The sequence below is a fragment of the Oncorhynchus nerka genome, linkage group LG8 (genome assembly GCF_034236695.1).
Source record: "Oncorhynchus nerka isolate Pitt River linkage group LG8, Oner_Uvic_2.0, whole genome shotgun sequence".
In the NCBI taxonomy this organism is placed as follows: Eukaryota; Metazoa; Chordata; class Actinopteri; order Salmoniformes; family Salmonidae; genus Oncorhynchus; species Oncorhynchus nerka.
In genome coordinates this window covers 39,683,547-39,755,635 of record NC_088403.1, presented here as the reverse complement: position 1 = coordinate 39,755,635, position 72,089 = coordinate 39,683,547, and the positions used below count along the sequence as shown (strand labels likewise).

The 72,089-nt window shown below is 41.7% G+C and overlaps 1 protein-coding gene and 1 pseudogene across 1 annotated transcript; both read right to left on the bottom strand.

Annotated features, from left to right (window-relative positions):
- Window positions 1-6,274: 6,274 nt before the first annotated feature.
- LOC115133832 (N-alpha-acetyltransferase 40-like) lies at window positions 6,275-11,228 on the bottom strand (annotated as a pseudogene).
- Window positions 11,229-38,783: 27,555 nt separating this feature from the next.
- Window positions 38,784-70,575, bottom strand: lgi2a (leucine-rich repeat LGI family, member 2a). Its single transcript, XM_029666391.2, has 8 exons — window positions 70,307-70,575; window positions 62,737-62,808; window positions 53,071-53,142; window positions 52,804-52,875; window positions 51,285-51,356; window positions 45,324-45,493; window positions 44,026-44,190; window positions 38,784-42,550 (listed from the first exon to the last, which is right to left on the bottom strand). The coding sequence occupies exons 1-8, from the start codon at window positions 70,504-70,506 to the stop codon at window positions 41,733-41,735; spliced, it is 1,641 nt and encodes a 546-aa protein (XP_029522251.1). The 5' UTR covers window positions 70,507-70,575; the 3' UTR covers window positions 38,784-41,732.
- Between the last annotated feature and the right edge of the window lie 1,514 nt (window positions 70,576-72,089).

Here is a 72,089-nt window from a genome sequence, read left to right as displayed (position 1 = left end):
AGACTCTCCGTTCAAAAGAAATGAACAGCAGCATGGTGGAAATGGAAAGCAAGCCCACTTCCAGTCACACACACACAACTTCCCTGAGTCACAAGTGGCACCAGACCTCACCAAGTACCTCCTACGACATGAGATGGTGAGTTCAGGACTCCTGAAGTTTGATGATCGCCCTGAAAATTATTGGGCATGGAAAGCATCCTTTCTCAATGCGATCAGAGACTTGAATTTATCAGCCAGGGAAGAGTTAGATCTAATTACCAAGTGGCAGAGTCGTCTGAGCAAGCAAACAGAATTAGATCTGTCCATATTTTCAACGCAACAGCAGAGCTTAACATGGTCTGGCAACGACTAGAAGAGTGCTATGGTACACCCGAAGTGATCGAGAATGCACTGTTGAAGAAAATGGATGATTTTCCAAAACTGGCTAACAAAGACGATCACAAACTAAGAGAACTAGGTGACATTCTTCTCGAACTGGAGTGTGCTAAAGTAGAAGGGTACCTTCCAGGCCTCGCTTATCTGGACACATCTCAGGGGGTAAACCCTATTGTAGAGAAACTTCCATTCAGTTTACAAGAAAAATGGATAGCACAGGGATCCAAATATAAGGAGGACTATCGGGTAGCATTCCCACCATTCTCGTTCTTCTCGAGATTCATCAGGAACCAGGCGAAAATTAGAAATGACCCCAGCTTCACCCTCTACACCTCAACTAACCAGGAGTCCATGAAAAGTGAGAAACCTGCCAGGTACAGCAGCAAGACACCTGTGACTGTATACAAGACAGATGTGTCATCTGAGGCCTCAGACCACCAAACCAAACCCAGTAAGACAAAGGTTGAAAACCCTGACCGTCACTGCCCAATACATAACAAGCCTCATCCTCTTAAAAAGTGTTGTGGGTTTAGATACAAAACTCTAGATTAGCGCAAATCATATCTCAAAGACAATGGCATTTGTTTCCGATGTTGTGGGTCAACTCAGCACAGAGCTAAAGACTGTAAGGTTTCAATCAAGTGCTCTGAGTGCGACAGCGACAGGCATCTTGCTGCTCTGCATCCAGGCCCAGCCCCTACAAATACATACACCGCTACAGCAGAGACAGATAATGGCGGGGAGCAAGGTGACGATGCTCTTCTATCTGTCACCTCAAAGTGTACAGAGATCTGTGGTGAGGCAGTCAATCCAAGATCATGTTCAAAAATATGCTTAGTCAAAGCTTATCCGTCTGGGAAAAGAGAGAAAGCTGTCAAAATGTATGTAGTGCTTGATGAACAGAGTAACAAATATCTGGCCAAGACAGAGTTTTTCAGTCTCTTCAACATCAATGACAACTCTGCTCCATACACCATGAAGACGTGTTCTGGGGTAACAGAGACTTCAGGCAGGAGAGCCGTCAACTTCATGGTGGAGTCTATAGATGGACACATGCAGCTCACTCTCCCTACTCTGATAGAGTGTGATATGATGCCAGACGATAGGATGGAGATTCCCTCCCCCGACATTGCGTATCATCATCCCCATCTGCAACCAGTTATGGACAGAATTCCAGCTATGGACCCAGACGCTCCCATCCTCCTGCTCTTAGGACGAGACATCTTAAGGGTACACAAGGTACGAGAGCAAATCAATGGGCCCCACGACACTCCTTATGCACAACGACTCGACCTCGGGTGGGTCATTGTGGGTGAGGTCTGTCTGGGAACGGCTCACCGACCAGCCAATGTTAACGTGTTCAGGACAAACATACTTCAAAATGGTCGCACATCCTATCTGAGCCCTTGCCCTGACATCATCCAGGTAAAAGAGAACTACAACAGCGTAGCTCAGAAACACATCTCTCCCTCTACAGTGCACTCGAGAGATCCAATCACAACTGTGAACACAGACAGCCTGGGATGTTCCGTGTTCGACAAAACACAAGACAATGATAAACCAGCACCATCAGTGGAGGACAAAGCCTTCTTGGACATTATGGACAAACAGGTTTTCCAGGATGATGGAAACAACTGGGTGGCTCCACTACCCTTTCGCCCCACTAGACGTCGCCTTCCTAATAACAGGGAGCAGGCCATGAACCGTCTCACATCACTTCGCAGGACTTTAGACAAAAAGCCTGACATGAAGCGTCATTTTATTGACTTCATGCAAAAGATGCTGGATAACGACCAAGCCGAACCTTCACAGCCACTAGAGGGAGACAAAGAACGTTGGTATCTGCCCATATTTGGTGTTTACCATCCACAAAATCCTGAACAAATACGAGTAGTATTTGACTCCAGTGCTAAGTGTCAAGGCGTGTCACTTAACGATGTTCTGCTCAGCGGTCCAGACTTAAACAACACACTCTTGGGTGTCCTAATGCGTTTCCGCAAGGATTGCATTGCACTAACAGCAGATGTGCAACAAATGTTTTACTGTTTTGGTGTACGTGAGGATCACAGAGATTACTTAAGGTTTCTCTGGTATGAAGACAACAACCCAGATAGAAACATAACTGAGTACAGGATGAAAGTCCATGTATTTGGGAACAGCCCTTCACCAGCCGTAGCCATCGACTGCATGAGACGAGCAGCGCTACAGGGTGAGAAGGAACACGGGTCAGAACCCAAGCAATATGTAGTGAGGAACTTCTACGTCGATGATGGTCTGACATCAGTAGCTACTACAGAAGAAGCTGTCAACATTCTAAGAAAAACACAAGCAATGTTGGCGGAGTCCAACATGAAACTACACAAGATTACATCCAATAGCAAAACAGTTATGGAAGCCTTCCCTATGGAGGACCGTGCGAAAGACTTAAAAGATCTGGACCTAGGAGTGGATCCTCTCCCCTTTCAACGGAGTCTGGGACTTTCCTGGAACCTGGAAACAGACAGCTTCTCATTCCAGGTGTCCCACAATGAGAAGCCTTTTACTCGGAGAGGCATCCTGTCCACAGTGAATAGTCTTTATGACCCCCTTGGGTTCGTGGCTCCAATAACAATGGAAGGTAAAGCCTTAATCAGAGAACTCTCTTCTGATCAGTGTGAGTGGGATGTCCCTCTTTCAACAGAAAAAGAAGAGAAATGGAAACAGTGGAAGCAAGTCCAGTGTCTCGCTGACACCTTTTGGAAAAGGTGGAGATAGGAGTACCTGACAACGCTGCAGAGACGCAAAAAATGGACAGCAGAAAAGCCAAATGTAAAAGTGGGAGATGTTGTCTTATTGAAAGACAGTCAGGCACACAGAAATGACTGGCCAGTCGGGCTTGTGGTAAAAACCTTTCCCAGTACTGACAAAAAGGTTAGGAAAGTAGAACTAAAAATTGTCAAGCAAGGAGCTGCTAATGTGTTTCTGAGACCAATCTCAGAGATTGTTGTTCTTCTTTCTGAAGCACCCTAGAGACAAAAGATAAAAATAGAAAGGACATTATTTGTTTCTTGATATGTTTTATTTCATAGTGGCACAATTTCATTATACCAGGCGGGGAGTGTGCTGCCATCCTGTTAGAAGGTAACAGATTATTTTATTACAATGGTTAAATTGGATTTTCATTGTGTTCAATGGTGTTATTTGCCCCCTAGTGGCGCTTTCTGGTACTTAGAAAGACAACGCAAACGGGAAGTTCAGAATTTGTTTTGCACGCATAGAAGCAGCTACAAACAACGCTACGGTGCAGGTCTTTCAATGTAGTTATTTCTTGTCACGCTTCAGCCTTGGAAAAATATTTGTTTGTAAGTTCGATTCAAGCATTTAGCTAATGATGATAATCTTGTTATTGATAGAGTTTCTTACATATCAATGTTGGTTGCATTTACTCACAAATTGCAATGCCTTTAATGTATGTCGTTAGCTGTATTACTTTGCTCATGCGTCATGCAAACGAATTGTAAAATATACAATACTGTAGTTTTGTTACTGTTTCTAGTGTAATATGCTTTGTTATTCTACATAGATGGTTATACATTATTAGAGTAATGAAAGGAGCAATTACCATATGGTTAACAATTAGCTATATGGTTTGGCATCATGCCAGATGCATGGTACCTTAGCTCGTGCTTTGTATTTATGCAACTTCAAATGTTTAATGTACAGCTACAGTATGTCGGTGTGAATTGAACACTAAAGTATATTCTTTTCTGTATTTTGCAGTTTCACAACATAAACGTTTTCAATATATTAATTCAAGAAAAGTCACGCCTTGGGAGTTTTATTGAAGACTTAGTTATTAGCTATCTGTCTAGTTTTGCATGGGAACGCAACTCAAGGGCAGAATAAGTATAAAAGACACCTGTCCACAACCTCAAACAGTCACACTCCAAACTCCACTATGGCCAAGACCAAAGAGCTGTCAAAGGACACCAGAAACAAAATTGTATTCCTGCACCAGGCTGGGAAGACTGAATCTGCAATAGGTAAGCAGCTTGGTTTGAAGAAATCAACTGTGGGAGCAATTATTAGGAAATGGAAGACATACAAGACCACTGATAATCTCCCTCGATCTGGGGCTCCACGCAAGATCTCACTCCGTGGGGTCAAAATGATCACGAGAACGGTGAGCAAAAATCCCAGAACCACACGGGGGGACCTAGTGAATGACCAGCAGAGAGCTGGGACCAAAGTAACAAAGCCTACCATCAGTAACACACTACTCCGCCAGGGACTCAAATCCTGAAGTGCCAGACGTGTCCCCCTGCTTAAGCCAGTACATGTCCAGGCCCGTTTGAAGTTTGCTAGAGAGCATTTGGATGATCCAGAAGAAGATTGGGAGAATGTCATATGGTCAGATGAAACCAAAATAGAACTTTTTGGTAAAAACTCAACTCGTTGTGTTTGGAGGACAAAGAATGCTGAGTTGCATCCAAAAGAACACCATACCTACTGTGTAGCATGGGGTGGAAACATCATGCTTTGGGGCTGTTTTTCTGCAAAGGGACCAGGACGTCTGATCCGTGTAAAGGAAAGAATGAATGCGGCCATGTATCGTGAGATTTTGAGTGAAAACCTCCTTCCATCAGCAAGGGCATTGAAGATTAAACGTGGCTGGGTCTTTCAGCATGACAATGATCACAAACACACCGCACGGGCAACAAAGGAATGGCTTCGTAAGAAGCATTTCAAGGTTCTGTAGTGGCCTAGCCAGTTTCCAGATCTCAATATAAAATCTTTGGAGGGAGTTGAAAGTCCGTGTTGCCCAGCAACAGCCCCAAAACATCACTGCTCTAGAGGAGATCTGCATGGAGGAATGGGCCAAAATACCAGCAACAGTGTGTGAAAACCTTGTGAAGACTTACAGAAAATGTTTGACCTCTGTTATTGCCAACAAAGGGTACATAACAAAGTATTGAGATAAACTTTTGTTATTGACCAAATACTTATTTTCCACCATAATTTGCAAATAAATTCCTAAAAAATCCTACAATGTGATTTTCTGGATTTTTTTCTTCTCATTTTGTCTGTCATAGTTGAAGTGTACCTATGATGAAAATTACAGGCCTCGCTCATCTTTTTTAAGTGGGAGAACTTGCACAATTGGTGGCTGACTAAATACTTTTTTTGCCCCACTGTATATGTAAAGGGAATACGGTGCCATTTCAGGACCTAAATTATCTGGGTGGTGAAATCTAATGAAAAGATAATCTAGAAAAACAAAAGTTCTTGTGACTTGGTTGCCATGCAAACTACTGGAGGGGTTGTTAGGGAGGAGCCAGGGTCTTCCTGACATCCAATTGCATTTTGAAAACTGTAGAAAATAAACTGAAACTGATCAGAGGCTCTGTGTATTTCTGTGATGAGAGAGCGAGGGAGAAAAAGAGCGAAAGAGCGAGAGGGGGTGTAAAGTATCTACAGAATACCTCATCAAACTAAGAAATACATTTGTACGGCTCTTGTCCCAACATCCCCCATTCAGAATGCTTTGCCAATACACTGCTCTATCCATAATAGTACGCACGTTAGGATTATTGAGATGGAGCCTTGGGACTGTTAAGAAAGCTGTTGAAGAGAAGGAGGGGTGGACAGACGGGGCACAAGCAGATTCCTAACTTGTCAAAGACTGAAATAGAATGGAAAAGAAAGAGGTGGAATATGGAGGGGCGAGGGAAGTGGGGGGGGGTGCGATACAGGACAGAAAAGAGGGGGTCGCGGGTCTGTCAATTTTGGGGTCTTAAAGGGGGGTGTACAATTGGGCGTTGGGGGGGAACGGTAAAGACTCATGATTAGGAAAGTGGGATAGGTTTTAGAGAATGGGACCAGGACGTGGTGAAACAGGAACTGGAAGTAGGCATGTCCCTCAGTGGCAGCAGCCCCCACAGTGCCCCCCTCCCCCATGGCTGTGACCCGAGGCCTCTGCGTGTTTGGTCCGCCGCGACAGGATCTCATAGGTGCAGTCGTCACCGCAGCAACCAGACATACTAGGGGAGGTGTCATCGATCTCAAACCTGGGAGGGGGTGAGGGAGGAGCAGGGAGATATTGAGAGGGTAGGGGGGAGAGAAAGACAAGATGCACAGAAAGCAAAAAGAGGCAAGAGAGATGGAGAAAGGAGTGGATTGATTACAGTACTGTTCCAACAGTTATTTCTAAAGAACATAATCATAATAATGTGTTTGTACATGCTGAAAAGCTGTTGAAAAGCTATGGAGGCTCACTGTAAAGGCTTCCCTGAAGAACTGGTATGCCCCGTGGTTGTGTTTGAATACTGTTAACATTACCTTCTTCATCTGTATGCTGGCGTGAGAGAGGTGGGAGAGAGAAAAAGAACAAAAGGGAAAAGATTGGGAGTGGGAGAAAGAGACCAGAGAGACACAAAAAGAGATTGAAATAGTTTCAGTTTCTATAGGGCTTGGTGGTAGAATATTTCAGATAGCTTGTTGTTACTAGTGTTGCACGGTATACCGAAACTTCGGTACCATTTCGATACATGAAAAACGGTTCGGTACAAGAATTTGTGTTACTTTCGGTACTTCTGTCAAATGTGTCTCACGGTTCAAGCCTGTCTATTAGCGCAGCCGACCTCTTATTATAGCGTGCACTGTGCCTGCTCCACTTACTAATTTCCAGCCTGCACTGGGAGTCTGGGATGCATCGTTTTAGCTTTCCACTCATGACGCACAGAAGTTAACACATTTGAATAATGCAACATGGCATGCAGAAATGTTGAAATGAATTACTGTTCACAAAACAATGTCCATACAGGCTAAAACACTTTACACTGGAAGAAAATACCAGTAGCTTTCCTTGCTAACTGACAGCTAAAGCTAACATCAATTCGATACCCTAGTACTTAGTTTGTGAAATGAATACCATAATGCAAAATATGCTGATTTCTAAGCTGATTGCCACCAAAAAGTTTATTCGGTCTCCCTCTCGCTCAAGTCTCTCCCAAAGATGATCTATTGCCTCAGCGAACTGAATGCCTCTTGAATGATGTCATTCCTGGTTAAAGTGATTGCACACATTTTTATAAAAGAAGTTACTTCTATGCAAATGTTGTTGATCAGTACAATAAAATAAGTCACAAATGGAAGGGAAAAAGATTGTTTGTCATCTGCAGCCACATGAAATCAGCCAAAACAAAGCATGCACACACTCTTATTGAATATGCATTCACCTGTATTGTGGATAGGCTTAATTTACATTTACCCAGGTTATCAATAGAGATGACTACCATTATGTAGTTAGATTGTTTTACCAAAGTTACATTTATTGTATGACTGATTAATTAATACATACATGGCTGTCTAAACAACTTATGTAAAAAAATGCAATTGTAATGATATTGAACTCAAAAGATGCCCAACAATTTAACAGAGCAGTAGTTGAGTTTATCTGTCTGAATCAAATTACATATGCCTTATGTTTTTGCCATGGTATCGTTTTGGTAGAGTATCATGATGGTGCCGAGTATTGTGATACTAAACCTGGTATCGGTATTGAAATCAAAATTCTGGTATTGTGACAACACTAGTTGTTACTGCTCTTTTCTCTTCAGTGTTTTTGCATTCCAGAGGAGCTTATGAGCCTTCTAGTGTTCCTATGGCATGGTTATCATAGACATTCAGTGCATAGAAATTCCATCTATAGTTCAGTACCAACCTGTTGGCAATGAGCTGTACTACTTAGATGAGGAACTGCACTGAACAAAAATATAAACACAACATGTAAAGTGTTCGTCCCATGTTTCATGAGTTGAAATAAAAGATCCCAGAAATGTTCCATACGCACAAAAATCTTATTTCTTTCAAGTTTTGTGCACACATTTGATTCCTGTTAGTGAGCATTTCTCCCTTGTCAAGATAATCAATCAAGCTGACAGGTGTGGCATATTAAGCTGACAGGTGTGGCATATCAAGAAGCTGATTAAACAGCATGATCGTTATACCAGTGCACCTTGTGCTGGGGACAATAAAAGGCCACTCTAAAATGTGCACAATGCCACAGATGTCTCAAGTTTTGAGGGAGCGTGCAATGGGCATGCTGACTGCAGGAATGTCCACCAGAGCTGCTGCCAGAGAATTGAATGTGAATTTGTCATTGTTTTTTTTGAAGATTTTGGCAGTAGGTCCAACCAAGCCTGGTTATGGTATGGGCAGGCATAAGCTACGGACAACAAACACAATTGCATTTTATCAATGGACATGTGAATGCACAGAGATACTGTGACGAGATCCTGACGTCCATGTTGTGCCATTCATCCGCCGCCATCACCTCATGTTTCAGCATGATAATGCATGGAGTATGCAAGTATCTGTACACAATTCCTGGAAGCTGAAAATGTCCCAGTTCTTCCATGGCCTGCATACTCACCAGACATGCTCTGGATCGACGTGTACCACAGTGTGTTCCAGTTCCTGCCAATATCCAGCAACAACGCACAGCCATAGCAAAGGAGTGGGACAATATTCCACAGGGCACAATCAACGGCCTGATCAACTATGCAAAGGAGATGTCGCACTACATGAGCCAAATGGTGGTCACACCAGATACTGACTGGTTTTCTGATCCACGGCCCCACTTTTAAGGTATCTGTGACCAGATGCATATCTGTATTCCAAGTCATGTGAAATCCATAGATTAGGGCCTATTGAATGTATTTCAATTGACTGATTTCCTTATATGAACTGCAACTGAGTCAAATCTTTGAAATTGTTACGTTTATATTTTTCTTCATTATACACACTACTATACGTATATCTATATTATACACAGTGTAAAAAAACATTAAGGACACCAGCTCTTTCCATGACAGACTGACTTGGTGAATCTAGGTGAAAGCTATGATCCCTTATTGATGTCACTTGTTAAATCCACTTCAATCAGTATAGATGAAGGGGAGGACACAGGTTAAATAAATATTTTTAAGCCTTGAGACTAATTGAGACATGGATTGTGTATGTGTGCCATTCAGAGGGTGAATGGAAAAGCCAAAAGATTGAAGTGCCTTTGAACGGGGTATGGTAGTAGGTGCAAGGCCCACCAGTTTGTGTCAAGAACTGCAACGCTGCTGGGTTTTTCATGCTCTACAGTTTGCCATGTGTATCAAGAATGGTACACCATCCAAATGATATCCAGCCAAATTGACACCTGTGGGAGACTTTGGAGGCAACATGGGCCAGCATTCTGTGGAATGCTTGACACCTTGTAGAGTCCATGCTCCAACTAATTGAGGCTGTTCTGAGGGCAAAAGGGGGGGGTGCAACTCAATATTAAGAAAGTGTTCATGTTTTGTACACTCAGTGTATATTAATATATAATATGTACCTGTTGGCAATGAGCTGTAGTATCTGGATGAGGAACTTGCCCAGTCCTTTCCTCCTTACTCTGCTCTCCAACTGGACCTCATAACTACAAAAAATAACACATCAACATCCAGAAGAAACCCAATATGCAATACCATTCGACAACAATCCCTTTCAATAGTAGTGCCACTCAACTGTATTTCTTTGATTCCTCACAGTCTCCTTCCTACTCGTCTCCTTCTCAAAGCACATTGGAGCCGAAGATCTGAGATCCCTACCCTAGGATCTTTACATATGGATTCGGAGAAGTAGACGAGGAGGGAAGACACGATAAATCAAGATTCACCCTATCAGTTCCATTTTCCATAAAAGGTGACATTGAGGGAGTTTGGTTAAGCTGAACCGCAGTGCACCATGGTATGGCCCGTGACATGAACAGGCAAAAGCAGTAAGGGAGGCGCTCCCTTCTCAAATCGAACAATAATTTGCGCTCGTCATGTTAGCAAGGCAGCATGACGCATCGTTCAGAAACATACATCTCTTTTCTATGAAATATATGTTAGAATTTTCGAACACATTTTTCATTGGGAAGGCCGATAAAGCGTTTTTATCAAAAGCTATCACGTTTGCATGTGAAAACACAGAACCCCACTCATTACTCCACCTCCTTAACCTACATCACTTTTGTTTGGGGAAGACTTCCCGTTGGCTAAAACGGGTCACCTGGCTCATGGTTCCATAATGCAATCAATGCTTACCGGGGGCATTAATCGAATCCCCTCCACCATAACCCTTACCAGTATAGCACCTCCTCTCCGCACTCGACGTCGAATCGGAAGTGAGAGAAGGCCACGGGGGAGAAGTCTGTCTCTGGCCAGGAGATACCACGCCCTCTCGTCATCCATCTCATCCAGCTTTTCTCTCTCCTTCCATCCCCACTCACTCTGCTCGTACCTGCAGCCCAGAAGCAGCAGAATAGAGAGGGAATACAAGAGGGAAATGTTAATGTTAAACACACTCACATATACACTAGCGCAGCAAATTTCTGTCAATTTTGCTGACACCTAAACAACCCCCATTAACCGGTATGAACCATTAACAGTAAAAATACCTGACCAAGAGAAAATACTATACACGGGTACAAGGAACCGTCATTTTCCAATAAGAACATGAAAAAAACATGTGACAATAGCAAGTCTAATATTATTTACTACTTTAATGAAGCAGATCATTTAATACAACATTTTCAAACATTTGCTCAAATTTCCTGTTCGATTAATACATGGCTACCAGCAGTGGGTGTTTTGATTTTACACTTACACAGGAGGTGAATTAGCCCCAAATAGACTTGCCTATGATATTATTGCACATAAAGATTAAAGGTCAATTCATCTATTGAACAAAAATAAAAGCCAGATTTTAACAGTAAAATGCCCCAAAACTCATGACAATCACTGGATTATGTTGCACATCAAAATATCTTGAATAATGCATTACCGCATGGACATGTTAAATTAAAACTGATTTATTGAATCCCAGCTCAATACTCTATTACACCCTTTAATAAACCACTGTGAATTACTCAATTGATGACTTTTTCTTTTTGACGCCGCAACATTTTTTGGTGCGGGCAAATCATGGGCTGGAGCCCCCAACTGCAAAAGTGGAAAAATGTTAGTCTGGAGCCCCACGGTCATAGGTAACATTCCAGGCTGATTACATTGTAGACTGTCTCGCATGCCAGATCTGGATCTGTGTTTAAAATATCAGCCAACCACATGACATAGCAATCTGATGCAAACTGCGCCCAATGGGTATGTTTACATGTACTCAGATTAATATAATAGTTTGATTAAATGTTTACATGCTTTGCAAGAAGAACAATTTCCCTTATAAATCCTGTTTACATGGACTGATCTGAAATAAGGTTACCTGATGGGACTTTGATAAATGTTCTATCACAGCGACCATGTTATTTTTGGGAAGCCTTTTTGAGTTGGGACATACGAAGTTTGTATATGAAAATGATTTCTAAGATGCATACTTTCAGTTTCTCCCAACTTACTTCCCTTGCACAAAAGTGGGAGGCTCGCTCTGCTGGTGCTATAGCACATGCTCTGATTGCATAAACAGCTGGAACTACGACATCAATCAACCAATTTGTAGGCAATGCCTACTCATAATTTGTTATCACATGATGCACACTGATGTTGTCATTGGAAACATTGCTATCTTTCCCCCCCTCAAAAAATATAATAATTTTCACATATGTTGGTGTGGTGCTGGAGATGAATATGAAGTTGAAAAATATTTAAATTTCCCTTTAAAGATGCACTACGCAGATATCGCGGCACAATTTTCTAGTTGCTAAAATTGTAATAGTTTGCCTAATTTCAGTTAATGTGACAAAACAAAGTATAGTGTAGAGATTCATTGTACCATCTAAACCAGTTAAATATCAGTGCATTCAGAAATGATTCAGACCCCTTGACTTTTTCCATATTTTGTTACATTACAGCCTTATTCTAAAATTGATTAAATAGTTTTTTTCTCCCTCAAACTACACACAATACCCCATAATGAGAAAGCAAAAACAGGTGTTATAAATGTTTGCACATTTATATATAAAAAAAAACAGACATATCACATTTACATAAGTATTCAGACCCTTTACACAGTACTTTTTAGGTACCCTGCCCAGATCTGTACCATGACACAATCCTGTCATGGAGCTCAACGGACATATCCTTCGACCTCGTGGCTTAGTTTTTGCTCTGACTGACATGCACTGTCCACTTTGGGACCTTATACACAGTGCATTCAGAAGGTATTCAGGCCCCTTGACTTCTTCCACATTTTGTTACATGACAGCCATATTCTAAAATTGATTAAATAAATAAAAAAGTAATCAATCTACACAGAATACCCATAATGACAAAGTGAAAACAGTTTGTTTGAATTTTTTTCTAATTTATTACAAATAATATACAGAAATACCTTATTTACATAAGTATTCAGCCCCTTTGTTATGAGACTCGATATTGATATTGACTTATATACACACACCCGTGTATATAAGGTCCCACAGTTGACAGTGCATGTCATGAAGTCGAAGGAATTTAGAAGTCCCCAAAAATACAGTGGCCTCCATCATTCTTAAATGTTTGGAACAACCAAGACTCTACCTAGAGCTGGTCGCTTGGCCAAACTGAGCAATCGGGGCAGAAGGGCCTTGGTCAGAGAAGTGACCAAGCACCCGATGGCCACTATTACAGAGCTCCAGAGTTCCTCTGTGGAGATGGGAGAACATTCAAGAAGGACAACTACCTATGTAGCACTACACCAATCAGGCCTTAGAGAGTGCCCAGATGGAAGCGACTCCTCATTAAAAGGCATATGACAGCCCGCTTGGAGTTTGCCAAAAGGCACCTTAAGGACTCTGACCATGAGAAACAAGATTCTCTGGTCTGATGAAACCAAGAATGAACCATTTGGCCTGAATGCCAAGCTGTATACTTTCAGTTTATCCCAACTTACTTCCCTTGCACAAAAGAGGGAGGCTCGCTCTGCTGGTGCTAACAACTTTTCAGGGAAGTTAGGAACAAATATACACAGGCAGTTAGAAAATCTAAGGCTAGCTTTTTCAAACAGAAATTTGCATCCTGTAGTACTAACTCCAAAAAGTTCTGGGACACTGTAAAGTCCATGGAGAATAAGAGCACCTCCCAGCTGTGCACTGCTCTAAGGCTATGAAACACTGTCACCACCGATAAATCCACTATAATTGAGAATTTCAATAAGTATTTCTCTACGGCTGGCCATGCTTTCCACCTGGCTACCCCTACCCGGTCAACTGCCCGGCCCTCTCCACAGCAACCCGCCAAAGCCCTCACCATTTCTCCTTCACCCAAATCCAGATAGCGGATGTTCTGAAAGAGCTGCAAAATCTGGACCCTATCTTTCTAAAATTATCTGCCGAAATTGTTGCAACCCCTGTGACTAGCCTGTTCAACCTCTCGTATCGTCTGAGATTCCCAAAGATTGGAAAGCTGCCGCGGTCATCCCCCTCTTCAAAGGGAGTGACACTCTAGACCCAAACTGCTACAGACCTATATCTATCCTACCCTGTCTTTCTAAGGTCTTCGAAAGCCAAGTTAAACAGATTACCGACCATTTCGAATCCCACCGTACCTTCTCCGCTATACAATCTGGTTTCAGAGCTAGTCATGGTGGCACCTCAGCCACGCTCAAGGTCCTAAACGACATCATAAACGCCATCGATAAGAGACATTACTGCGCAGCTGTATTCATTGACCTGGCCAAGTCTTTCGACTCTGTCAATCACCACATTCTTATTGGCAGACTCAATAGCCTTGGTTTCTCAAATGATTGCCTTGCCTGGTTTACCAACTACTCCTCTGATAGAGTTCAGTGGGTCAAATTGGAGTGCCTGTTGTCCAGACCTCTGGCAGTCTCTATGGGGGTGCCACAGGGTTCAATCCTCGGGCCGACTCACTTCTCTGTATACATTAATGATGTTGCTTTTGCTGCTGGTGATTCTCTGATACACCTCTACGCAGACGACACCATTCTGTATACTTCTGGCCCCTCTTTGGACACTGTGTTGACTAACCTCCAGACGAGCTTCAATGCCATCCAACTCTCTTTCCGTGGCCTCTATAACTGCTCTTAAACGCAAGTAAAACTAAATGCATTCTCTTCAACCAATCACTGCCCGCACCTGCTTGCCCGTCCAGCATCCCTACTCTGGACGGCTCTGACTTAGAATACGTGGACAACTACAAATACCTAGGTGTCTGGTTAAACTGTAAACTCTCCTTCTAGACTCACATTAAGCATCTCCAATCCAAAATCAAATCTAGAATCGGCTTCCTATATCGCAACAAAGCATCCTTCACTCATGCTGCCAAACATACCCTCGTAAAACTGATCATCCTACCGATCCTCGACTTCGGTGATGTTATCTATAAAATAGCCCCCAACACTCTACTCAACAAACTGGATGCAGTCTATCACAGTGCCATCCATTTTGTCACCAAAGCCCCATACACTTACCCACCATTGCGACCTGTACGCTCTCGTTGGTTGGCCCTCGCTTCATACTCGTCGCCAAACACACTGGCTACAGGTTATCTACAAGACTCTGCTAGGTAAAGCCCCCCTTTATGTCAGCTCACTGGTCACAATAGCAGCACCCACTCGTAGCACACGCTCCACAAGGTATATCTCACTGGTCACCCCCAAAGCCAATTTCTCCTTTGGTCGTCTTTCCTTCCAGTTCTCTGCTGCCAATGACTGGAACGAACTGCAAAAATTTCTGAAGCTGGAAACACTTATCTCCTTCACTAACTTTAAGCACCAGCTGTCAGAGCAGCTCACAGATTACTGCACCTGTACATAGACCATCTATAATTTAGCCCAAACAAATACCTCTTTGCCTACTGTACTTGCTCCTTTGCACCCCATTATTTCTATTTCTACTTTGCACATTCTTCCACTGCAAATCTACTACTCCAGTGTTTTACTTGCTGTATTGTATTTACCTCGCCACCATGACCTTTTTTTGCCTTTACCTCCCTTATCTCACCTCATTTGCTCACATTGTATATCAACTAATTTTTCTACTGTATTATTGACTATGTTTTGTTTATTCCATGTGTAACTCTGGATGTGTCGAATTGCTATGCTTTATCTTGGCCAGGTCGCAGTTGCAAATGAGAACTTCTCAACTAGCCTACCTGGTTAAATAAAAAAGCCATATCTACATGTACATACTACCTTAATCAGCCTCACTACTGTATTTAGCCTGTCTTTTTACTGTTTTATTTCTTTACTTACCGATTGTTCACCTAATACCTTTTTTGCACTATTGGTTAGAGCCTGTACGTAAGCATTTCAGGTAAGGTCTACACCTGTTGTATTAGGCGCACGATAGAAATAAACTTATGTCTGAATACTTATGTAAATAATATATACGTTTCTAAATTCTAAAAACCTGTTTTTTGCTTTATCATTATGGGATATTGTGTGTAGATTGATGTGGGGGGGGGAGAGACTGTCGACAGGTGTGTGCCGTTCCAAATCATGTCCAATCAGTTTACCAGAGGTCGACTCCAATCAAGTTGTTGAAACAGCTCAAGGATGATCAATGGAAACAGGATGGACCTGATCTGTTTTTTATTTTATTACATTTGAATGAAAGATCTATAACTCATGTGAATTTGGTCAGGTCTCCCAAAAAGTTACATATAGGATTCTTTCACGCTTCCGGGTTTGTAGAACGGAAGTTTAGCAAAGCGGCGTTGTTTATGTTCTGGTTGCTAGCAACAGCACCGAGTTAGCAAGCTAGCATAATGGCTGCACAGTCCACTCGCCAATGATACTGTAGTGTCCCAGCAACAAACAAAAACACCCATACCTCAGGTTTCACAACTTCCCAAAGGATGTGACTGTATGTGACAGCTGTGTGAGGGCAAATACAAATCGTCTGAATTTTAATCCGGCCAACATCTACATAACACAAAAAGGCCGTGTTCGCATTAAGACTGAAAGGATTTGTATTTGCCCCTGTTGGTTCTCTGGAACGACTGGGGGAAGAGCCTGCAGTGTTGGTGCCTCTGAAGTGTTGGTGCCTCTGAAGTGACTGCAGCGGACCATGACTGCGTGCACTCCCTGGCGAGTAACGTGAACTTAGCTCAGCGCTGTAGTTCTGCAAACGGTTGCTATAGTTCAGATATTGTATTACCTGTATTCAGCTTTTGACATAACAATAACAAAACTACTAACTCGCTAGCCAGCTTGCATGCTCTATGTTCTCGCACTCTGCTCTCCAACTTAAGCCACCCTCCCCTTAGTTTTGACCAACATTTTCTTAAACCAAATAGCACTACCATAACATACTTGATTACGTTTCCCCTGAGAACTGGTTTACTGTGTCATGATACTGATAATCAAACAGAATAATAGTACAATTTTGCCATATAAATTACCCTCTTTCTTTTCTATGGGTGTCTCCACTGGATTGAATCAAGGAGCTAGAGCTACAAGTCCAACAGCGCTCTGTTCACCATCTCCAGCTGCCAAGATTCTGTGCATCTGATGACAACTTCAGGTTCTATACCCGGTTCCACTCGGGTCTTCATGGTGTTCTGGGAGTCCATTGCCCCCTCTGCCTCCAGGTTAATCTACTAGTCCAAGGACCAGAAGGCTGGAATGGGAAGCGCAACACCAAGGCCCAAGAGGAAGCTGCCGCTCATTGACAAGTTTTTTCTTTACTGCTGTCGAGTAGCTGCTGGGCTGAAGGAGGTGTTGGCGGACATATTTTGCGTGAGTGTCCGAACAGTAAACTGCATTATAATAAACTGGACCAACTACCTGTATCTTGTCTTGTACTCTGTACCCATTTGGATGTCCAGAGAGCAGGTGCAGGCAAGCATACCTGACATGTTCAAAGTTGTACTCCAGTTATGACATGGACTGCACAGAGCTGAGCCAACCCCAACTCTCTGACAGTACACTTTGTATCCAGGTTTTCACTGGGTCCATCTCTGATCAGATCACACGTCTATCTGGAATCCTTGAGCTGTTTGAGCCTGGTGATGGACTCATGGTAGACAAGGGGTCCATCACAGAGAAGATGCTGTCAGATGTGGGGGCAACGTTCATCATTCCCCCATTCAAAAGAGCAACTTGGCTAACGTGGAAAGACACCAAGCGAACGCAAGCCATTGCAAATCTGAGATTGCTAGCAGAGAGAACCATTAGGAGGGTGAAGGAATACCATATCTGGGACACGATTATCCTACTCACTCTGGCAGGCTGTGTCAATCAACTGTGGAGGAACTGCTGCTTAAATAGTGAACTAACAGGACCCTCTGATTCTCAAGGGTGATAAGCCAGTGGGAAAACATGCTCAAGCACGGCAGTGCACACACACTACACATGAAATGTTGTTTTTGTTCAGTATAAAATCAAACGCAACAATTTCAAAGATTTGACATAGTTACAGTTCATAGAAGGAAATCTGTCAATTGAAAAACTCATTAGGCCATAATTTATGGATTTCACATGACTGGCAGGGGCACAGCCATGGGATCGCCTGGGAGGGCATAGGCCCACACTCTTTGGGAGCCATGTCAAACCAAATTCTTTAAAACGACATTGGAGGTGGCTTATGGTAGAGAAATTAACATTCAATTCTGGCAACAGCTGTTAGACAATCATGCAGTCAGCATGCCAACTGCACACTCCTTCAACTTGAGACATCTGTCACCTTTTGTCCTCGGCACAAGGTGCACCTGTGTAATAATTATGCTGTTTAATCAGCTTCATATGTCACACCTGTCAGGTGGATGAATTATCTTGGCAAAGGAGAAATGCTAAACTAACAGGGATGTAAACAAATTTGTGCACAAAATTTGAGAGAAAAGCTTTTAGTGCATATGGAAAATATCTGGGATCTTTATTTCAGCTCATGGAACCAACACTTTACATGTTGCGTTAATATTTTTGTTAGTTCAATTTAGGGATGCACGATATCGGAATCGGACGATATTAGCTAAAAATGCCAACATCAGTATCGGCACGATGTCTAGTTTAACACTGATGTGAAAAAACAAATGTCAAAGCTGACATGCATACCTATATAACGTAATGACGCCACTTCAAATTTTAAGCTACACAGCATTCCTAACCTAGCCCACAATGTCTGCTGTGTGGATCGAGCATTCAACAAGCCGAGCAGTCATTTGAAAGATTAAGAGCATTTCAGCAAGACAACTCAAAGGCAAAATCCATTAATGCCAAGAAAATGGAATTCATTGCCAAGTGCGCTGTTGTTCAGATGTTGCCCTACCGGAGTTACACAGTAATAGCGTCACTGCCATTAGCTTCACAACATACTATGGAACGCTGTTTGGGTCTTTTGCATGTCAAAAAGGATACACTATTTGACGTGTTAAATAAGCTTTTAATTTGACACCTCAAATAAAACCATTCTATTATATAATGTTGTGTGTTCTTAATTTGCAAGTGCAAGCTAAGCGCCACCACTACTATCAGTAGCACTGTCAAAGCTGTACAAAAAAGTCTGCAAACACCAGCCACGATGTGTTTACAATACCGCGTTGGTAATAAAACATTATTTGTGCGACCGCAACTTCTGGGGTAGCTTTAGCTTGGTACCTAGCTAGCACCAATACAACCAGCCTGAAACAATGACTAGTAGAAACTGCAGTCATTTACACTATTCTTAGCAGTGATTTAAGAATCCTTGTAAGCATTAGCTAGGTTCGCCTATTGAAATTGAAATTCAGTTCATGAAAATAAATAGCTAGCCAGCTACTTAACCCTGTTGCCCAAAACTAACGTTATTAAAAGCAGCCAGATAGCTTCATCTGGCTAGTGAGGCTCGACCGGATCGGGTTATGTGTTGTGAAGCTAGATTAGGCACAATAGTGGAATTTGCAGTTTGCCTTCAAAATAAAGGTACCGTCTTTGAAAGTGATGCAGGTTACAATTGGTGGAATCATGCCATATATAGAATAGATCCTGTTAAACAAGGTTGGAATGTGAAGCAATGAAATTGTGTATCAGTCTACTCAGTGACACCCACAGAACACAACTGTGAAGAGTTTACGCAAATATAATTGTTATTGTGGCTAGCTTCACATAGCTGGGTTCGACCATTAATCAAATAAGAACAGTCTTAATTAAGGTTATTTTAGATGGCATCTCACTATATAGTTAGCTAACTATAGCTACAGATGGTCATTTTGCTATGGTTTTGGGGAAGAACATTGTTTGCATCCATGAGCTAGCTAACTTTTTTTTATTTTATGACCGGCACTAGGTGCCCGAGACTACTTTACCAGCATCAAATCCTACTATCAATGAATCGTTGTGACCAATGTGTAATAACTACGTAAAAACATGTATGAACGCATTAGTTGTGACCTGCAGTCATATTCAGGTCCTGATTGGTCAACAAGCTTATTTGACATGTATATTTTTTGACATGCCAAGACGCAAACGTCATTCCATAGAAATCCTGGTTGAGAATGAAACGACTGAACGAAACAGCACAGCAAGTGAAATACATTTTGTTTTACATACGTTTCCAACTAAATAACTTTTGTCAGTGTGGTGTGTAACCTTTATTTAACTAGGCAAGTCAGTTAAAACTTCTTATGGCTGCAGGGGCAGTATTGAGTAGCTTGGATGAAAGGTGCCCAGAGTAAACAGCCTACTCCTCAGTCCCAGTTGCTAATATATGCATATTATTAGAAAACACTCTGAAGTTTTTAAAACTGTTTGAATGATGTCTGTGAGTATAACAGAACTCATATGGCAGGCAAAATCCTGAGAAGAAATCCAAACAGGAAGTGGGAAATCTGAGGTTGGTCGATTTTCAACCCAGGCCCTATTGAATACACAGTGGGATTTGGATAAAGTTGCACTTCCTAGGGCTTCCACTAGATGGCAGTCTTTAGAAACTTGAATGAGGCTTCTACTGTGTTGTGGAGACGGATGGGAGCTCTGAGTCAGTGGTCGGGCAGAGAGCCAGGTCCTGGTCACGCACATTTCACATGATAGCGACCTGCGTTCCATGGCTTTCCTACAGACAATGGAATTCTCCGGTTGGAACGTTATTGAATAGTTATGATAACATCCTAAAGATTCAAACTAAGTATAGAATCACAAGTTTCTTCGACCTGTAATATAACATTTAAGTTTTTGTCCGACGTTCAGATGAACTTGCACGAGCTTTTGAATTTGTGTACTAAACGCGCTAATAAAAGTAGCTACTTGGACATAATCGAACAAATCAAGCATTTATTGTGGAACTAGGATTCCTGGGAGTGCATTCTGATTTCTGTTGAATCCAACATGGCGGATAATTGTATTTTATTTTCCGAGTTCCGTTTCAGATTATTGCATGGCTTGCTTTTTCCGTAATCTGACACAGCGGTTGCATTAAGGAGAGGTATATCTATATTTCCATGTCTAACAATTGTATTTATCGACATTTATAATGAGTATTTCTGTAAAATGATGTGGCTCTCTGCAATATCACCGGATGTTTTTGGAACTAGTGAAAGTAACGCATTAATGTATAGTGAGATTTTGTTTTAATATAAATATGAATTTTATCAAACAAAACATACATGTATTGTTTAACATGAAGTCCTATGAGTGTCATCTGATTAATTTTCTCTTTGTGCCTCCTCTCTTTTATGAGATTTGTTGTTTTGAATTTGAAGCCCTGCACTTTCACTGGCTGTTGTCATATCGATCCCGTTACCGGGATTGCAGCCCTAAAGTTAATCTGTTAGAACATTGTTACATTAGATTTTATTATTGAATATTCATTCTGTGACATGTTTAGCCTGTCATAAAATAACAAAGATCACACAATTCATTCAGTAGAATACTCTATTACAATGTTGCTTACATTTTAGTCATTTAGCAGACACTCTTATCCAGAACAACTTACAGTAGCGAGTGCATACATTTTCTTGCTGGTCACCCATGGGAATCGAACCCACAACCCCAGCGTTGCAAACGCCATGCTCTACCAACTGCCACACGGGTGAGATCATTTGTGAAAATAATCTTGTTTATCTCCTTTACATACAATTGTAAATAGTTATATACAGTACACACCCCAAAAGTATGTGGACACCTGCTCGTCAAACATCTCTTCCAAAATCATGGGCATTAATATGGAGTTGGTCCCCCCCTTTGCTGCTATAACAGCCTCCACTATTCTGGTAAGGCTTTCCACTAGACGTTGAAACATTGCTTCAGGGACTTGAGTCCATTCAGCCACAAGAGCATTAGTGAGGTCGGCACTGATGTTGGGAAATTAGGGCCTGGCTCACAGTCGGCGTTCCAATTCATCAAGGTATTTGATGAGGTTGAGGTCAGGGCTCTGTGCAGGCCAGTCGAGTTCTTCCACACCGATCGACAAATCATTTATGTATGTACCTCACTTTGTGCACAGGGACATTGTCATGCTGAAAGAGGAAAGGGCCTTCCCCAAACTGTTAGCACAAAATCATCTAGAATGTCACTGTATGCTATAGCATTAAGATTTCCCTTCACTGGAAGGGGCCTAGCACAAACCATGAACAGCACCAAACCATTATTCCTCCTTTACAGTTGGCACTATGCATTCGGGCAGGTAGCTTTCTCCTGGCATCTGCCAATCCTAGATTAGTCTGTCGGACTGCCAGAGAACGCGTTTCCACTGCTCGAGAGTCCAATGGCGGCGAGCCTGCCATTGCACATGGTGATCTAAACCTATTTCATGAAGCTCCCGACTAACAGTTATTGTGCGGACATTGCTTCTAGAGGTAGTTTGGAACTCTGTAGTGAGTGTTGCAACCGAGGACAGGCGATTTTTACGTGCTTCAGCACTCGGCGGTCCTGTTCTGTGAGCTAGTGTGGCCTACAACTTTGCAGCTGAGCCGTTGTTGCGCCCAGACGTTTCCACTTCACAACAGCACTTACTGGGGCAGCTCTAGCAGGGCCGACAATTAACTGACTTATTGGAAAGGTGTCATCCTATGATGGTGCCACGTTGAATGTCACGGAGCTCTTCAGTAAGGCCATTCTAGCACGCAAACAGCTAGCACGCATGCACGCAAACAGCTAGCATGCATGCACGCAGACATGCACGCAAACAGCTAGAAGCAAGCATGCACGCTAGCACGCAAGCAAACATGCACACAAACAGCTAGCACGCAGACATGCACGCAAACAGCTAGCACGCAAGCATGCAGACATGCACGCAAACAGCTAGCACGCAAGCATGCACGCTAGCAAACATGCACGCAAACAGCTGGCACGAATGCACGCAGACAGCTAGCACACACGCAGACAGCTAGCACGCAAGCACACACGCAGACAGCTAGCACCCACGCACGCAGACAACTAGCACGCAGACAGCTAGCACTCAAGCATGCACGCAGACAGCTAGCACGCACGCAGACAGCTAGCACGCAACCATGCATGCACACAAACAGCTAGCACGCAAGCATGCACGCAAGCATGCACGCAGACAGCTAGCACGCAAACATGCACGCACACAGACAGCTAGCACGCAAACATGCACGCACGCAGACAGCTAGCACGCAAGCATGCACGCAAACAGCTAGCACGCAAGAAAACAGCTAGCACGCAAACATGCATGCTGACCACGACTCCATTTTGTTGCTCCCTGTGTACAGACAGAAGCTAAAACAAGAAGCTCCCGCGCTGAGGTCTGTTCAACGCTGGTCCGACCAATGTGATTCCACGCTCCAAGACTCCTTCCATCACGTGGAGTGGGATATGTTTCGTATTGTGTCAAACAACAACATTGACGAATACGCTGATTCGGTGAGCGAGTTCATTAGAACGTGCGTTGAAGATGTCATTCCCATAGCAACGATTAAAACGTTCCCAAACCAGAAACCGTGGATTGATGGCAGCGTTCGTGTGAAACTGAAAGCACGAACCACTGCTTTTAATCAGGGCAAGGTGACCGGAAACATGACCGAATACAAACAGTGTAGCTATTCCCTCCGCAAGGCAATCAAACAAGCTAAGTAGACAAAGTAGAATCGCAATTCAACGGCTCAGACACAAGAGGTATGTGGCATGGTCTACAGTCAATCACGGATTACAAAAAGAAAACCAGCCCCGTCACGAACCAGGATGTCTTGCTCCCAGGCAGACGAAATAACTTTATATAACTTGCAAACAGCTAGCGTGCGTGCGTGCAAACAGCTGGCTAGAAAGCGTGCAAACAGCAAGCAAGCATGCAAGCAAACAGCTAGCAAGCAAGCAAGCGTTAGAATTGCGTCAATTCGAATCTGGTATCAGTATAAATATGACAATGAGTCACCGATTGTATACTATGTATTTTTTATTAGCTAAGCAATAAGTGGTAAATGCAATTTTCGTATATACGGGCTCTCTGTCCCACCTCGCAGGGCAAAACAGAGAACTGACTAGATGTATGTAAACGGTATTCTTTATACTGTGATAGGCCAACAGACGGGTTGGAACTGTCTATCACAGTAGAGACTGGGCGTGGTTTAAACTTGCTCAGCCTATTGAAGGCGCTCAGGCGGGTCCCCGCCTCTTGGCGCTTCTGTTGATAGATGTTGCTGTGAAGAACATCCATGCATGCTCCATACCGTTATCTCGCACCTGGCTCCTGTTATCTAACAAAAGACTGCTTGTTCTCGCAACACCCTGCTCTGAATGTGCCCCCATCCCAACTCATTTGAACAGTTCCTGTCTTCATGCTTCTCTGTATTTTTCCATCATGAGAAAGTCCCATGGCCCTGACACTTTTAACAATGTTTCAAGTCAGCTATGTTGCATAACACATACATACATCCACACAAGCAAACAGCAGATAATATTAAATCATATATATACTAATGGCTATAATGTAAAACACAGGATCCAACACAAGCAAGCATGCAAACAGCTAGCATGCAAGCATGCAAACAGCTAGCATGCAAGCATGCAAACAGCTAGCATGCAAGCAGCTAGCAAGCAAGCAAGCAGCTAGCATGCAAGCAAGCAAGCATGCAAACAGCTAGCAAGCAAGCATGCAAACAGCTAGCAAGCAAGCATGCAAACAGCTAGCAAGCAAGCAAGCAGCTAGCATGCAAGCAAGCAAGCATGCAAACAGCTAGCATGCAAGCAGCTAGCAAGCAAGCATGCAGCTAGCAAGCAAGCAAGCATGCAGCCAGCTAGCAGACAAGACAAGCAAGCATGCAAACTGCTAGCAAGCATGCATGCAAACAGCTAGCAAGCAAGCAAGCATGCAAACAGCTAGCAAGCAAGCAGCTAGCAAGCAAGCAAGCAAGCAGCTAGCAAGCAAGCAAGCAAGCATGCAAACAGCTAGCAAGCAAGCAAGCATGCAAACAGCTAGCAAGCATGCAAAAGCTAGCAAGCAAGCATGCAAACAGCTTGCAAGCAAGCATGCAAACAGCTAGCAAGCAAGCATGCAAACAGCTTGCAAGCAAGCATGCAAACAGCTAGCAAGCAAGCATGCAAACAGCTAGCAAGCAAGCAAGCATGCAAACAGCTAGCAAGCAAGCAAGCAAGCATGCAAACAGCTAGCAAGCAAGCAAGCAAGCATGCAAACAGCTAGCAAGCAAACAGCTAGCTAGCAAGCAAGGAAGCATGCAAACAGCTAGCAAGCAAGCAAGCATGCAAACAGCTAGCAAGCAAGCAAGCATGCAAGCAGCTAGCAAGCAAACAGCTAGCAAGCAAGCAAGCATGCAAACAGCTAGCAAGCAAGCTAGCATGCAAACAACTAGCATGCAAGCAGCTAGCATGCAAGCAAGCATGCAAACAGCTAGCATGCAAGCAGCTAGCAAGCAAACAGCTAGCATGCAAACATGCAAGCAGCTAGCAAGCATGCAAACAGCTAGCAAGCAAGCAAGCAAGCATGCAAACAGCTAGCATGCAAGCAGCTAGCATGTAAGCAGCTAGCATGCAAGCAGCTAGCATGTAAGCAGCTAGCATGCAAGCAGCTAGCATGCAAGCAGCTAGCATGCAAGCAGCTAGCATGCAAGCAAGCAAGCATGCAAACAGCCAGCAAGCAAGCAAGCATGCAAACAGCTAGCAAGCAAGCAAGCATGCAAACAGCTAGCAAGCAAGCAAGCATGCAAACAGCTAGCAAGCAAGCAAGCATGCAAGCAGCTAGCAAGCAAGCAAGCAAACAGCTAGCAAGCACGCATGCAAACAGCTAGCAAGCAAGCACGCATGCAAACAGCTAGCAAGCAAGCAAGCATGCAAGCAGCTAGCAAGCAAGCAAGCAAACAGCTAGCAAGCAAACAGCTAGCATGCAAGCAAGCATGCAAACAGCTAGCAAGCAAACAGCTAGCATGCAAACATGCAAGCAGCTAGCAAGCAAGCATGCAAACAGCTAGCAAGCATGCAAACAGCTAGCATGCAAACAGCTAGCATGCAAGCAGCTAGCATGCAAGCAGCTAGCATGCAAGCAAGCAAGCATGCAAGCAGCTAGCATGCAAGCAAGCAAGCATGCAAACAGCCAGCAAGCAAGCAAGCATGCAAACAGCCAGCAAGCAAGCATGCAAACAGCTAGCAAGCAAGCATGCAAACAGCTAGCAAGCAAGCATGCAAACAGCTAGCAAGCAAGCAAGCAAGCAAGCAAGCAAGCAAGCAAACAGCTAGCAAACAAGCAAGCATGCAAACAGCTAGTAAGCAAGCATGCAAACAGCTAGCAAGCAAGCAAGCATGCAAACAGCTAGCAAGCAAGCATGCAAACAGCTAGCAAGCAAGCATGCAAACAGCTAGCAAGCAAGCAAGCATGCAAACAGCTAGCAAGCAAGCAAGCATGCAAACTTTGTCCTTGTGTTTGTATGTAACAATATTGAGCACATGGTGTGACTTGCTGTATCTGACAAAGTTGTGATAGGGAGGGGTGGTCATCACGAGGTTTAACTAAGATGGAAAAATACTGAACAACACAATAGCAGGAACTGAGCAACTGTTCTAACTAGGCTGCGATACCAGAACAGTAAGGATCTATACATCGACGGAGGGAGGACTCCAAGAAGCGCCAAGAGGCGGGGACCCGCCTGAGCGCCTGCAATAGGCTGGGCAAGTTTAAACCACGCCCAGCCTCTACTGTGATAGACATAGTTCCAACCCGTCTGTTGGCCTATCACAGTATAAAGAATACTGTTTTACATACGTCTTGTCAGTTCTCTGTTCTGCCCTGCGTGGTATTACAGTGAGCCCGTATATACGAAAGTTGCATTTGCCATTTATTACTTAGCTAATAAAAGTTACATAGTATAAAATCGGTGACTCATTGTTATATTTATCCTGATACCAGATTTGAATTTACGCAACCCTAACAATGCAAACAGCTAGCAAGCAAGCAAGCAAGCATGCAAACAGCTAGCAAGCAAACAGCTAGCAAGCAAGCTAGCTAGCAAACAAACAGCTAGCAAGCTACCTAGCAAACAAGCAGGTAAACTTCTTACCCCAGCTAGATGTAGGTTGTAAAACGTGACTTAAAAATCATCAGGTTACTTACTACTTCTCAAATGTTCTAAACAGGTAGCTAAGAGTCAAGCCTCCCACATTGCCTAATCTCGACTAGTATGGCACAATGAAAAAATAAGCCTTTGTGAAAATGTATTCATATCAAGCTAGATACGTGGCTACCAAGTTCAGGTAGCACCACACCTGAAAACAAACACACTGCACGGGAGAGCGTTGCAATGGGGCAACGCTGGACCAAATAAAACCAGTGCAAAGGATGGTTAAAACAATCACAAAATAGGTTATTTTGGAACTGGTTAATAACGGTGTGCCTGCCAGTCATCCATTCCGTGGTCTCTCCATCACGCATTCACGGGGTCATGATTCTGGACGCTGTCTTTGTTTGATGGAAGCGTTCACCTTTTCACACAAATACACGGACAGACGGTCAAAACTCACCCCCATATTGCTATATTATAACGACTGCCTTGAAGAAACTAGCTAGCTATCTTGCAAGCTGTTGTATTGATATAGCGAATTAGCTCGCCAAGTTAATATTGTTTATTGAGTGGGGCAAGATTAGGTAAAATGATTGCTATGCTAGATATTTAGCAAGCGAACTACCGCATTACCTCAACTGGCTACAAATAACAATATGCCCACGATTGCTTACATTAACGTTAATCGGCGAAATTAAAAGTTTAATCACGTTTTATATTATTTGGCGCCAAGAGAAAGAGTTGATTTACGTCTCTTGGCCCTACTCCCTTTCCCCTTTCTTTCTTTCTTTCTTTCTTTCCTTCCTTCCTTCCTTCCTTCCTTCCTTCCTTCCTTCCTTCCTTCCTTCCTTCCTTCCCTCTTTCTTTCTTTTTACTACTCTTCTCAGACCAACATTAAGGACAATATCGTTTCCTCTTAAGCATTGGGGAAATGACGACATCAGCTTGTAGGGGGTCAATAAAGAAAGAAACCTGACAACTATTATTCCTGAATTCACTCTGCAAAATGGCTATATAAGAAACTGTATTCATGTTTTTCTCAATTGTTGTGGAAATATGAATAATGATTCTGGTAACTATTTAAGAGGGTCTGAAGGTCGGCTACATTTTGGAGCCAAAAGATTTATGGCTATTGAGGCATGGTTGTCCAAAGCCTTATACTCTATCTACACTGTAGTAATATTATATATATATATATTTTAAATTTTATTAACAACAAATCAATACAGGAAGTACATGTGGGAACACAAGTGTATATAAATAATGTAATGAAACAAGCAGGGAGCAGGCCCCAGCGGCTATCGACGGTGCCGAGTCGATTTCCACGGTTATAAACCCAGGATCGTTACAATAATATGCAAAGGACAATTTTTTGTTAGTAGAGTATTTAACTGTCTTAAAATTCAGTTCAATTTGTCTTTGTAAGGTAAGAAAATGTGGTGTTTTGTTTGTAAATTTACATTTATGAAATTTGGCCAAAAGAATAATGAAATTAATTATATAAAAATGTTTCAGCTTATTTCTATCGTAGGTAAAGAATCCAAGCAGTACATCCCTCCACAATAGTGTAAGATCTTCATAAATGTGTTCAATTATAAATCAACTGATGTCCTGCCACAGTTTTCTAACATGAATACAATGCCAAAAAAGATGCAACAATGTTTCTGGGTGGCTATTACAAAAGGAACTATTTGAGTTGATGTTTTCCTTAAACTTCTTCATATAGTGTTTGGCAGGATAATATTTCTGAATAGTTTTAAAGGAAACTTCCTTAATTTTGTTAACAAGTAGGTATGTGTGTGGCAACATCCAAACTTTCATGATGTAATTAGGCCTACAGCAATATGTAACTAAGTGGGTAGAAATATGTTCCCTCCAACAAACATAATATGATTTTCTTATTTAAGATCTTGCATTAAGGCTGTTTATTACAGGAGAAATAAACGTTTTAAAATTTAATTTATTATAACTTTTCATCTTTGAACTTCGGGTCGTTCATGGGTTGTACAATGCCTCATTTGGCCACAAGGTGGCGGTGCTCGACAAGACGCGATTTGGAGAAGTTCGACAAGTGAACATTAGCATGGATGGGCCATTAGAACGTGTAAATTAATTACTGCCTTGCCATAATTATTCATCATGCATTTTCGAGTAAAAATGATTAATTTCTACACTTAAACCTTAATTACAGAACATGAAACTGCTACTGTTGAATACATTGATAATTTAAATAGCTAATCATTATAGATTCTTTTTTTAACCTTTATTTAACTAGGCAAGACAGTTAAGAACAAATTCTTATTGACTGCCTACCCCGGCCAAACCCTTCCCTGACCCGGACGACACTAGTACGCCGCCCTATGGGACTCCATGATCACAGGCAGTTGTGATACAGCTCAGAATCGAACCAGGGTCTGTAGTGACACCTCTACTAGCACTGAGATACAGTTCCTTAGACCACTGCGCCACTCAGGAGCCATTTGGTATGATTGGCTATGTACACTGCTATGTGCACCTACAAGATCCCTTTATATGGAGGTGGACATCCATATGTTGAGAGTTTTCTACAGGCCTCTAGTAGTGTATTCTTTACACACACACACAGTCCCATTAGTAAGCCCCGCCCACAACCCTTTGTCTTGGGGTTATCTGTCTCGCAACTAGAGATGACATTTGTGACCATTTCTGTTATGGCTTTCAGGCTACTACTGTTTTGGTTACACAGGAATTACTAACGGCCTGTCCATAAACAACAATGATCTGGCCCCTGCATGGCACTGTAGATCTGTAAGGATTGGATAGGTATAAGTAAAATGGAAGTGAGTATTCGTCCTATCATGTTGAAGTTACTACCATATTGCTTAGGCCTATACCTGTCCATTCCTTTCAGCTCTTCATGAGGTTCCCAGTGGCACAACCCTTAGGCTACTGGACTCATTGGCTATTCTCTCTCTTTACCTGTCTCACATTCATTTAAGCAGCAGCCAGGGATTATTTTGCTAACGGCCCTAAACAGTTTCCCATGCATTGTCAATGGGGTTTGTAAACCAACCCAGATGTAATTTACGTGGGGGGTCAGCTCGGGGATTCGATTCAGCAACTTTTTGGTTACTGGCCCAACACTCTAACCACTAGGCTACCTGCCGCCCCCAAGGGTAAGTTAACCAAAAGTGGACACACTCCAATCAGTTACTGAGACAATTGCCCAGACTTTGTAGACAGTTTAATAATGCTTAAACCTCATCTTCATCAAATGATCCATACTTATCTGGGAACTCCATTTATGGCCTGCTCCAGATACTTTTATAAATAAAACTGCCGAATATCACTAACTGCTCTCCCCAAGACCACAGTCTCAGGGAACATTCCAATGAGAGATAAGGGAGCCCCCTTTCTTCTGGAAAAGAAAGTGTACATTATGTTAGCATTCACTATGCTACATCTTAATCAGCCATCCAAAAGTATTAATTATAAACCAAACATTATAATGGTGAATCCACTGTCCTTACTCCAATCATTAAACGTTTGTTTTAATCGACCTCATCATTTATGTATCATTTATTTAGCATGTACTACTGTTGCTTGACATAATTGCTTCTTTAACTCTATTAACAACTACTCACACTTAACTCCACTCTAATTCCTCATGACTCCTCCTCCCTGTTGTCCATTCTAAAAATGCATTTCAGAATAAAACAACATAGAATGTCTCATGAGATTAAAACCCCCCAAGGTTATCTGAGTTTGCAAGGAGTGTTTGGCCAGATCATTTCATTTGTTACCTCTTCAGAATCCATCCCCCTGGCATTTCGCCTAGATTCTTCAACCCAAAACAAGCCAATTTCTCATTATAAGGAATCCACGATATTTGATCCCTCGCATCTATTAAAAAGTTGTGTAAAACGTGGTCTTCTACGTCTCCCCTCACATAAAAAACGTAATCTCTATGAACCACTATTAATCTAACCGAGGCTATACACTGCTATGTAACATTTTCCTGTCCCGCTCTATTCAAGAGGGTTTGTTGCTGCTCTTTTGAAAAAGAGGCAAATGCTTGCATGGCAGCATTTCCTCCGACTGCAGCAAGCCCCATTCCCATTCTACACTCATTCTTCCAATGACCAACGGCCCCACATATAAAACAGGGATCTATCTCCCTATGCTTTGATGTTTTTTTCGCTTTGTTTCTTTGTCTTACCTTGGCCATTGAAACCACTGTTAGTGACTTTCACTGTGGCCATATTAACCCCTCACACGTCTGCGACGTGAGCGGAGTTATATTCCACTCTCACAGCATCCTGCTCTATTTCATCCACTACCCCCACAATTGCCGTTTTGATGACAGGTTTCAAACCTGTCATCAAAGCCGACGTACAAATTCTATCAATGTACTCACGTACCCAGTCTTTTTGCAGCTGAGTACATCTACTAATTTTGTTTTTATCGGTTATACTCTTCTGTTGATAAAACGCAGACATCAAAACACTTGCAATTTTGAGCTTGCAATTTCTGATTGATGTCATTGTGCCATAACCACAACAGCATCTCTGAGTTCTTTATTAGATTTTTATTCGATTTTTTACGTCAGCAGGTAAATGGTGCCCAATTATATTGTTTGCTCAATTTTTTCCATATTCGAGCCGAATTGGTAGAACGCTCGTGCGCTTCTTTCAGTGCCTCCATGGCTGTATTAAAATCCTCTAGCCCCACTTTACAGGTCACTGTCACTATTTCAATAGTTATTATACCGAAACCTCTCCCGACGGTGTCCAGTGTGTTTAGGTTTCTTCACTCCCGGCTCTAATTTTATTAACTATTTTCCAACGGCGCGCTACCCACTTCCCCGGAGAATAGTTATGGTATTTGTGCCTATTGACTGGTCACGGCACTTAGTACCTTGTATTAGAACCAATACTATTGCGTCTGCACATGTATTACTGGAGAATATGGATGACCCAATGTCTTATTCCAGTGTGACACCTCTAAAATCACAGTTGTTGATAACACACATTACCAAAATTATTCACAATTGTCTTCCTATGTCCACATAATCTGTCATGGTTCCCCACCCCATCAGGGCATAAAACCAACCTCTCTTTATTTCTACGGCTAATACACCCAAATCAAACAGCTCAAATATCTTATTGCTTTTCTTTTAACCCTGAATGTGACTCTCCTTCATATCCTAGTACACAAGTATGACACTTTATCCATCCATCCACACACACGCACGCACGCACGCACGCACACACACACACACACACACACACACACACTATATACTGCCTCATGGCCACTGCGGCTGAGACTTTCACCCTCCTTACATGTCTCATAAATCACTACACAAGGGATTTACCCTCCACAGGACCACCCTGTTCAGGACTTAGCCTCTCTCTACGAGGTTTACCCTCCACAGGAACTATCCTGCTCGGGACTTACCCTGGTTCTAAGAGATTTACCCTCCACAGGATCTATCCTGCCCATGACATATCCTCTTTAAGGCTACGACCAGTCGTAATAGAATGGGACTACTGAATAAGCTCAGGCTTTCTAGGTGCGTATCCTATAATTGGTTCAGCCTACGACTCATCTCCCCAAGATGTCAGAATTAGTGATAACAGGTGTAGGAACTGTGCCTACCTTGTTTCTGATGCCGGCTCCTGTTTCACTGATTCTGAATCTCTAGTTCGACTGTAAATTGCAGTGAACCCTGCTCGCAGCGACAGCTGTTAGGTTCTAAATATCAGAGTAAGAAATTCACAGACTCTATAGAAGCTCCAAATAAGTTTATTCACCCCAAAGGAACAGCTGAACAGATGAAAATATATTTCCACCAGTGGAAATACAGTGAGGGGAAAAAAGTATTTGATCCCCTGCTGATTTTGTACATTTACCCACTGACAAAGAAATTATGTCTATAATTTTAATGGTAGGTTTATTTAAACAGCGAGAGACAGAATAACAACAAAAAAACTGAAAAACGCATGTCAAAAATTTTATAAATCAATTTACATTTTAATGAGGGAAATAAATATTTGACCCCCTCTCAATCAGAAAGATTTCTGGCTCCCAGGTGTCTTTTATGCAGGTAACGAGCTGAGATTAGGAGCACACTCTTAAAGGGAGTGCTCCTAATCTCAGTTTGTTACCTGTATAAAAGACACCTGTCCACAGAAGCAATCAATCAATCAGATTCCAAACTCCCACCATGGCCAAGACCAAGAGCTCTCCGAGGATATCAGGGACAAGATTGTAGACCTACACAAGGCTGGAATGGGCTACATCGCCAAGCAGCTTGGTGAGAAGGTGACAACAGTTGGTGTGATTATTCGCAAATGGAATAAACACAAAATAACTGTCAATCTCCCTCGGCCTGGGGCTCCATGCAAGATCTCACCTCGTGGAGTTGCAATGATCATGAGAACGGTTAGGAATCAGCCCAGAACTACACAGGAGGATCTTTTCCAATGATCTCAAGGCAGCTGGGACCATAGTCACCAAGAAAACAATTGGTAACACACTACGCCGTGAAGGACTGAAATCCTGCAGCGCCCGCAAGGTCCCCCTGCTCAAGAAAGCACATACACATGCCCATCTGAAGTTTGCCAATGAACATCTGAATGATTCAGAGGACAACTGGGTGAATGTGTTGTGGTCAGATGAGACCAAAATGGAGCTCTTTGGCATCAACTCAACTCGCCGTGTTTGTAGGAGGAATGCTGCCCAAGAACACCATCCCCACCCTTCAAACACGGAGGTGGAAACATTATGCTTTGGGGGTGTTTTTCTGCTAAGGGGACAACTACTTCACCGCATCAAAGGGACGATGGACCGTCAAATCTTAGGTGAGAACCTCCTTCCCTCAGCCAGGGCATTGAAAATGGGTCGTGGATGGATATTCCAGCATGACAATGACCCAAAACACACGGCCAAGGCAACAAAGGAGTGGCTCAAGAAGAAGCACATTAAGGTCCTGGAGTGGCTTAGTCAGTCTCCAGAGCTTAATCCCGTAGAAAATCTGTGGAGGGAGCTGAAGGTTCGAGTTGCCAAACGTCAGCCTCAAAACCTTAATGACTTGGAGAAGATCTGCAAAGAGGAGTGGGATAAAATCCCTCCTGATATGTGTGCAAACCTGGTGGCCAACTACAAGAAACGTCTGACCTCTGATTGCCAACAAGGGTTTTGCCACCAAGTACTAAGTCATGTTTTGCAGAGAGGTCAAATACTTATTTCCCTCATTAAAATGCAAATCAATTTATAACATTTTTGACATGAGTTTTTCAGGATTGATTTGCTCTTATTCTGTCTCTCACTGTTCAAATAAACCTACCATTAAAATTATAGACGGATCATTTCTTTATCGGTGGGCAAACATACAAAATCAGCAGGGGATCAAATACTTTTTTTCCCTCACTGTATATACCACAAGTCTCCTCCTTCTCTTTAAACATTACATCTTTATTTTTAGGCAGGAAGTTAAGTCATACGGGCAATAAACTGTTTCTTCTCCCTTAATGTGACCTGACCTCGACCCCCTTCATCACTAATCCACGGCTCTCCACCCTTATCAGTGCCTGCCACGTGATCGTTTTCCCTGCACTCAGTACATTCCAAGCTTAATTGCACCTACCACATACATTCCTCCTACAAATAACCATTCACTTCTGGTGTAGACCCTCAACTATGGCACCCCTCATGTCTTTAGCATAACTAATGCTCATTTAAAGTTCAGAAATCTGAACCCGTCACTGGCTAGCACATTTAACATAATTGGATTTCACCACTTCTGGGGCTCACACCCTTCACACAGAGGTCCATCCAATGGGACTTCACCAGGTACCGTGCTCCACACAGAACCCACAGTCACACTGGTTCCTCACCAAAACAGACCACACCAATCCCCACTGTGATCAATTCAGTGTCAGGACGGCTCTAAGTCGCCCGCAACCGACCAATGATAGGTGTCTTTGAGGCTACCAACTCTCAGATCATCCTCCACTGACTCGGCCCTGCTTACGTCTCTATGGTGTCCCCTCACACAGGACCACACTCAGAGCCTACGTAACAGAGACTTTTCTTAAAAACTCGTCTTTGTGTGGTTCGATCACCTCTTTTAATTAAAAAAATAAATATGTTCGGGATGTGGTATCCACTCAGCTTGCTTCCTCTCAAATCTTTAGGTGGGTCCAGCTGCTCCGTTCACAGAGCGTGGTCTCCCTGAGATCCCAAGTTTGAGGGATCTCTGGTGCACGATTTATCCAGGTCATCAGGAGCGGTCACCAAGTGATGATTCAAGTTCCATCCCCGTCACCAAATGTTGTGGTTATTTCTTTATTATCAAATGAGGAGAGACAAACTTATCACACAAGTTTGAGTTAAACTTAAATAAATCTTTATTCACTTATTAATGAAATTTAAGGAAAGCATGTCACACCCCACACATAAGTGAATGATGTTGTCAGACTGTGAGCGCAACTGGTCAACTGGAGTCAGGTGCAGGAGAGCAGAGATGAGTGAACAGTCACACTTTAATTGGAGTGTCACAACACTCCAGCCAAAGGCAAAAGCGAATAGCGCCATAGTCACACAAAATAATGTACAACAATACAATAACACAGGTTCAAAACAATACCCGGAATAAACCAGCCTGACGCGTCACACAATAAACGTAACGAACAATTTCACACACAGACATGGGGGGAACAGAGGGTTAAATACACGACAAGTAATGAGGGAAATGTAAACCAGGTGTGTGGGAAAACAAGACAAAATAAATGGAAAATGAAAGGTGGATCGGCGATGGCTCGAAGACCGGTGACGTCGACCGCCAAACGCCGCCCGAACAAGGAGAGGAACCGACTTGTAGAAAAGTCTATATACAGTGTGTGCAAATGAAGTAAGATTAGGGAGGTAGGCAATAAATAGGCCACAGTCGTGAAATAATTACAATTTAGCAATTAAACACTGGAGTGATAGATGTGCAGAAGATGAATGTGCAAGTAGAGATACTGGGGTGTAAAGAAGATTTTAAAAAACAATATGGGGATGAGGTAGTTGGGTGGGCTATTTACAGATGGGCTATGTACAGGTGCAGTGATCTGTAAGCTGCTCTGACAGCTGATGCTTAAAGTTAGTGAGGGAGATATGAGTCTCCAGCTTCAGTGATTTTTGCCATTCGTTCCAGTCATTAGCATCAGAGAACTGGAAGGAAAGGCGGCCAAAAGAGGAGCTGGCTTTGGGTTGACCAGTGAAATATACCAGAGCGCGTGCAGAGCGCGGATGGGTGCTGCTATGGTGACCAGTGAGCTGAGATAAGGCGGGGCTTTACAGAGCAAAGACTTATAGATGACCTGGAGCCAGTGGGTTTGGCGACGAATATGAAGCGAGGGCCAGCCGACGAGAGCATACAGGTCGCAATGTTGGGTAGTATATGGAGCTTTGGTGACAAAACGGATGGCACTGTGATAGACTGCATCCAATTTGCTGAGTAGAGTGTTGCAGGCTATTTTGTAAACGACATTGCCGAAGTCAAGGATCAGTAGTTGTTAACCTGTAGTGACGCCCAGCCCGTGAATGGGACCGTTATCATCACCGAACACTAATTAGCATAACGCAACGGACATAAATCTTCCTAGAAAGTCTTCCTATTCATGAAAATCACAAGTGAAATATATTTGAACACAGCTTAGCCTTTTGTTAATCACCCTGTCGTCTCAGATTTTGAAATGATGCTTTACAGCCAAAGCAAGACAAGCATTTGTGTAAGTTTATCAATAGCCTAGCATAGCATTATGCCTAGCTAGCAGCAGGCAACCTGGTCACGAAAATCAGAAAAGCAATCAAATTAAATTGTTTACCTTTGATGAGCTTTGGATGTTTTCACTCACAAGACTCCCATTTAGATAGCAAATGTTCCTTTTTTCCAAAAATATTATTTTTGTAGGCGAAATAGCTCCCGTTTGTTCATCACGTTTGGCTGAGAAATCGACCGGAAAATGCGGTCACTACAACGCCAAACTCTTTTCCAAATTAGCTCCATAATATCGACAGAAACATGGCAAACGTTGTTTAGAATCAATCCTCAAGGTGTTTTTCACATAACAATTTGATAATATATCCGTCGGGACAATTGGTTTCTCATAAGAGCGATTGGAAAAATGGCTACTTGTGTACTTTATGCAAGATTTTCTACGGGAGCCATCATGTGACCACTTGCTAAATGTGGTCCCTTACGGCTATTCTTCAACATAAATGCCTAAAAAGACATCACAATGCTGTAGACACCTTGGGGAATATGTAGAAAATGTAAGCTCATTCGTAGCTCATTCAGAGCCATATAAGGAGTCATTGGCATGAGGCGTTTTTAAAAAATGCGTCACTTCCTGATTGGATTTTTATCTGGGTTTCGCCTGTAACATCAGTTCTGTTGCACTCACAGACAATATCAATGCAGTTTTGAAAACGTCCGAGTGTTTTCTATCCAAAGCTGTCAATTATATGCATAGTCGAGCATCTTTTCGTGACAAAATATCTTGTTTAAAACGGGAACGTTTTTTATCCAAAAATTAAAATACTGCCCCCTAGTTACAAAAGGTTAAACTCTAAGTATTTCTTACTGTTGTTTTTCTTTTGAGTGGCAGCCTACGGGTACATATTTTATACATAGAAATGGATAATGTACCCGCCCCCAAAAAATTACAAAACAAATACAAACTTGGCCAATAAAAATGTATATATAGTATATATTTAACAAATTACCCACTCTGCCTTTCTTATAAGCGTTTGGGACAGCTGGGACCATCACGTGACGTCCTGACGACTGGTAAAACATATGTATTGAGAACATCTTACAAACATCCTAAGATGGTCCTCAGTGATGTCCTGATAACTTACAGGGAACTAGACAAATGTCCTCCAGAGAACATCCTAAAAAATCCTGACATGGTCCTAACATGGTCCTCAGTAACATCCTGGTAACTTACAAGGAACTACCAAACGTCCCCCAGAGAACATTCCCAAGCAGCCATCATGCAACATCCTAAGGACTAGTAAAAGTAAAGTCCTGACATTGTCCTATAAAGATCCTGACAAAATGTGAAGAAATCCAAGGGGGATGAATACTTATGATATGCACTGAATCTGGTAAAAAAGTGGACGTGTGCATGTTTGCACCCCCTATTTTTATTTGCTCCATGGCTCGGGCACCCAAGTGGACTTCAAAAGGCTGTTTGGCTCAGCTCAGTCTCAACTCGCGAAGACTTATTAACTTAAATTGTTGTGCAACATCACGAGTAAGCTCTGGGCATTGTCTTTCAGCTGAAAAGGGGTATTTTCACGGTTCTTTAAGGTACCTTAGGAGTGGAATACGCCCATTTTGAATGCAGCATCCTTGTCGATTGGGAGCCAATGGGTGTGTTTGAGTAGTAAGGTTAACGAAGCTAACTGTAGACGAAAGTTGACGAGTGAGATTGGGGGGGTACATCTGCGACAGCCGGAAGTCGGACACTGTAGTGGTTTTCCAACAGCAAAGCTCAGATCAACATGGCAGTGTCACCATAGCTGCTATTGGTTATACGTTTTTCTTTATAAATGTCGAAATAAACTTTTCTATACCCCTATATCACACACTCACAAACTAAAAGTGATATTTGAGGTCTCTCAAATATCACTTTCATTTGTATCCCCTGTAGCTTTTAGAATTCTTTATTTCATTAGTTTATTTTTCATACCCAGCATAAACTACTTTCGAAACTAACAAATTATGAAACAGGAAGAGGCTGTCCGGACCAGCTAGTCTTCTGAGAATAATGAGCTGTCAATTGTGTGGGCTTTACCATGGCATTAAGCATGTGCTAGAAATTTCCAGGTCGTCAGGGCATGAATATTATGGCAAATAATAAACCAATGTTTGGTATGTTTTTTTTACCAATACCTGTCAGTCCCATGTCACCACCCATTGCTCAGCTTTGAATTTTCTGCGATCATGTGTCAGTCAAGAAAGTTGAATACATTGTATAGTAACATCGTTTATCAAATCAAACTTTATTTGAAGTGCATTTAAAATTACAACACATATTACAGTAAAAATAAATAAAAGGTAAGAGATTCTTTTAAACGGAAGGCAAAAAAAGACTAAGAAAAAAAAATGAAGAAAAAAAGGATGCTAAAATAACAACAAAATCATATTTTAAAGGCAAAGTAAAAAGGTGGGTTTTCAAGTATGATTTAAAAACCTCAATTGTGTCTGTCCCTCTTACCTAACAGGGTAAGTCACTCCATAGCTATGGGTCTCTGATAGAGAGAATGCTCCGCTCCCGGCCTTAGTTCTACTGGTATTGTCAACAGGCCAGCTTGGAAGCGGAGCTTTCTCCCTGGGTTATATGGAACGAGCATGTCAGATAAGACTGGGCAAGGCCATGCAATGATTTAAAAGTTAAGAGTAAAATCTGAAAATTAGACTGATACTTTACAAGCAGCCAGTGAAATTAGTATAACATTGGAGTGATGTGTTCATGCCTTTTAGTTTTGGTTAAAATATTGGCAGCATTATTCTGTACAACTTTCTAATTGACTATTTAATCATTATAATTTACCTACACAAGTCATCTGTTCATGCAAGAACATCACAGATCAAAACTTTAGGCATAAACAATTGCTGTGGGAAATCACGCAAAAAAATACTTTACAATGCTAAATCTCTGTCGGTGACTGTTGAACTTCTAATTAATTTGGCCTGGTCTTTTGACTATATTCAGGTTATAAGTTGACTAAATCTATAAAACGCATAAAACATGCCATTATCTGATAAACAGACATCTAGTTATTTACAGAGCTGTGACGCTGGAAGGGTCAGTGTTTTGCTAAAATAATTACTCAACCCTATCAATAATGCCTGCATGCAGTACATGAACTTGTCTGAACTCATTGGGGCCATGCTTACAATGTAGCATATTAGAGGCTAATGTAGAGGAACAAGTCTGGTTTAACTCTCAGCTAACAATTTAAGCAGCTGTTAGGATTTCCCATAGGCAAACATGTCACACTTCATACTAATGCTAGCTGGTTATGCACAGTTGTATACTGGATATTTCAACCTGCTAGTGAAAGAAATGATAATTGAGAACCTGTAGACTGTGCAGGAATTTCCTCTAGCAGCCTATGGTCTAAAGTAGACTCATACTCTTAGTCGGCCTCATTTATCAACATGCAGAGAACATTCATAAATATGTTTCTATGAAAAGCAATTTTTACTAGTCCTCAAGACAGGAGTTTACAGTGGACAGTTCCCCGCAGCATACACGTGTTTCTTTAGAAGAGGAATTGTTGGAGGTATGGCTCAAATATTGGCATATGATGGTTAAATACGCTACCAGTAAAATGATATACTATGCAAATGTTACATTTGAGGCCGGGAAATGTATGTAAAAAAAAAACTACAATACAGTTATAGTGTCTGTATTCTCTTCAAAACAAATGATACATTTTCATTTGAACTCTGATCACCAACTGTAACTTTGCTGTTTTGAGGCAGAGCTTGATCCACTTAAGACAATTTCACAGAGTTGATAACAATGAGTTAGTACATGAGACTGACCAGCAAAGCACAAGCTGTGCAATATGGAGGGAGAATGCGATCTTACTTTCTTTTTTTTCTTTTTTTGTATTCTTCAAAAGAATACATCTGTAGAGCATTAATGTTGACTTATTTGGTCAATGTTTTTAATAATCAAACTAGCATAGTCAATATCTATGATGATGCCTCAGGCAGAGACTCAATCAGATCAAGAGTTAACCGGCAACAGCCAAAACCCGCATTACTGATGTTTTGTAGGTGTCGGAGGGGTAACTGCGCTGTAGCTGTCAAATCGGTGAGCAGATGAGCAGATCATTGTTACGAAGCCATAACCATCCTACTTGCGTTAGAAGTTCAGAATGAGAAAGTGAAGGCTATATATATACACTGTAGAAATAATGATGCTCAAATTGAAAATCATTCAAACAAAAACAATGTCTATCAGCCTAATTGAGCTCTAGATTACATCTCACATTCCAGTGTTTGAACTTGTCAACAAGGCTGCATGGGATTTCTCGTAATGTGACTCCATGCAGCCAATGGCAATGTCTGCTTTAGGTATAATGCCATGTGCTGCTTGTGGATTTGACAGCTCTAACGCAGTTCCACCTCTGACACAGCCCCAAAAATAAGCTATATGGTTGTTGGCTAAAGCAGATCTGATTGAATATAGCCCTTAGTCAATCAATACACACATATCTAGTTGTACTCTGCAGCAAGGACTTGTTTAGGGTCTTGAGTAATTGTACATTTATGTGAAATAAAGAACAAAAATGAAAACTTTTGTAAATCCCCAAATATTTGTGAAACTGCTTTTATATAGACGATATAAACAAAATACAAACATAAATGTGTACTGCTAATGATTGTTTAAGAGTTCTGGGTTCGGGATCACAATGGTTCTGTGTCACATAATATTGTTATTAAAGGTTTGTGCTGCTGCGACTTTTCCCTGTATCTACAAAGCAGTCACTATTCATAGCTAGGTGGCGCAGCAGCAGGACAAACAAAACACTAAAACGCCTGTGCTGATAAGGCAATGTACATTGTGGAAAAGGAAAAGACTTGGCTGAGAGTTTCCTTTTGCAAGACTTTGCAAACCGTGACTACCACGTATAGATCCACAACTTAATCACAGAGGTGACCAAATAACTTGAGATTTTAGTTCTGGGTTAACCGAGATTACTTGTGCGTAAAAGTCCATAGAACAGTAGGGACATGACCGACTTAAAAATGGTATACAAACACAAGAGGTGCTTAATAGGAAAAAATATTTGATAATGCTGCTTGAGTTACCTCTCCCTCTCTTGGACCCTTCTCCCTCCTTTCCCCCACAAACATGTCAACGTTTATAATGGAAGACATAAGATGCAGGGGCTGAAGCCCTGGAAATCTCATAAGCTCAAGTCGATGATGATATGCTCGAAGATCTGTGTATTGCCCTTGAAGCTGGAGGAGAAAATGAAGTCCCGGCGGTCGGTGGATACCACGGTAAAGGAACGTGGCGCCATGATGTACACCTCTTTGAAGCGCTCAAAGAGTTTCTTATCAGCGTCCCACAGGTAGATCTGTGAGAAGGTAAAGTCGCTGCCCAGGGCCAGATAGTGGCGCTCTTTGAAGGAGAATGGCTGGAGAATCATAGCACCTCGTGAGGGCAGGGATTGGATCTCCATAAACTGTTTGCCACTCCAGCGGAGTACCTTAGAGTCACCTATATAGCGCGTCATGGCCAGGTAGAGGTCCTCCTTGACTCGGAAGGTCTTGACGGCCACCACATCCTCCATGTTGGGGATCTCTCCCTGCAGGGCAAACGTCTGGGCATTCCTGCTCCACTGGTAGATTACAGGCACCTGGGAGCGGCTGGCCAAGATGAGGTGGGACTTGCCATCCAGATCCACAAACTCAGCGTCAGTGTCACGGAACCACTCATGCAGGGACTGATAGGAGTAGAAGCCCTTGTCGTTCCACTTGTAGAGAGTGGAGAGCCCCGCCTTTGAGCTATCGGCAATCACAAAGAACCACTCGCCAGCAATCTGGAAGGCTTCAATGTCGTTGGGCTTGGAGATCTTGGATACCTCAATATCCTGAAACTTGCTGAACCTGCTCTGGTCTTCATCAAATTTGTATATGTGAGAACCACCAAAGAGCTGGGCCACTATGACAAAGACCTGGTTCTGGATGATGACCGATTTGCACCCAACGATTGACTGGCCTAAGATTTGAGACAAAGAATAAACACATTTAGAAATTCAAATGATAGTTTATTGTCTTTAAAATACTGGAAATATATTGATTAAGGATAAGGAAGAGAAACGGCACTAGATATAAACCACAAAATGATTGCTGATAAATATGCAGCACAATTTATGTTCTCTGTATAAGTATATGATTTATGTTCTATGTATATCACTGTATCAATGACGTCCCTCTCGCTGCTGGTGCTTCTCTGATCCACCTCTACACAGACAACACCATTCTGTATAGTGCTGGCCCTTCTTTGGACACTGTGTTAACAAACCTCCAGATTAGCTTCAATGCAATTACAACACCCCTTCCGTGGCCTCCAACTGCTCTTAAATACTAGTAATACTAAATGCATGCTCTTCAACCGATTGCTGCCCGCACCTGCCCGGCCGACTAGCATCACTACTCTGGACGGTTCTGACGTAGCATATGTGGACAACTACAAATACCTAGGTGTCTGGTTAGACTGTAAACTCTCCTTCCAGACTCACATTAAGCATCTCCAATCCAAAATTAAATCGCAACAAAGCATCCTTCACTCATGCTGTTAAACATACCCTCGTAAAACTGACTATCCTACCGATCCTTGACTTTGGCGATGTCATCTACAAAATAGCCTCCAACACTCTACTCAGAAAATTGGATGTAGTCTATCACAGTGCCATCCGTTTTGTCACCAAAGCCCCATATACTACCCACCACTGCGGCCTTTATGCTCTCGTTGGCTGGCCCTCGCTTCATATTCGTCGCCAAACCCACTGGCTCCAGGTCATCTATATGTCTTTGCTAGGTAAAGCCCTGCCTTATCTCAACTCACTGGTCACCATAGCAACACCCACCCGTAGCACGTGCTCCAGCAGGTGTATTTTACTGGTCATCCCCAAAGCCAACTCCACCTTTGGCCGCCTTTCCTTCCAGTTCTCTGCTGCCAATGACTGAAAACGAACTGCAAAAATCACTGAAGCTGGAGACTTACATCTCCCTCACTAACTTTAAGCATCAGCTGTCAAAGCAGCTTACCGATCACTGCACCTGTACACAGCCCATCTGTAAATAGCCCACCCAACTACCTCATCCCCATATAAATACTCACCAATATTTAAGCAGTGATCTTGTCACTTGACATTCAGGGCGGCATTTTCCTCTCGCCAACACACACGTTATCAGTAAACACATTGTAATGTTTAAAAAAATGGGAAATATGATACTGGAGCTCAATAAAGTTTGTGTGTGCAGTGTCACTAGGTATCTGCATGTATACTAACACTCTGGTTAAATTAAACATCCTTCCCATTAAAAAATAAGTTAAAACATAAATCGTGCTGCCAATAATAATTTCACTCATCCTGTCTATTTGAAATATTACTGTGCGCTTGCACACAAGTGTGTTTGAGAGAGGAATATGTCAGCCTCAGTGACATAAGATGTCATGTTACCAAATACCTGTGATATTGTCATAAGTCCTGAAGTTCATCTCAATGTGGTCCCACTGTAAAACCATACAACTCTCTGTGTTGGGTGCAGCGATGGCCACATAGACGTCATTTTTATAAGAGAATGTGTCCACAGACAGAGACTCTGATGGCACCGACTGATGGTGGATAAAATCTGTGGAGAGTGAGCAATCTTAGCATTAGTATGATTTGTAATAAAACATGTTGTGTAGTGTAAACGAATCTTGAACTAAAGTTTCACGTAATTGGTTAGCTGCTCAATTAAGTTCTGGGTCCACACGTGTTAAGATATGAAGAGATGCTAGTATGAGAAGTGGAACTGGAACGAGGAGCTACACCCTCTCTCTTTGCACGTTACTGGCTGAATGTCCCCCTCCCCTTCTGAAATTTGAAAGATGCTAACACCTGCAAAATTGTGATTTATCCAAATAACCAGTGATGAAAAACCCAAACACTGGATCAACTGTTGCTGATGAATTTGTTTTGTAGGACGCCCCTCATTTTGAAGTCACACAAACGACTGACAGATTCAGACAATGTCCTGTATGTAGCGATCGATAGAGCAGCTATATTAAATTCAGTCGTCAGGCAACAATAAAAGTAAATTGCACATAAATTCAAAACTGTAATGTTTGAATTCAGTCTTGTCAGTTAAACTGTTGTCATCAGTTGTTTTGAGAATTTCCTCATAACCTGCAAAGTGCTACTATGGTTATGCATAATATGCTTCTCATAGTTTATGGCAACTCTTATAAATTATATTATCATTGTAATGACTTTATGTTAAGTAGGCCTTATGATGGAGGGCTCAAGTAAGACCATGGCAATTAGCAGTGGTGTAAAGTACTTAAGTAATACTTAAAAATATTTTTACTTAAGTAGTTTTTTGTGGTATCTGTACTTTACCATTTATATTTTTAACAACTTTTACTTCACTACATTCCTAAAGAAAATTATGTACTTTTTAATCCATACATTTTCCCTGACACCCAAAAGTACACGTTACATTTTCAATGCTTAGCGGGACAGGAAAACGGTCCTTTTCAATGCTTAGTGGGACAGGAAAATGGTCCAATTCAACACACTTATCAAAAGAACATCTTGGTCATCCCTACTGCCTCTCATCTGGCGGATTCATTAAACACACGTGTTGGAATATGACCCTACCTATCTGTAAATAAAAAATGTAATTAAAATGGTGCCGTTCGGTTTGCTTAATATAAGCTATTTTCTCAAGTATGACAATTGGATACTTTTTCTACCACTGCAATTAGTCAGCTCCCTCACCAGTGGAGATGCATTCATTGTGCAGGCTGGCCATGTCGTTCAGTCGCTTGTCCTTCATGTCCTTGGGTCCGGCACAAATTACATCGGAAACCGTGGCATTGGTACTCTTCAGCCACATCATCAGCCACTTCGCACGGCAGTCACACTCAAAGGCATTTCCTCGCAGGTCACTTTGCAAGGACAGACAACCAGATATCAGTCACAGCATAACCATACCCTAGCCCAGCAGTTTACAGATTTTCTAAACTCCAATTTTGTCAATGAAACCTATCAGCACTGAACCCGCACTTATAAAACATACAAATGAGCATCTCTCTCTATACTCATGCGTCTCCCTCTAAGTGCAGTATGTGATACTATTGACCATCATATTCTTCTCAGACGCCTAGAGACAAATGTAGGTCTTCGAGGTCGGGTGCTCTCTTGCTTTCGCTCTTCCTTGTTCGACAGACTCCAATTCGTTCTATTAGATGATGACTCCACCCCCTTAACTAGTGTAAAATTTGGCGTCACTAAAGGGTCTGTTATTGTTTTCATTGTATGATTGATTATTTGATTGATTTTACATTAATGTCATGCATCTTCCTGATTCCCAGCCCACATGGGCTTATAAGACACTTTATTGGCTGTATCCAAATAAAATTATGATAATTATATATGCACATACAGCACCAGTCAAAAGTTTGGACATACCTACTCATTCCAGGGTTTTTCTTTATTTTGACTATTTTCTACATTGTAGAATAATATAGTGAAGACATCAAAACTATGAAACAACACATATGGAATCAGGTAGTTCCCAAAGAAAGTGTTAAACAAATAAAAATATATTTGAGATTCTTCAAAGTAGCCAACCTTTGACTCGATGACAGCTTTGCACACTCCTGGCATTCTCTCAACCAGCTTCATGAGGTAGTCACCTGGAATGCATTTCAATTAACAGGTGTGTTTTGTTAATTTGTGGAATTTCTTTCCTCAATGTGTTTGAGATAATCAGTTGTGTTATGACAAGGTAGGGGAGGTATACAGAAGATAGGCCTATTTGGTAAAAGACCAAGTCCATATTACGGCAAGAACAGCTCAAATGAGCAAAGAGAAACGACAGTCCATCATTACTTTAAGACATGAAGGTCAGTCAATCTGGAAAATGTCAAGAACTTTTAATGTTTCTTCAAGTGTAGTGGCAAAAACCATCATCGCGCTATGATGAAACTGGCTCTCATGAGGACCGCAACAGGAAAGGAAGACCCAGAGTTACAGACGAAAAGTTCAGCCTCAGAAATTGCAGCCCAAATAAATGTTTCAGAGTTCAAGTAACAGACAAATCTCAACATCAACTGTTCAGAGGAGACTGGGTGAATCGGGCCTTCATGGTCAAATTGCTGCAAAGAAACCACTACTAAAGGACACCAATAATAAGTAGAGACTTGCTTGGGCCAAGAAACACAAGCAATGGACATGAGACCACTGGAAATCTGTCCTTTGGTCTGATGAGTGTACAAAGAGGTGTACATCATGGCGCTAAATTTGAGATTTTTGGTTCCGTGTCTTTGTGAGATGCAGAGTAGGCGAACAGATGATCGCTGTGTGTGTGGTTCCCACCATGAAGCATGGAGGAGGAGGTGTGACGATAGGGGGGTGATTTGCTGGTTACACTGTTGATGATTGACTTATTTAGAAATCAAGGCACACTTAATAAGCATGGCTACCACAGCATTCTGCAGCGATATGCCATCCCATTTGGTTTGGCTTAGTGGGACTATCATTTGTTTTTTAACAGCATAATGACCCAGCACACTTCCAGGCTGTGTAAGCGCTATTTGACAAGGAAGGAGAGTGATGGAGTCCTGCATCAGATGAACTGGCCTCCACAATCACCTGACCTCAATCCAGTTAAGATGGTTTGGGATGAGTTGGACCGCAGAGTGAAGGAAAAGCAGCCAATAAGTGCTCATCATATGTGGGAACCCTTCAAGACTGTTGGAAAAGCATTCCAGGTGAAGCTGGTTGAGATGATGCCAAGAGTGTGCAAAGCTGTCATAGAGGCAAAGGGTGGCTACTTTGAAGAATCTAAAATCTAAAATATATTTTGATTTGTTTAACCCTTTTTTTTTGTTACTCCATAATTTCATAGCTTTGATGTCTTCACTATTATTCTGCAATTGAGAAAATAGTACAAATAAAGAAAAACCCTTGAATGAGTAGGTGAGTCCAAACTTCTGACTGGTAATGTATATAAAAACATAGAGTTGAAGTCAGAAATTTACAAACACCTTAGCCAAGTACATGTAAACTCTGTTTTTCATGATTCCTGACATTTAATCCTAGTAAAAATTCCCTGTTTTAGGTCAGTTAGGTCACCACTTTATTAAGCTTTTATTTCTTTCATCACATTCCCAGTGGGTCAGAAGTCCTCCTTGCTCGCACACACTTTTTCAGTTCTGCCCACAAATGTTCGATAGGATTGAGGTCAGGGCTTAGTGACGGCCACTCCAATACCTTGACTTTGTTGTCCTTAAGCCATTATGCCACAACATTGGAAGTATGCTTGGGGTCATTGTCCATTTGTAAAACCCATTTGAGACCAATGTCTTGAGATGTTGCTTCAATATATCCACATAATTTTTTCTCATGATGCCATCTATTATGTGATGTGCACCAGTCCCCCCTGCAGCAAAGCATCCCCACAACATGATGATGCCACCCCCGTGCTTCACGGTTGGGATGGTGTTCTTCAGCTTGCAAGCCTACCCATTTTTCCTCCAAACATAACGATGGTCATTATGTCCAAACAGTTTTTGTTTCATCAGACCAGAGGACATTTCTCCAAAAAGTATGATTTCTCCAAAAAGTACTACGCAGTTGCAAACAGTAGTCTGGCTTTTTTTATGGCGGTTTGGAGTAGTGGCTTCTACCTTGCTGAGCGGCCTTTCAGTTTATGTCAATATAGGACTCGTTTTATTGTGGATATAGATACTTCTGTACCTGTTTCCTCCAGCATCTTCACAATGTCCTTTGCTGTTGTTTTAGGATTGATTTGCACTTTTCCCACCAAAGTACATTCTTCTCTAGGAGACAGAACGCGTCTCCTTCCTGAGAAGGATGACGGCTGTGTGGCCCCATGGTGTTTATACTTGCGTACTATTGTTTGTACAGATGAACGTGGTACCTTCAGGCTTTTGGAAATTGCTCTCAAGGATGTACCAGACTTGTGGAGATCTACAAAAATGATCTGAGGTCTTGGCTGATTTCTTTTGATTTTCCCATGATGTCAAGCAAAGAGACACTTTGAAGGTTTGAAGGTAGGCCTTGAAATACATCCACAGGTACACCTCCAATTGACTCAAATTATGTAAATTAGCCTATCAGAAGCTTCTAAAGCCATGACATAATTTTCTGGAAATTTCCAAGCTGTTTAAAGGCACACTCAACTTAGTGTATGTAAACTAGAATTGTGATACAATTAATTATAAGTGAAATAATCTGTCTGTAAACAATTGTTGGAAAAATTACTTGTGTCATGCACAAAATAGATGTCCTAACCGACTTGCCAAAACTATAGTTTGTGAACAAGAAATTTGTGGAGTGGTTGAAAAATGAGTTTTAATGACTCCAACCTAAGTGTATGTAAAGTTCCGACTTCAACTGTATAAGTTAATAATTTTTTTTGTAGCTAAGGGTTAACTTGTGTTTGATCAGGATGACATTGCATTGTAACTTGTTTCTAAATATGTGTTGTAGATCAGCTTCCTAACATATGTAATTGAGTTCCTTTTGTCCAAGGGTAATTGTGTGTTTTATCCCAGTTGAAACTCCTTTTTTGTTACTCTGTCCTCATGCATATCGATAAAACGGTTCCATAACCTAATACTTTCACCCCTCTGTCCTTTTTCATTGGGCTCCCATCCCATGTCTCCTTGAATAGCAAGTCTTATGCACTCCAAGGAAGCATCTTATGGCTCTGTTTTGAATTCAGTTAGTTCTTTTGGTTTCTTTACAACCCCAGATTTCAGCAGCATAGTTCATTATAGTACACACATATGAATTATAGACTTGTGAATATGTACAATAGCCAAGGTCTTTACAGATTTCCAATTTACTACCAATGGACCCCAACGCTCTACCTGCAGAATCAGATATGGACTTTATACACCTCTCAAAGGTCATGTATTCATTAAAAAGGAAACCAATGTATTTATATGAGCAAGTGTACTTTACACATATTGCTCCTTAAGAAAAGTAATGATTACTTCTTATTGTACACTTTTTCCTGAAGTGCATTATATGGGTTTTTATCTTGGTTGATCACTATCTCCACTTCGTACACCAGAGATTGACATACATTGCAAATCATGCTCAGTCTCTGCAAGGACAATATAATCTGCATACAGTAGTGTCCCGTGTCGTGTCATTTAGTTTAACTCCTAAATGTTCATGTTTGATTTGATGGGCCAAGTTGTTAACAAAAAGGGCAAATAACGTTGGGGAGAGCACCTCACCTTGTTTGAGCCCAAACAGAGTGGGAAACCATCCAGTTCTCTGTTCATTTACCTGTAAAGAGGCAACTGGGCATCTACACAGGGCTTTAATTGCATCATAGAATCTTCCATCAATTCCCATTTTTGTCTAAAAGCAAGGTTTCTATTAACCAAATCAAAAGCCTTCTGAAAATCAATAAAACAGGCAAAAATTGGTTCTCTCTCTATCATTCGGATTACTTTAGAGACAGTATACTGTATACACAGAGCATACCAAACATTAGGAATAGCTTCCTAATATTGAGTTGCGTTAATTGAGTTAATGTTTGTATACTCAGTGTACATGTACGTGGTCTATACAGGCTCTGACTTTCCTAAAGCCATTCTATTCATCAGCAAGCTGACCAGACAGTTCTGGTTAGTGAGAGAGCCTTTTATTTAGAATGAAGGAATACAATTTATATACAGTACTAATTAGAGTAATCCCTCTGTAGTTCAATGGGATTTTAGGGTCATTTTTTGAGGATTTTGGAATAGGCTTGATTGTAGATTTGTACGATACAGATGGAATAATGCCGTTCTCAAAACAAACCTAGAGTAAGAATGGCATTCAAATAGTGGTTAGGGGTGTAAGAATCCTTCTTCATTTCCACCTCCAACTCATCCTTACAAGAACATGTTTCTTTCAAGAACTCATCACAATAAACTCATTGTATGTGTTACCTTTAGGAGAAACACAAAATTACGTTCAGTGTTATGCTGATGAACATTTTTCCAATTGTGATTTTGATGGTTTGTATTACATTATAGATCAGATTACATGTTTAAAATTGTCATTAGTAATGTAATCCATTGGATTACTCAAAATAATGAATTTTAGATGACTTTCCCTGCATGAATATTAGAATAGGTTAAATTAACCAGAGAAATGAGCAATTCAGTATGTATAATACAGCTGCAACACATGCAAGGTTTGCCATTGCTGTTCATTTGCAGACAGTCTGGGAGCTGTGCTCAGCATTAAAGAAAACATTTAAAAGACAAGTTCATCTTTTTTTCAACCAAATTATTATTTCTTATGTAAATGACACGTTATAGAAGAGTGCGCATGCGCTGGCTAGCCAGAAAAGTATTGCTCGAGTCAAACACAATGGAATATAACGTTGCCAAAAAAGTTTGGAATGACAATTTTATATGTACAACATCTAAAGACCTGCTTCACTATACAGAGAGTGTGGAATTGCAGAAGACGTTTCTCAAAACAGTTTCTCATAACAAACTCAAATCGGCAAAAAAGTGTCTGAACTCTTCTATAACATACAATTTACATAAAAAAATTGAGATTTGGTTGAAAAAAAATAAGAACTTCAAGTCTTTCTTTGAAAACTGCCTTTGTTGAAGTTATCCTGAAAGCAATCATACATGTTTTATACAGTTAAAGAAAGAATCACTACACATCGAATGCACATGCATAACAACTCACAGCTCTATCAATGAGTCCAGGTCGATGAAGGAATCCCTGGGTAACGCTTTTAATTTATTGTTTGCCAAAGACCTGAGGGAAAACAGCATTGTCAGATTCATTCTGCAGATATTCCTGTCAATTAATCATCATGGAAATACAGAGGGCCAAAGGGAAAGATTTTCCAGAAAAAAATGTACCCAAAAATGGTAAAATATTTTTTTCACATACAATATTGTATGTTCATAAATTATTTGTTTAAAAAATTCAGTAGTAGTCTGTGTTTTCACACACTTCAACATTACCAGGCAGACTAAAACTCCATCCCACCAAAACAGGCTGACATTTCAGGTGGTCTTTTCAAACAGCTCTTACACTAAAAAGGCATTGTCATAATTTTCTAAATTTCACAGTATTATTCCAACCTCATAGTGTGGAAATATATATGAAACACAGGGAAATCATGTTTTTGACAGCACTAGATCATTAAATGTGGCGATATGGTTAGAAAATAACAGCACCAGTATTAGCCAAAATGGCCAACCTACTTGCATTTGACAATAGCACTGCCTTGTGACAAGCTAAAAGTAGAGCCTAAGGGCTCTACTTTTAGCTTGTCACAAGGCAGTGCTATTAATACATCACTACTACCAAATGCAAGTGGAAAATAAGTGGGAAACCATTAGGTTGCATTTCGGGTAGAATATCATTGTAGCTCTGGTAAGCCCTTGTAGACCTGGTGTGGGCTAAAATACTACTGCATTATCCCCAAACATACATTTTCTTCACTGGAATTAAAGGAGAAGTTCAGGATTCAACAACTTGAAGTTAGATGGTTCCTCGCCCTTATTAAAGTAGTCTATGGGCCAGAAGATACTATAATCCATAGTTCAGTTTTCTTTAAACAACCACTATAAACGTCAGCTAATTTTAGCCACCGCTAGCTAACAATCAATGGAAGTGATTGTATAAATGGCCTAATCACTTTTAAAGCTGCATTATGTAGAAATTTCTCTGCCATTAACTGGTTGCTAAAATTCTAAAATGTTCACCTAATTTCAGTTTTTGTGACAAAACAAGCAATGTATTTTGTAGAGAATCATTGTACCAACTATACCGTTGTGAAATATATTTTCAATAACCAACAATATTGTAGAATCTGGTGAACAAAAAGAAACAAAAACCAATCTTAAGGAGGAAATAGAACACATACTGTATAACAGCACATAATAACACACACACACACACATACTTACCTTCAATTAGAATGACAGATCTATAACTCAAATTTCTATCTGAATTCGGTCAGGTCACGTAATGTCAAACCACAAGTAGTTGATTTCAGTTGATTTGGCCATGATTTTTTGTGGTAGTTGATTGCTCCTATCACTTCCATTGCTTGTTAGCTAGTGGTGGGTAAAATTAGCTGAAATTCGTAGTCTTGGCCCATAGATTACTTTGAAAGAAAGTGTGGAACCATCGTACATCAAGTTGTTAAATCTAACTTCCTCTAATGACAATGATGATTATTTGAACTTACAGGTGAGTCAGGTCCCTGAGTCCTCTGAAGGAATATTTGGAGACCGTCTCTATCTTATTACTCTCAATGAACCTAAAGAACAAAGGTTATACAGCACTTCAAAAGAGAAAATGGATTGTGTGATCACATGGGGCTAAGGTATCGTAGAATTAATCCTGACTATAATAAAAGGGATACAGTTACTCAGTATCTCATTTCTTGAACAACAAAATTAGCTTCAGTATATCATTATTTTAAAGATGAGTGAATGAAGGGAAAGGCACTTACAGGTACTCCAGGTGTGGAAGGCCAGAAAATGCATCGTCCCTTATTGTCATCACTGAATTTGAATTAAGAAGTCTATGATAAAAATATATAAACAGTTAGTTACTTTGAACACAAGTGCAAATATAGAAAGACATTGTAGTTTAAAAAGTAAATGTATAATTATGATTTATTCTAATTCATTATATCATAACATTTAATGTCACACGTCATTGACAAACATTCACATGTAGAATCACTGATATTTTAACATGATATATACTATACAACTAAAAGGTTAAGTTCATTTCTAAGAATAGCAACCAAAAATTCCGCAAATGATGGTCATCTCACTATAGTGATATCATAGTGTTACCCAGTGTGGGGATGTTTAGGTTTGAGGATAAATCTACCTCTGTCCTCCAGTATATCACTGACAATACAGTATCTCCATGTTCCCTTTTTGTGACCTTGTAATCTGAGATGAGCTCAAAAGTACAGTTTTCCTATGATAAGCCTTTTTATAAACATGAGGGTCACAATCAATGTCATGCTTGCACTAAAATGTAAATTGCTGATGGACAACTGTACCTTACACTGGAACAAGGCATCTATCCTTAAAATTGCCTACTGATTACAGACTGGTAGTGTGTCCATTTATGTATTCCTCACTTTCATAATAAGGATATACCCTGCTAACAATAATGAGCCGTTAGTATGTCCCCGGGATGTCATAAAATGGTCACCCGAAGTCAGCAGGACATTCTGTCATTGTACCCTAGAGGTTTTGTCTAGTTCCCTGGGACGTCCCCAAGGACATTCTTGGGATGTTATGTTATGGTCCCCTGGAGGTTTTGTATTTAACACAATTTGACATACATTGTGTATGTTTATTCATACAGTAATTATTATTGAGCACGTCCTCACCTGGGATTTGAACTCACAACCTCTAGGTTCACGACATTCCAATTTTTCTGCTATGCCACAATGTCTGTACCAATGACTGATTACACCTGTAGGTAATGTTCCCTCTGAGTGCCGCACAGAAGAAATATCAGCCCGCGCAGAGAAGCATGAGATTGAACTTCACTCAACTCTTTAGTTTTCCCCTTTAGTTAACACTATCAATGTTTAGCTCTACTGTGTGAATTGTGCTCGAATCAACGCAATATAAAATAACATAACATTTTATTAGTCACATGCTCCGCATACAACAACCTTACAGTGAAATGCTTACTTACGAGTCCCAAACCAACAGTGCTGTTTAAAAAAAAATAGAGATAGGAATAAGAGATAAAAGTAATAAGTAATTAAAGAGCAGCAGTAAAAAATAACAATATATACAAGGGGGTGCCAGGACAGAGTCAATGTGTGGGGGCACCGGTTAGTTGAGGTACTATGTACATGTACATACAACGGTATATAGGTAGAGTTATGCATAGATGACAACAGAGAGTGGCAGTGCTGTGGAAAGGGGGAGGGGCAATGCAAATAGTCTGGGTAGCCATTTGACTAGATGTTCAGGAGCCGTATGGCTTGGGGGTAGAAGCTGTTTAGAAGCCTCTTGGACCTAGACTTGGTGGCAAGCAGTAGCGGTCGTTGAGAATGGGGCATGCTCTGTCCTCTTTTTCCTGTAGTCCACAATCATGTCCTTTGTCTTGATCACGTTGAGGGAGAGGTTGTTGTCCTGGCACCACACGGCCAGGTCTCTGACCTCCTCCCTATAGGCTGTCTCGTTGTTGTCGGCAAACTTAATGATGGTGTTGGAGTCGTGCCTGGCTGTGCAGTCATGAGTGAACAGAGAGTACAGGAGGGGGCTGAGCATACACACCTGAGGGGCTCCTGTGTTGAGGATCAGCGTGGCGGATGTGTTGTTACCTGCCCTTACCACCTGGGGGCGGCCCGTCAGGAAGTCCAGGATCCAGTTGCAGAGGGATGTGTTTAGTCCCAGTGTCCATAACTTATTGATGAGCTTTGAAGGCACTATGGTGTTGAACCCTGAGCTGTAGTCAATGAATAGCATTCTCACATAAGTGTTCATTCTGTCCAGGTGGGAAAGGGCAGTATGGAGTGCAATAGAGATTGCATCATCTGTGGATCTGTTGGGGTGGGTCTAGGGTTTTTGGGATGATGGTGTTGATGTGAGACATGACCAGCCTTTCAAAGCACTTCATGGCTACAGATGTGAGTGCTACAGGTCAGTAGTCATTTAGGTAGGTTACCTTAGTGTTCTTGGGCACAGGCACTATGGTAGTCTGCTTAAAACATGTTGTTATTACAGACTCGGACAGGGAAAGGTTGAACATTTCAGTGAAGACACTTACTACGTGGTTAGCGCATGCTCGCATTACACGTCCTGGTAATCCGTTTGGCCCTACGGCCTTGTGAATGTTGACCTGTCTAAAGGTCTTACTCACATCGGCTGCGGAGAGCGTGATTACACAGTCCTCAGGTACAGCTGGTGCTCTCATGCATGTTTCAGTATTATTTGCCTCGAAGCGAGCATAGAAGTAGTTTAGTTCGTCTGGTAGGCTCGTGTCACTGGGTAGGTCTCGGCTGTGCTTCCCTTTGTAGTCTGTAATGGTTTGCAAGCCCTGCCACATCCGTCAAGTGTCAGAGCTGGTGTAGTTTGACTCGATCTTAGTCCTGAATTGACGCTTTGCCTGTTTGATGGTTCGTATTCGGCTAAGGTGTATGTAAACTTCCGACTTCAACTGTAAGTTTTCAGACCATTTGCTATGAGACTTGAAATTGAGCTCACATCAATACTTGATGTTTCTACAACTTTATTGGAGTCCACCTGTGGTAAATTCAATTGATTGGACATTATTTGGAAAGGAACACTCCTGTCTATATAAGGTCCCACAGTTGACAGTGCATGTCAGAGCAAAAACCAAGCCATGAGGTTGAAAGAATTGTCCGTAGAGCTCTGAGACAGGATTGTGTCAAGGTACATATCTGGGGAAGGGTAACAAAACATTTCTGCAGCATTGAAGGTCCCCAAGAACACAGTGGCCTCCATCATTATTAAATGGAAGAAGTTTGGAACCACCAAGACTCTTCCTAGAACTGGCCGACCCGGCCAAAATGAGCAATCGGTGGAGAAGGGCTTTGGTCCGGGAGAAAACGAAGAACCTGATGGTCACTCTTACAGAGTTCCTCTGTGGAGATGGGGGAATCTTCCATAAGGACAACCATCTCTGCAGCACTCCACCAAATAGGCCCTTACGGTAGAGTGGCTAGATGGAAGCCACTCCTCAGTAAAGGGCACATTAAAGCCCTTTTAGAGTTTGCCAAAAGGCACCTTTAGGACTCTCAGACCATGAGAAACAAGATTATCTGGTCTGATGAAACCAAGATTGATCTCTTTGGCCTGAATGCTAAGCGTCACATCTAAAGGAAACCAGGCATCATTCATCACCTGGCCAATACCATCCCTATGGTGAAGCATGATGGTGGCAGCATCATGCTGTGGGGATGTTTTTCAACGGCAGGGACTGGGACAATAGTCAGGATCAAGGGAAAGATGAACTGAGCAAAGTACAGAGAAATACTTGATGAAAACCTGCTCCAGAGCTCTCAGAACCTCAGAATGGGGGCAAAGGTTCACCTTCCAACAGGACAATGATCCTAAGCACACAGCCAAGACAACGCAGGTTTTGGCTTCGGGACAAGTCTCTGAAGGTCCTTGAGTGGCCCAGCCAGAACCTGATCAACATCTCTAGAGAGACCTGAAAATAGCTGTGCTATCCCACTTCAAATCAAATCAAATGTTATTTGTCACATACACACGGTTAGCAGATGTTAATGCGAGTGCATCGAAATGCAGCGAAATACAATTTCACATCAACTACCCTATACACACCAGTGTAAAGGAATGAATAAGAATATGTACATAAAATATATATGGATGAGCGATGGCATAGGCAAGATGCAGTAGATGGTATAGAGTACAGTATATACATATGAGATGAGCAGTGAAGGGTATGTAAGCATTATATAAAGTGACATAGTTTAAAGTGACTAGTGATACATGTATTGCATCCAATTTTAAATTATTAAAGTGGCTGGAGATAGAGTCAGTATGTTGGCAGCAGCCACTCAATGTAGGTGATGGCTGTTTAACAGTGTGATGGCCTTGAGATAGAAGCTGTTTTTCAGTCTCTTGGTCCCAGCTTTGATGCACCTGTACTGACCTTGCCGTCTGGATGCTAACGGGGTGAACAGGCAGTGGCTCGGGTGGTTGTTGTCCTTGATGATCTTTTTGGCCTTCCTGTGATATCGGGTGGTGTAGGTGTCCTGGAGAGCAGGTAGTTTGCCCCCGGTGATGCGTTGTGCAGACCTCACTACCCTCTGGAGAGCCTTACAGTTGTGGGCGGAGCAGTTGCCGTACCAGGCGGTGATACAGCCCGACAGGATGCTCTCGATTGTGCATCTGTAAAGGTTTGTGAGTGATTTTGGCGACAAGCCAAATTTTTTCAGCCTCCTGAGGTTGAAGAGGCGCTGTTGCGCCTTCTTCACCACGCTGTCTGTGTGGGTGGACCATTCCAATTTGTCCGTGATGTGTATGCAGAGGAAGTTAAAAGTTTCCACTTTCTCCACTACTGTCCTGTTGATGTGGATAGGGGGGTGTTCCCTCTGCTGAGCTTGAGAGGATCTGCAGAGAAGAGTGGGAGAAATTCCCCAAATACAGGTGTGCCAAGTGTATCGTCAAACCCAAGAAAACTCAAAGCTGTAATTGCTGCCAAAAGGTGCTTTGAAAAAGTACTGAGTAAAGGGTCTGAATACTTACGTAAATGCGTTATTATTTTTATTTTTTTATTTATAAACTTCAAAAAAACTGTTTTTGCTTTGTCATTATGGTGTATATTATAGTATTATAGTGTGTGTTGATTGATGAAGAAAAAAAGTGTTTTAATCTATTTTAGAATAAGGCTGTAACGTAACAAAATGTGGAAAAGGTGAAGCGGTCTGAATACTTTCCGAATGCACTGTATATGCAAATAGCCAATGCCATATATGGATCTGTGCCATTCACTTTGAACAGGACTGTGTTTACAGCATGAACGGTCACTTGTAGATGCGCTTGTTTTGAGATCAAAGCAATTGTCACTTGTGCACGTGTTGACACTTGTGCACATTTAATCATATTCTTTGCGAGTTAGTGATTCACACCACACATTTGCTGCTACTGTAGGTTGAATGATCTAACAGCTATTTTCATGTTAAAATGTAATGGGATGCATTTTTCTCCATTGTTTTTGACGGTAGGACACTCTGGCAGGCCTACATTATGATCAAATGGCCACAGTAGCCTCCTTGGCCACTGTTGAAATTGTAACTTAAAGCGGGTACAGTGCTCACAGTGAACGCGCTGGAAGTTGCACAGAATTTCCATAATGTTCAAGTTTGCACTCAGCAGAACTGGCATTTTCTCAGTGCCCAAAAAATGTTGAGGGCACATTGCCTGTAGGCCTGTCCCTACACTTTTCACTTCAAATTAAATCTCAGCTTAGTTACAAATACACTCAACAGCCTCCCGAGTGGCACAGCAGTCTAAGGCACTGCATCACAGTGTTGCGATGTCATTACAACCTGGGGTTCAATCCCACAACAGGCCGTGACCGGGAGTTCAACAAGGCGGTGCAAAATTTGCCCAGCATTGTCCGGGTTAAGGCAAGGGTTTTGCCGGGGGGGCATTACTTGGCTCATCTCGCTCTAGCGACTCCTTGTGGCGGGACGGGCACCTAGCAGGCTGACTTCGGTAGTCAGTTGAACAGTGTTTCAGCCGACAAATTGTTGCAGCTGGCTTCTGGGTTAAGCGAGCACATGTTTCGGAGGATTCATGACTTGACCTTCGCCTCTCACGAGCCCATTGGGGAGTTGCAGTGATGAGAGAAGATGGCAATTGGGGAGAACAAGGGGGTAAAAAAATTAATAAATAACACTCAACAAAATCCATTATATTTATCATAGTGATTCAGGAGTAACATTAAAACAGAATAACATTAGACAACTATACTAAAAAACCAACCTCAAATAAATGAAATTAATGAAAGAATAGTCAGATTAACTGATAACTAAAATAGCAGTGTAGATGGCACTATAGTTAATACATGTGTAGGGGACTTCTGAAATTCTACAAACTGTGGCACAGCAGAAAGAAAAAGCATACTCCTAATCCAGAGGTTGTGAATTCAAAGCACAGGTGGGGTCATATTGGAAAGTCAGTACTAAATGATCATGTCAAATGCAATAACATTGTCATTGTTTAAAGAATTTACACTATTTTAGCTGAATAGCATACCACTTACCTTAAAACCCTGATACATTTTTCATTACTTCATTTACACTACATGACCAAAGTATGTGGACAACTGCTTGTCGAACACCTCATACCAAAATCATGGGCGTTAATATGGAGTTGGTCCCCCCTTTGCTGCTGTAACAACCTCCACTCTTCTGGGAAGGCTTTCCACTAGATGTTGGAACATTGCTTCCATTCAGCTACAAGACCATTAGTGAGGTCAGGCACTGATTTTGGGTGATTAGACCTGGTGTAACAGTATAACTTTAGAGCGTCCCCTCGCCCATACCCGGGTGCGAACCAGGGACCCTCTGCACACATCAACAACAGTCACCCTCGAAGCATCGTTACCCATCGCTCCACAAAAGCCGCGTCCCTTGCAGGGCAAGGGGAACCACTACTTCAAGGTCTCAGAGCAAGTGACGTCACCGATTGAAACGCTATTTAGCGCGCACCACCGCTAACTAGCTAGCCGTTTCACATCCGTTAAACTCACCCCCCTTTTGACCTCCTCCTTTTCCGCAGCAACCAGTGATCCTGGTCAACAGCATCAATGTAACAGTATAACTTTAGACCGTCCCCTCACCCATACCCGGGCGCGAACCAGGGACCCTCTGCACACATCAACAACAGTCACCCTCAAAGCATCATTACCCATCGCTCCACAAAGCCACAGCCCTTGCAGAGCAAGGGGAACCACTACTTCAAGGTCTCAGAGCAAGTGATGTCACCAATTGAAATGCTATTTAGCACGCACCACCGCTAACTAGCTAGCCGTTTCACATCCGTTACACTGGCTCGCAGTCGGCATCCCAATTCATCCCAAAGGTGTTCGATAGAGTTGAGTTCAGGGCTCTGTGAAGGCCAGTCAAGTTCTTCCACACTGATCTCGAAAAACCAATTCTGTATGGACCTCGTTTTGTGCACGGGGACATTGTCATGCTGAAACAGGAAAGGGCCTTCCCAAAACTTTTGCCACAAAGTTGGAAGCACAGAATCGTCTAGAATGTCATTGTATGCTGTAGCGTTAAGATTTCCCTTCACTGGAACTAAGGGGCCTAGCCTGAACCATGAAAAACAGCCCCAGACCATTATTCCTCCTCCACCAAACTTTACATTTGACACTATGCATTTGGGCAGGTAGCGTTCTTCTGGCATCCGCCAAACCCAGATTTGTCCGTCAGACTTCCAGATGGTGAAGTGTGATTCATCACTACAAAGAACACATTTCCACTGCTCCAGAGTCCAATGGCGGAAAGCTTTACACCACTCCAGCCGCTGCTTGACATTGTGCATGGTGATCTAAGGCTTGTGTGTGTGTGGCTGCTCGGCCGAAGCTCCCGATGACTAGTTCTTCCAGGGACAGTTTGGAACTCTGTAGAGTGTGTTTCAAAGGACAGATTTGGCAGTCTGTGTGCTTGTGTGGCCTGTCACTTTGCGGCTGAGTTGTTGTTGCTCCTAGACGTTTCCACTTCACAATAACAGCACTTACAGTTGACTGGGGCAGCTCTAGCAGGGCAGAAATTTGATGAACTGTTGGAAAGGTTGCATCTTATGACGGTGCCAAGTTGAAAGTCACTGAGCTCTTCAGTATGGGCAATTCGACTGCCAATGTTTGTCTATGGAGATTGCATTGCTGTGTGCTCGATTTTATACACCTGTCAGCAACGGGCTGAAATAGCCGAATCCACTAATTTCAAGGTGTGTCCACATACTTCTGTATATATAGTGTATCATGGTTTGGGACACCTAGGACAATCAGGGGAGCTTCAGGGGACCATGACACAACGTACCAAGAACGTCTTAAAAAATGTCTTCAGGGGTGTCCCTGGGACAAACCGGGAATTAAACAAAATGACACAACTTCCCAAGAAAGATCTAAAAATGTTCTCGGGGACATCCCTGGGACAAACCAGGAACTAGACAAAACCTACAGGGAACAAAGACACGTCCCAAGAAAAGTCCTAGAGAACGTTCCCTTGGAACCATCACACAATGTCTAAGGACTAGTAAAATGAACATCCTGAGAATGTCCTAAAAAGGTCCTGATATGGTCCTCAGTGACATCCTAGGAACTTATAGGGGACTAGACAAAGGTCCCCCAGAGAACATTGCCTTTGGACCATCACACAACGTTCGAAACTCTTAAGGGACCTAATGGGAATGTCACCGAATGTGCTCAGGACATCCCCTGTTTGCTAGGTATGCTCATCATCAAATTCAGTACTGAGCACTCCACTATAAGCCTACATTCTCTACATGCTCAAATAGACAAGTCAAATGTTAAGGTAATTAAAAAAACACACAAAAACTATGTGAATATCAAGTCATATGTAAGGTTAGAATATGGTAAGAACAACATTCATGTCTTGGCTTTGGCTAAATAGATATGCGTCGTTCCATAAATAGAGTGCTTTTTGGGTAGTGTAATTCTGTCAAAAATAACTATTTTATGGTTAAAATAACTATTGTTTTTACCAAATGTTTATATTCTGTCATAAGTACTCATGTTCAACTTAATAAAAATCATGTTTTACCATCTCAAGAGATCAAGTTAAGAAAAATGCCAATTAAAGTAACAGGGTTGACAATTTCATCTTAAAATCAACTATAACTCCCCTTGTGACAGGGGGAATGGAAGCATGTGTGCAATTAAATGCAAACTTAACAAAACACTTGAACTTGTTAAAACATGTGTAGCCCATCTATCTATGAGTAACATCTATTATGCTCAACGTACTCACACCACAAAACACCATAAAATAGCCAAAAAGAGTATCACCTGCTTTTACACTATGATTTGACTACTAGATGTTACATGTTTTCTTTTGATAAAAAAAAGGTATAGTTTTACTATATTAAAACAAGAGTTCAGTTCATGTTACAGGGTTGAGCTTAAAATGAGGGGCAAACTTAAATGAATCACTAAATCGCATGAAATAAATAGTTATCTTCAGAAATGTCAATGCAACAAAGATTCTCCTGCCCCCGCAAAACACATACACACACACAACCAGACATAGATTTATTAATTGGAGAAAGCTTGTGTCAGGTACAGAACATTTCCTAGGATTTTATACCTGCAGCAACACTAGCAGGGGCTTAACTATGATGTGAATACATGTAACTACAGTCGCAAACTTAAATATAATAATAATATATAATAATATATGCCATTTAGCAGACGCTTTTATCCAAAGTGACTTACTGTCATCAATTTTCAAACATCAATTTTTTTTAAGAACGACACTTTATGACCATCTGTTGTTGAGTTCAACTTAATTTCCCAACTGGTTAAACCCCTACCCATTCCCATGGACACACATACTGGTAGTCATGTCTCGTTTGCATATTCATGTATAGTACAAGTGTCATTGACTCACAGGAGTTGGAGAGATGGCATGTGAGCAAACATGGTCTCCTTGATCTCGGAGAAGGACCCGTTGACAATGCTCCTGAAAGATAGTAAGATTATGGAGTAAGAAAAGATTACGTTTAGGGGACCGAGTGGCACAGCGATCTAAGGCATTGCTAGAGGCATCACTACCAAACCGGGTTCGATCCCGGGCTGTATCACAACCAGCCATGATCAAGGAGTCCCATTGGGCGGCACACAATTGGCACAGCGTCGTCCGGGTTAAGGGAGGGTTAATTTAAATAAAGATATATATATCTATATAGAAAAAAGGTACAGTTTCAGAGGAGGCAGGCCAGAGGAGGCAGACCAGTTGTAGCAGTGCAATGATCAGTGGACAGACTTGTTTTTCTTTTTTTTTACAGTGCAGGAGAGTATGTACATGCAATTGAAGTCGGAAATTTACATACACCTTATCCAAATGCATTTAAACTCAGTTTTTCACAATTCCTGACATTTAATCCGAGTAAAAATTCCCTGTTTTATGTCAGTTAGGATCACCACTTTATTTTAAGAATGTGAAATGTCAGAACAATAGTAGAGAGAGATTTATTTCAGCTTTTATTTCTTTCACCATATTCCCAGTGGGTCAGAAGTTTACATACACTCAATTAGTATTTGATAGCATTGCCCTTAAATTGTTTAACTTGGGTCAAACGTTTTGGGTAGACTTCCACAAGCTTCCCACTATAAATTGGGTGAATCCCATTCCTCCTGACAGAGCTGTGTAACTGAGTCAATTTTGTAGGCCTCTTTGCTCACACACGCTTTTTATGTTCTATAGGTTTTCCTTCACTCACTTCAACTCATCCCAAACCATCTCAGTTGAGTTGAGGTCAGGTGATTGTGGAGGCCAGGTCATCTGATGCAGCACTCCATCACTTTCCTTCTTGGTCAAATAGCCATTACACAGCCTGGGGTGTCAAACAGATTCAACCACAAATACCAGTGATGTTTTCCAATGCCTTGCAAAAAGGGCACCTATTGTTCGTTTCTTTTTAAACATACATTGAATATCCCTTTGAGCATGGTGAAGATATTATTTACACTTTGGATGGTGTATCAGTACACCCAGTTACTACAAAGATACAGGAATACTTCCTAACTCCGATGCCTGAGGAAGGAAACCACTCAGGAATTTCACCATGAGGCCGATGGTGACTTTAAAACAGTTAGAGTTTAATGGCTATGATAGGATAAATCTGAGGGTGGATCAACAACACTGTAGTTACTTCACAATACTAACCTAAATGACATAGTGAAAAGGAGGACACCTATACAGAATAAAAAATATTCCAAAACATGCATCCTGTTTTCAATAAGGCACTAAAGTAAAACTGCAAAAAATGTGTTAAAGAAATAAACTTTATGTCCAGAATAGAAAGCGTTATGTTTGGGGCAAATCTAACGCAACGCATCACTGTGTAACGGCTTTCTTGTGGAGAAGGAGAGTCGGACCAAAATGCAGTGTGATGATGATTCATGATACTTTAATGAAGGAAAAAACTATACATGAAGAAACTACAAAATAATGAAATGTGAAAACCGAAACAGCCCTATCTGGTGCAAACACAAAGACAGGAACAATCACCCACAAAACACTCAAATAATATGGCTGCCTAAATATGGTTCCCAATCAGAGACAACGATAAACACCTGCCTCTGATTGAGAACCACTCCAGACAGCCATAGACTTTGCTAGATACCGCCACACACCCAATACCTAACAAAACCCCAAGACAAAACACACCACAATAAACCCATGTCACACCCCGGCCTGACCAAATAAATAAAGACAAACACAATATACTTCGACCAGGGCGTGACACACTGAGTACCACTCTTCATGTTTTTTTGTGATAATTCTTACATTATTTGCCCAGGCCATTTTTTGTGTTATTACATACAGCCGGAAATAACTTTTTGATATCAGAGCAGCGGTAACTCACCAGCATTACAACCAGGAATACGACTTTCCCACATTGGATCCTTTGTTTTTTACAGCCCAGGGCAATTGAACTGATTCCAGAGGCTGATCCAAAACACAGCCGGCGGAGAAGAGGTTTTCGGAGTGGGCGATACCACAACGGCCCTTAAAGAACTTCACTGGACTTTACGCAATCTGGAAACCACATATCCTGAGGCCGCATTTATTGTAACTGGGGTTTTTAATAAAGCAAAGTTGAGGAAAAAGCTACCGAAGTTCTATCAACACATTGACTGTAGCACTCGACCACTGCTACTCCAACTTCTGGGATGCCTACAAGGCCCTTCCCCCCCATCCCTTCTGCAAATCTGATCACGACTCCATTTTGCTCCTCCCATTCTATAGGCAGAAACTCAAACAGGAAGCACCTGTGCTAAGTACTATTCAAAGCTGGTCTGACCAATCAGAATCCACCCGTCAAGATTGTTTTGATCAAGCGGACTGGGACATGTTCCAGGTAGCCTCTGAGAATAACATTGACAAATACACGGATACTGTGACTGAGTTTATCAGGAAGTTAAAAGGAGATCAAAACTGTTCGCTGCTCTGGCCCCCCAATGGTGGAACAAACTCCCTCACGACGCCAGGACAGCGGAGTCAATCACCACCTTCCGGAGACACCTGAAACCCCACCTCTTTCAGGAATACCTAGGATAGGATAAAGTAATCCTTCTCACCCCCCTTAAAAGATTTAGATGCACTATTGTAAAGTGGCTGTTCCACTGGATGTCTTAAGGTGAACGCACCAATTTGTAAGTCGCTCTGGATAAGAGCGTCTGCTAAATTACTTAAATGTAAATGTTAAATGAGATGTTGTACCCAGTGTGACTATTAAGCAACCCCAACCAGAAACAGTGGATAGATGTCAGCATTCGCACAAAACTGAAAGTGTGAACCACTGTATTTAACCATGGCAAGTTGACTGGGAATATGACTGAATACAAACAGTGTAGTTATTCCCTCCACAAGGCAATCAAACAGGCAAAACGTCAGTATAGAGACAAAGTGGAGTTGCAGTTCAACGGTTTGAGACACGACACTGTCTGTAGACCCTGCCACATACAATCACAGACTACAAAGGGGTAACCAGCCATGTCACAGACACCGACGTCTTGCTCCCGGACAAGCTAAACACCTTCTTCGCCCGCTTTAAGGATAACACATTGCCACCGACGCGGCCCGCTACCAAGGACTTTGGGCTCTCCTTCTCCGTGGCTGAGGTGAGAAAGACATTTAAGCGTGTTAACACTCGCATGGCTGCCGGCCCAGACGGCATCCCTAGCCGAGTCCTCAGAGCATGTGCAGACCAGCTGGCTGGAGTGTTTACGGACATATTCAATCTCTCCCTATCCCAGTCTGCTGTGCCCACTTGCTTCACAACAATACAGACAAGACACACAACCTAAAAGTAAAAAATGGAATTAAGGAATATATAAATATTAGGATGAGCATTGTCAGAGTGGCATAGACGAAAATACAGTATAATAGAATACAGTATATACATATGAGATGAGTAAAGCAGAAATATGTAACCATTATTAAAGTGGCCAGTGATTTCAAGTCTATGTATATGGGGCAGCAGCCTCTAAGGTTCAGGGTTATGTAACTGGGTGGAAGCCACCTAGTGGTGGCTATTTAAGTGGCCTTGAAATAGAAGCTGTTTTTCAGTCTCTCTGTCCCAGCTTTGATGCACCTGTACTGACCTCACCTTCTGGATGATAGCAGGGTGAACAGGCAGTGGCTTGGGTGGTTGTTGACCTTGATTATATTTTTTGCCTTCCTGTGACATCGGGTGCTGTAGGTGTCCTGGCGGGTGGGTAGTTTGCCCCCGGTGATGTGTTGGGAAGACCACACCACCCTCTGGTGATACAGCCCGACAGAATGCTCTCAATTGTGCATCTATAAAAGTTTGTGAGGGTTTTAGGTGCCAAGCCAAATTTCTTCTGCCTCCTGAGGTTGAAGAGGCGCTGTTGTGTGGGTGGATCATTTCAGATCGTCAGTGATGTGTTTGCCGAGGAACTTGAAGCTTTCCACCTGCTCCCTCCCGTTGATGTGGATAGGAGCGTGTTCCCTCTGCTGTTTCCTGAAATCCACGATAATCTCCTTTTGTTTTGTTGACGTTGAGTAAGAGGTTCTTTTCCTGACACCACAATCCGATGCAATCACCTCTCTGTAGGTTGGTTCATTGTTGGTAATCAGGCCTACTACTGTTGTATCGTCTGCAAACTTGATGATTGAGTTTGAGGTGTAATTGGCCATGCAGTCATGGGTGAACAGGGAGTACAGGAGGGGGCTGAGCATGCACGCTTGTGGGGCCCCAGTGTTGAGGATCAGCAAAGTGGAATATGTATCCTACCTTCACCACCTGGAGGTAGCCCGTCAGGAAGTCCAGGACCCAATTGCACAGGGTGGGGTTGAGACCCAGGGCCTCAAGCTTAATGATGAGCTTGGAGGGTACTATATGATCTTGAATGCCGCACTGTAGTCAATGAACAGCATTCTTACATAGGTATTCCTCTGGTCCAGATGGGATAGGGCAGTGTGCAGTGTGATGGTGATCACATCATCTGTGGACCTATTGGGGCAGTATGCAAATTGAAGTGGGTGTAGGGTGGCAGGTACAGGAACAATGGTGGACATCAGACTTTTAAATAGCCATCACTAGGCGGCTTCCACACAGTTTCGTAACCCTGAACCTGAACGCTGCCCCATATACATAGACTTGAAATCACTGGCCACTTTAATAATGGTTACATATTTCTGGGATGAGCATTGTCAGAGTGGCATAGACTAAAATACAGTAGAATAGAATACAGTATATAACATTTACATTTACATTTAAGTCATTTAGCAGACGCTCTTATCCAGAGCGACTTACAAATTGGTGCATTCACCTTATGACATCCAGTGGAACAGTAGTGCATCTAAATCTTTTAAGGGGGGAGGGGGGGTGAGAGGGATTACTTTATCCTATCCTAGGTATTCCTTAAAGAGGTAAGATGAGTAAAGCAAAAATATGTAACCATTATTAAAGTGACTAGTGTTCCATTATTAAAGTGGCCAGTGATTTCAAGTCTATGTATATGGGGCAGCAGCCTCTAAGGTTCAGGGTTATGTATATACTGGATAAGAGCGTCTGCTAAATGACTTAAATGTAAATGTCATCCTAATATTTATATATTCCTTAATTCCATTATTTTACTATTAGGTTGTGTGCCTTGTCTGTATTGTTGTGAATTTTAAGATATCTAGAAACACAAGCATTTCGCTACACCCACAATAACATCTGCTACACATGTGTATGTGACAAATAAATCAAATTTGATTTGAGCTGTAATCATTGCCAAAGGTAATTCTAAGATGTATTGAGTCTGGGGTGTGAATACATATGTAATTTAGATATTTCTATATTTCACTTTCAATAAATGTGCTAACATTTCTAAAAACATGTTTTCACTTTGTCCACAAAATGTGGAACAAGTCAAGGGGTGTGACTACTTTCTGAAGGCACTTTATTTAAATCCATCAGTTTCCTTTTTGTATTGACAAAAAAAAAATGGAGCCCTAAAATTAATATTCTTGCCTGCCTCTCTTTTTTGATTATTGACCTGTAGAACATTCCCCATTACTTAACTAGGCAAGTCAGTTAATTAAGAGCAAATTCTTATTTACAATGTAGGCCTACTCCTGACGAGTGACCCAATTGTGCGCTGCCCTATGTGATTCCCAATCACGGCCGATTGTGATACAGCCTAGAATCAAACCAGGGTCTGTAGTGACCCCTCTAGCAATGATAGGAAATGCCTTAGACCGCTGCGCCACTCGGGAACCCTCTGGAGTGGTTACTGATACAGAGTTTTGCCGCAAAATACGGATATTGCTGTGCATGTGCAGGATATTTTTTGTGCTCACTTAGCTGCTGTGCTGAGTGCCCTGGCGCCACTCACCCCTCCTTGATCGTCTTTGTCTGGTCACTGGGGTAGTTTACACATTTCATGTTGTACACAACACTGTTCAAACTATTGTATTCCATTCCTCAGTAGGCATAAACGCGATTTCATGTTTTTTTTTTTCCAGGAGCGGATTAACCTACATGCAGCTATTTAAATGTTTTACACAAAATACAATATCGACATGTTGGTCCAAAATGTGTTGTTAGTATTGCAAGCATACTGTACATACGACACAAACAGGCCGTCTAGCGGTTCCATGGTCTTCTTAGCTGCTGACATGCATTCAGCTATTTATTATCGACACGATATCAGTATATAATGGCATACCTATGGCACCGGGCGATGCAAAACGAACTCGCCCAATGTCCGATTATTTTTTTTACCGGTCCTTATACACTTTTTTCGGGAACCATGATATGGCAGCAACTATAAAGAAGAGTCTACATAATCATACAAAATGTGTCCAAAGTGTAAGGACTGCGTCCTGCTTGTGCATCTGCAATATCCGTTACAACAGACAGAGAAGGTTGATAATATATATGTTTTGGAATGTTCGTTCAAATCGCTGCAGGGTTTTTATTTCAGATATTCAGAAAAATATGAGGCAAAACAAAGGCAACATCATGGCTCAGAAGAGCGAAACGTGAAGGGAGCATGAGCAGCAGCTAAATTAGAAAAAAACGTAAAATAACACATGCGCAGAACGTGATTCGGATCCTCAGATTTAAAAAAAGAGCTTTCCGGACGCAAACACACCATATCCGTAGCCATGGCCTAATTTTGATCCGTATGAAGAGGTATTTTGATTGGTATAGTTTAATGACATTCATTATTGTTGTATTTCCACACAAATCTCAGATTAGACTCAGATTGGTAAATGGGGGCTAGTTGTAAACAGGGTTAGTTGTAAACGCAGGTTACCAAAAAATTATATCATATATTATGGTATTTAGACATATTTACATAATTGTATAAAATGTCACGTCTTTACATCAACTAGAAATAAGATACAAATATATATATTAAGTACATTTGAATGCTAATAAATTCTGGCTACACCGTTTCTGGTCAATATGGCATTCTTAAACTGTAAAAAACATTTGTCCATTTAGTGTATTTTTATCTTAATATCAGTTTCAATTCGTAACATTATTCTATAACCCCTCATTTCTACAATTGAAGACCGTGTTACATTTAACCCAGTCTGTGGGGTTAAATGTAACATTTCACCTCCACCACCTTCGGTTTAAATTGTACATGACTGGTATGTCCTAGAAACGTAGTGACCGTGGGCAATGGTAGCTGAGACATGTAGCCTATGTTTGTATAAAAATATTATTAATCTCACTCAGTTTTTTCAGAAATAAGCCAAAGTGTTTGCCACGGTCTCCCCTATGTCATTGCATGTATATGTATATGTATATATATATATATATTATAACAAGCTTGTGCGAGTGTCACCACAAACATCTCAGCCTATAAAATATGAGATATGTAGGCCTACTATAACTGGTTCGTTCATATGTCATAACTTGCATTGGCGGCAAAGACAATTATTAGTAGCCTAGACTAAATCAGGTATGACTGAAGTTACTTACAGTGAATTAATGTCGTTCGGGATGATCCTTGGGACATAGGAAGATCCAAAACAAATGATGGACTCCTTGGAACAGCTGCATGCTGAAGGACATCTGGAAACCCTTTTTAAAGAAATCGGCGTAGCTATGTACAAGCACACAACTGAAAATAATACGCAGTTTTTAACTATTGACAGCATATTTTTTTGTCGGACTTGCATGTGTGAGATAGCAATAAACGCCGGGCAGATTGCAAAGCTTCCTTCCACCCTGCGACATGAAATGCTGCACTGAACCCCTTACATCAGCAATTCAGCTGCAGCTCCCTTCGCGCAATTTAATTATTTATTATACCCAGTACTCTGTTGATAGTTTGGTTAAAGAGCGGTTCTCTCCACAGTGGACTTTCGAGTGTAGCCGCATAGGTTTAGGGTGCGCTTGTTTATAAACTTCAATGAATACCGGTATGATTTTTGTAGGCTAATTGCAATTATGTGAAAATACTTATTTTCTGGACATTGAATTACAATTTAAAAGAGAAAATGGAGCCAATTGAAGATTGCTGTGTGGAATATGTATTATTGCTCCCATCTGTCACATGCACTTATGTTTGCTTTTTCAAAAGCTGACCAAGAGAAAAAAAACTATGGAACACTTCAACATTCTCAGTAAAGGTTACAGAAACGTTTTTGTCTTGCTATGACTGTGATATGTGGTTGTTTATATATCTTAATTGAATGCACTGACTGTAGATCTCTAAATGATCAAAATGTAAATGTAAAAATTGCCTGGTTCTAATGAGCCCCGCTCCAAACATGACCACGTTTGGTTGGTCTGGACCGGACCAAATCTGAACCGATCATAGACATCTACATTTCACAAGTTGGACAGTACAGCACAGTACAGTGATTAGAGTGCAGTGCAGCACAGCAGTGTTTAGTTCAATAGAGTGGAGTACAGTAGACTACAGTTAAGTACAGTATAGCAGAGTACATACAGTACATTATACTTCACTCTACTGGAACTCTCAGGTGTGCCGCGAAATATAACCTAATCTTGATAATTTTTTGGAACACATTTATAAACGTGACCTGTGGAATGCTGTTGTTACATTTGTATCATTTGAGGGGCGTGCATCAAAAAAGTAATTTGTAATCATTTTACTTTGCCTGGAGGCCCATTAGCACAGGCAAGTCTGATTAGGCGTAGCTGTACCACAGCCTCTGCAATAGAAACAGAGCATGGCTCTGTCCATGCACAGCAAATATGCAGGTGTTAAAATCTCGGTGTTGAGGGAAAAAGTGTTGTAAGTTTTATATCCGAATGTTGATTCTAGAGGGGTTAACACCAGTGGGATTGAAATTGATGCCACCTGCAGTGAATAAATTAAGGGTTATTTGAATCACAGTGGAATCAACACCACATGGTGTGATTCATGGTGTGACTCTGTTAACTCTGAGTGAAAAAGACATGGAGGCCTCATTACCATATTTCCCAGCAGGCTTTGTTGCAAGTTTTTTTTAGAATAGTTTGTTTTAATATCTATGTTTCTGCATGTACATTAATTGATTAATGTATATTTTACTACAGAAAGATAAATTGACAGTCATTCTAACTGCAGATTGCAGGTGATTAAAAGTTACAATTGTTGGATATAACACAAAAAAATTAAACAAATAACGATGCTGGTGCGGGGGGCTGCCACCGGAGGGCTGGTGCGTCGAGGTGGTACTGGATAGACCGGACCGTGCAGGTGCACTGGAGCTCTTGAGCACCGAGCCTGCCAAACTTTACCTGGTTGAAT

Coding starts and splice junctions, on each gene's coding strand:
- lgi2a (XM_029666391.2), bottom strand. CDS start 70,506: ATGCAAGTCCGACAAAAAAATATGCTGTCAATAGTTAAAAACTGCGTA. Junction 53,143..62,736: donor ATGCCATCTCTCCAACTCCT/GTGAGTCAATGA, acceptor TTTTTATCATAG/ACTTCTTAATTCAAATTCAG. Junction 51,357..52,803: donor CTCAGGGACCTGACTCACCT/GTAAGTTCAAAT, acceptor GTTTTCCCTCAG/GTCTTTGGCAAACAATAAAT.